Source organism: Schistocerca serialis, chromosome 5, assembly GCF_023864345.2.
Source record: "Schistocerca serialis cubense isolate TAMUIC-IGC-003099 chromosome 5, iqSchSeri2.2, whole genome shotgun sequence".
Classification (NCBI taxonomy): Eukaryota; Metazoa; Arthropoda; class Insecta; order Orthoptera; family Acrididae; genus Schistocerca; species Schistocerca serialis.
Window position 1 is genome coordinate 755,705,004 of NC_064642.1, and position 72,089 is coordinate 755,777,092.

Genomic DNA, 72,089 nt, shown 5'->3' on the forward strand with positions numbered 1-72,089 from the left:
TCTCTCTTCCTCCAACCTATTCCTCTCATCTATCAGAAAAACCACTCCTTATTTCAAAATATTTCTACACATTTATACCTGCAGCTGTGCAGTAAGTAGATTTTCTTTATCCATGTTATGAATATGTTCACAGTTTACAATTACTTTTATAAACTCAAAATGGAAAATACATAAAAAATGAAGTTCAATAAGAACAATACAGAGTGTACTTCTGTTCTTAACTTCAAGAAAATATCTTGTAAAGACAGTGAAACAGGAAGATTTGTGAAAGTATTAATGGCCACAGCTGTTCAAACATATTAAGATCAACTACACCAGGCAAAGCCACAAATTTCACTGATCATGTCTGCAACTGGTTCAGAACTGACACTGAAAGTCTTTACCTTTGCAGCACATTATGCCATCTCAGACGAACAAATATATCCTATTGGAACCAAAAATGGACATCAATGGTTGTACCCTTAACGAAACACTAAGCATAAAATTTATTGGAGTAGCTGTACAAGATGCTACAATGGATCCAACACACACATAAAATTTTCATGAAGCTAAGTTCAGTGTGTTTTGCTTTTGGAGGTAGTGGTCAGTGTGCTGACTTGATGACAAAGGTGCTGGCTTATTTAATCATTCTTCATTCCATATTGCCATCTGGAACAATCTGTGTAGTATCTATCTTGAGAGTTATTAAAAGCATAAGTACTTAATCAGCAAAATGAGAAAGCTGTAAGAATACCGCCTTAAGTAGATAGACCTGCAGCTTGAGGAGGTCTCTTCTATGAAGTAGAATGTCTTAAAGTAGAAAGTCTTACTCCCACTTAGTTCCCAGTGCATTTACTTCCTAAGTGTCTTTGCCAAGGCAGTCAGTGCTGATAGAAAAGTCTCCTAATGAATGTTTTGATATCAAGAGTTACAAAAGATGAGACCTTGACATTTGTGAAGGAAGAAAAATATCTTTTTGCAATTTTTACCTTTTCAGTAGATTTTTTTCCCCTTCTGTCTGTAGTTCAGGTTCATCTGCTTGTGGCATAACTTGCACCATATTTGCCTTCATTGTTGTTGGATCATCATCAAATAAGGAGACAGCCACAGATTCAGGAACTACATGTCAAAGACAACTGGAAAATCTTTTTGTAGTGGCCTTTCTGATTTCCAGATAAATATTCTGATAATTTGTCAGTTAATCATTACATGATGCTTTAATAGCTTTTGCTGACAGGAGCCCAGCTGGTACATACATTTGAGAAAGAAAAATTCACATTCTACTTATAGATTTCTTTTCTGCATGAGATAACCGAAACAGATTCTGTAAAAGGTACAATAATGAGCCGAAATATTATGATCGTTGCCCATCCCACGTCTGAATGCCACCTAGTGGTGGTGTGGGCACGTGATGTGGTAAGAAAGACTTATAAGGACAGCAGAGATAAATAGGGAATCATCTGGTGATGATACATGTTGAAAATGGTGGAAATTAACATAAGCGACTTTGAGAGTGGGCAGATTGTGGTGGCTCAACACCTGGGAATGAGCATCTTACAAAAAGAGTGATACTGTTGTGAGCATCTATGGCAAGTGGAAAAAGTATGATGAAACCATGAATAGGTGATGAGGCTTTGGACATCCATGTCTCATCACAGAATATGGAGGTTGGAGGTTTGCCTGCTCTAAAAAGTAGTACAGGCAGTGCTATGTGCCACATCCATTGCAGATTACAATGTTGGTGTGGGCACAGGTTTTTCGGAAGACATCATTCAGCATACATTGTGGCACACTGGAATCGACAGCAGATGACCCAATGGCATGGTTAGTTACAATATCAGTGAAAATGGGATAATTAAGATTGTACTGTGGATCAGTGGAAATATGTTGCCTGGTTAGAAGAATCAAGTTTCTTTTCACATCACATCAATAGTCATTTCTGGAAATGCTGTCATTCAGGTGAACAACTACTCAAATATGCAGTGCACCACAAATGCAGTCAGGCCAGCTGGGGCAGTATTACTCTGTGGTGGACATTTACCTGGGTTTTCATGGGATCTTTTGTTGTAATCAGAGGTACCATGACAACTGTGGACTACATGAATATTACTGTGAACCACCTGCATTCCTTCATGTTTGATGTTCTCCATGACAGTGTTCATATCTTCCAGCAGGATATCTGTCTGTGCCACAAGGTCAGAATTGTGCCGAAGTGGTTTACGTGCAGACAGTGAACTCACACTGTCTTGGCAGTCAAGTTTTCCTGATATGAATGTAATGGAATTCACCTGGCACACTATTGGGCACCTGCACCATGTACACAAACTCCCACCCTGTAATTTACAGCAACTGTAAGACACATGCATGGACATATGGTGCTACACCCGTCTGTAAACTTACCAAGCACTTGTCAAAACCATGACATGCAGAATCACTGGTGTTGTGGTTCAAAGGTGAACCAACACACTATTAAGCAGTGATCATAATGTTTTTATTTGTCAGTGTATATGACAGAGATGAAATACCCTCAGACTTCAGAAAGTAATAATTCTAAAGAAGGTACGTGCTGACAGGTGTAAATATTACCAAACCATAAGTTTAATAAATTATACAAATTGAGCTCGAGAAGATCGGCTTGGATTCTGGAGATCTGAAGAACAACGTAAGGCAATTCTGACTGTATGACTTATGTCGGAGGATAAGTTGAAAAAAGGCAAATGTATGAATTAGCTTATGTAGATTTAGAAAAAACTTTCACAGATCTTGACTGGAATGCACTCTTTGAAATTCTGAAGGTAGCAGTGATCAAATACAGGGAGTGAAAGGTTACCTACAACTTGTACAAAAACCAGACTGCAGTTATAACAGTCAAAGGACATGAAAAAGTAGCAGTAATTGAGAAGGGAGTGAGACAGGCTCATCCCCGATGTTATTCAATCTGCACACTGAGCAAGTAGTAGAGAACACAAATGAGTAATTTGGAAAGGGAAGAAATTTAAATTTTGAGGTTTCCTGATGACACTATAATTGTGTCAGAGACAGAAAAGGAATTGTCAGAGCACTTTAATGGACAGGATATTGTCTTGAACAAATGTTATAGGGAAAAAACAGCAAAAGTAAAACAAAGGTATTGAAATTCAGCCTAAGTCAGTCAGAGCTGAGGGAATTAGATTCAGAAATGAGACACTAAAAGTAGTATGAGTTTTACTGCTTGGATAGCGAAATAAGTGATAGTGACAGAAGTACAAAAGATAACAACTGCAGACTGGCAGTAGCAAGAAAACCATTTCTGGAAAAAAAAAGTAGTTTTTTCTGAAAGTATTTGAAATGTAACCTTACAAGGGAGTGAAATGTGTGAGCACTAAACAGACAAGAAGAAGTACGGTGCTACATAAGAATAAGTGATAGGCTACCCTAACAGGGTATTTGGCTGTTTTCTAGAAACTATCTTAAATGATTAATTATGTCATTTTACACTCCTGACATCTTTTTTTCCCTCTTGAATTGTAGTATTCCTTCATAAAAATGGAAATGAAATTCAAATAATTTGAAAGCCCACTAAAATGCCCCATTTGAGTCGTGTGATGCCTGTGATGTCACTGGCTAGCTCACTGCTCCTATTGTCATAATGCAAATTCACAGTGATGTCTTGTTTGGTAATTTATGTTTCGGAAAATGGGTTAAAAATGGTGCATAGTACCATACTGTACAAATACATCTATAAAACTCCTGTTCCAGAGAATGAGGTGATGTGTAAAACCTGGTTGCACTGTACCGGAATACTGCCAAAACATCGATTAACAAGTTCACTAACTTGAATAAAAATGTTTTGTAGTGTGAAGTTAACATTAACTTACCTCCAAGATATGCTCTCCCACTGTTACACCGAAGGCTAGCGTCATTCAATTAAATTACACACCTAATGGAAATTGTTGTTTTACCACACTACACTCAATTATTTGGTAGCTAAGTTTTAAGTGCGTTAGACTGTTGAATTTTATAAGATGATGTCCATAGATTGGTGGTTCAAATCTAACCTGAATGAACATTTTAAATTATTTGTTAAATGACTTGACAGTCCTCTCGTGTGAAAACCAAATCACAATTACAAAACTTCACGACACCGATCAAAAACAATATTTTGTCTTCCTTGCTGTTTACATGCTTACAGTTACAACTACTGTTCACACAGGTCATGTTCCAAGGAGGTCTTTTCTAGTTAATGTGACCACACATTTTTACCTTATTAGAAACAATGTTTTTATCTTTGTACTGTCCAGTTTGGATGCTTATTGTTTAAACTTCTGCACTTTCATCATCGTACATAAAGATGAAGTAAGTCTGCTTCAGACACTAACATTAGTTTACACTCACAAACATCACAGCCCTTACGTTAGTGTCACATGCATGTTGTAAGTGCTTTATATCTCTCCGTATCACCTCATCATCCAACACTCCGTTGGACTGTCTGCGGATGGTGATATCTTCACTAGCAATGCTTTCCAAAAAAAAGTGAATTGCTTGTTCACAAAGTAAATGCATTTATCCTCTGGTGTCTATTTCTCTGACTAAGACTAATGTGAAGCTACGTACAATACATCCAACAATTAAAGCAACTGCTAGAATCAGATCTTGCTAATGCTATTTTCGAATTTAGTGTAAAACTTTTAAAATTATATGTCCCTTCCAGGTTTCAAACATGTGGTCTCTCTATCTGCAGTTGGAAGTGCTATCCATTGTGCCACCAAATGCCTGTTTTGTGCACTAACTCTACTGAGTGTCTTCTACAGAGGAAATAAGCACTAAGTTTTGCCAAGAATAATTTTATCCTGCTTTGGGTCATAGCTCATACTGATAGTTGACAACATATGGACCCATTTGCAGAAGTTCTACACTTCCTTATTTTTGAGCAAGTTTAATGATGTTGCAGGGAGCAGGGAAAAGAATGTCCATCGTTATACATATCTCCACTCTAAATGGATGGAGCATAAACATGTCAACTTTTGCAAGACTTCCACTATCAGCATTGACAAAATTGCTTTCTATTGTTACTTAAAAGCTGCAATTGCATTTTCCATCACTAAATAGCTGACCTTCTTGCAGGAAAGTACGTAAAAACCTAGTAACTTCGGCTAATGCTCCTATAACACAAGTATAGCTTCATTGTACTCCTAGTCTGTGACATCACCAGAGCATCAGCCAATAACAGAGCATTTTCGATCATGTGACCAGATCTTAATAATTAATTAATTTTAAGCTTTAATTACATACAATAAAACATACTTTGTCAGAATATTGACCGTAAATGCTATTTAAATGTCATAATCAATCAGAACCACTTTTTATGATTGGAAAATAACCTATTGCTAATGTGCACTTTATTAAAGTCCACAATCGGTTTCAGGCTTTAGTAAAGTACACAGTAGCAAATGAAGTGGCCTATCATTAACCCTTAACTACTATGGTCATTCACAGGAACACAATTACTATGGAGGGGTCTCACAGACCACATTTTATATATGAAACCAGAATTTTGCTGAACATACATAGTGTCTTGACTTCCTGTCATTCATTACACTTCTTAGAGGTGGTCTTTGTAGAAATTTGATTTTTTTTAAACAATGCAATATTTTAAACACTTCGACAATTAAAACAAAGTGAAATTTGGAGTATATTTTTATTTTATGAGTTACGAAAATAATAGCAAATAGTTAGCTCTCTACTCACACACAGATTTTCATCAGAGGGATTATATAAATAATTGGCAATATAACTAGGTGGAAAATTACAACTTCACTTACGATACATTGTGTGCAAAGTCAACTTTCAGTTTATGACTCATCTTTGCAATGTTGAGCAAATATTTCGGTCCATAAGTCTATGAATGGAGAAACTTTGCTACATTTTACTTCTAAAATTACAAGTAAAAACTAAATATGTGTTCTCATGTGCCCTGAATCGTACTTTAGTCAATATCCACCTGCAAACACTTCACGCAAATCTTCCTGGAACACTCCAAACAAATTGGAACACCACACTGTTGACATGGATATCTTGTTTTCCTCTTCAGACAAGGATGGAAAAAGGAACACGTTTTTCAATTTTCGAATTCTTCTTTCGGTGTCTGAGGCTCATCTTGTAAGTGAAGTATTCTTCTGATGGTGTCACACAACTCTCGTGGCAAGCGTCTAATAGAAATTCTATGCTTCATATGAGGTCCAACTAGGTCTCTTGCTAGAGTCTTCATGAAGCTCAATCTCGACATTACCTCTGCCTTTGGCTAAGCTTGATGTACCACATAACAATTTACACCACATGCAACATCCACTAATGTGAAGAAAATGGCCAAAGGCCATCGTCTTGCCCAGCGACTTGACGAATAAGCTGCACACCTTTGGTTGAGACAGTCCACACCACCTTTTGTTGTGTTATAAAACAGGATGATCTTAGGTTTTCCTGATTCAGGATCATTGTTTACTGAATGGTGCATAGACGAGATCAGTATTGCAGCTTTGTACATCTTGGGCACAAAGGAAACCAGAGTCATGTCTTCTGTAAAACCGTAAACAGATGTCTGCACACCACGTTTCTTATTAGGTAAGAAGTTCTGTGGGATGTCCTTTTTGTTCTTTTTCAGCGTACCAATGTATGTGAGACCTTGTTTTGAAAGTTCATAGACTAGTTCTACTGATGAGTACCAGTTGTCACCTGTAACATTTCTCCTTGTGTTTTCAATGGGTTTCCCACAGCCTGTGTGGGAACACTGTGGGCTTTCTCATGGCTGGGAAGGGTGTGACCATTGCTGCCTTTTCCAGAATAAATATATGCATTGTACAAGTAATTTGTACGAGCGTCAGTCAAACACTGACCTTTCAGGGCATACTTTGCCGGTTTCTTTGGAATGTCATGTACATTCTAAACCCACATCTTCCACGAAAAGGAACAAGCATTTCATCGACAAACACTGTTGCACCTACAGAGTAGCAAAGTTGACTGTTTTTGATGAAACACAAAAAGATTTGTGAAACTGCTGCTGATTTGTCTATTTTCTTTCTTTCCACTCAATCATTTGGATTGTCAAATCATAATGCAGACAAGAAAAAACAGTAATCTTTCTTTGCTAACAGTGCATCTGAAAACATCTCTGCCTGTTCACCAATTGCAAACAAGCTGTAAACAGACTTGTTCCCTGACTTGAAAATAGCTGAATACACTAATAGACCAATTACAGCCTTCAATTCAATGACATAAACATCTTGTAGATAAGACAAGCAATTGTTAGCATACCGTGCTCTAAGCTTAGATATATTCAGATTTGTCCATCGAATGATTTCGTCTAGAATGTCTGATGTAAAGAACAGTTTCCATACCTCCAAAACAGTAGGGTTTTCTCCAAGACTTTCCGCCATCTGTCGCAGTCCAGGAAGCAGCAAGACAATGTTGTGTTGCCTTGTTCTTATGTTAGCTGGTGGCTGATTTTTTCTCCATCGAATACATCTATTCTTACTGAAGAAGTACGCTCAATCGTCATCAGCTGTCACATCTTCATCACTTTCAGCTTCCTGCTCTGAATTAGTGGTTGGCTCTGAGCACTAAGGGACTTAACTGCTGAGGTCATCAGTCCCCTAGAACTTAGAACTACTTAAACCTAACTAACCTAAGGACATCACACACATCCATGCCCGAGGCAGGATTCGAACCTGCGACCGTAGCGGTCGCGCGGTTCCAGACTGTAGCGCCTAGAACCGTTCGGCCACCCCGGCCGGCTCTGAATTAGTGTCGTGATCACTAAATACCTCAAAATCAGGGTCATTATCGCTGTCATCAAAGTCTTCATCCCAATGGGGAGATCTCGAACATCCACATCTGCCTCATATAACACTTGTTGTATAGAAGGCCCAGCTCTCCCTGCCATGGAAAAACAGTAGCATGCAACAAAAACGTGGCACGCAAACACTATGGTACGTCTGTGAGACCTCTCAAGGCTAATAATTACGAAACAAAGAGCAGCAACAATGCTGGCACGTGTAGCTTAACAGCCAATAGGAAATTTGGCTTTGCAGGGGTGTGAGAAATATCTAGACACAAAAATTAGTAGCAGTCTGAGAGACGGTCTATAGTAGTTAGGGGTTAATTGAATATACAGTTGCAGGATAACAGCAGTCTCAAAACGGATACAAACTAATGACTACAGGAGAATGCTGAAGATTAGGTGGGTAGATCAAATAACTAATGAGTGCTGAATCGAATAGGTGGATAAAGAAGTTATTGCACGTCTTGACTGAAATAAGGGATTGGTTGATATGACACATCCAGACGGATCAAGGAATCACCATTTTGGTAATGGAGGAAACTGTGAAGAGTAAAAGTTGTAAAGGTAGACCAAAAGTTGACTATAATAAGCAGTTTTAAGTGGCTGCAGGTTGCGATACTTATTAAGACAGTTGCACAGGATAGACTAGCATGATGCATTAAACCTATTTTTGTACTGATGACCTCAACAATATATTTCCTTCACTGGTCCACACTGTGCTTACTGATGGTAATTTCACTTACCACTATAAATTTCTGTTCCTTGTGTGAGCACTATCAGCTGTCTGGTGTGAAATTTCAAAGCCATTGCTCTCATGGCTCTATAAGGAAGCCAAAACCAGGAAATGTTGATTCTGTGCATGGATCCATAGGAATTAGCCTCTGGTAAGTGGGTCGATGATTCATTGTAGAACATGGTCTCATCAGTTGAGCTGTGAGGAAATTTCTGAACACCAACCTGCACTATCATCCACACAAAATGCAATTGTACAAACATTCACACCACAAGATGATATCAGCTGAATGCACAGTTGCCAAGAACTATTGAATGTCAATGAGATGAAAAGACTGTTCACAACTTATGGATAAGTGGCATGGCCTATTTTCAATCGAGAAGCTTCAAAATTTCCCTTAGTGGTGTGATTGTACCCCCTACAGTCTTAATTAAAAACTGTTTCTGAGAAAGTAGTGGTATGCACAGCATCACTATGCTTTCAGCAAGATATCACCACAAACCATACTGTCTACAAATGCAGTGGATTTGCTTCAATGGACATTTACAGCTCGCCTCAAACGCAGGAATGTCTTTACAGTGAGTGATTCCTCCACAATACTTAATGGCTCCCAACATCTTCCTCTAGGACAAACGTATCTCTCTGACAAAAATAAGGGACATCAATAAGAAAGAGGCCTGTATTAAGTTATCAATCATCATCTAACTGGGAACTAATTACATATGGTGTCCCACAAGGTTCCCATCTAAGGATCTTCAAATTTTGATGTGTGTATATTCATCAGTGGCATTACCAGATGACAAGTTTATTTCATTTGCAGATGATAACAAACACTGTAATACCTGTAAGTAGCAAATTATGTCCCTATAATTTTAGAGAGATCAGTAAATGAAAGTTTCAGACATTAATAACTTGCTCATACCCCATTTTTTGTCATTAAACTTTGAAACGACACAATATGCAACTATAAACTTGTCAAAGATGTAATTCCACTAAATGTCTAATATTTGATACCAACACATCCTTGGTTTTACAATTACATTCAGTTGTAAGCAACATACCTAAGAATTTCTGAAGCACCCAAATAAATCTTTATTTGGGATGTGGATGTTGTCAGAGCTGATTTAAAAATAAAAATGCTAGCATACTTCACTAACTTTAATTCCATAATCTCATATTTTCTGAGGTAACTCACCAGGCCATGTGTAATAAAAATTATTTGTGGTGTGAAATCAAGAATGTCCTGCAGAGGCCTGTTCAAGGAACTGGGGATAGTAACTACGGCGTAAATAATATATCTGTTTCTCAAACCAACAGTTAAGTTCATGAAATCAATATAAGAAGTATGAGTAATCTTTTTAAAGATTTAAAGTCACTAACTTTGGTCAAGAAGGGCATCCATAACAGATGGACACACATTATCAATAACTTGCCAGATTAACTAAATTCAGCTTAAGAGGTGCCTAAAGGATTTAATTGTGGACAGCTATTTCTACTCAGTTAACGAATTACGTGGTGGATATTATTAATAATATCAAACAATGTGTTACAGCAAATGCAAATAAATATAATAAAATTATTTTCCCTTTGATGAAGTGTTGCTTGAGTAGTGTAAGAATTATCATATTCACCTCAATGGCTTGTAGCTTCATACATTTTGTAATAAATTTGTTACTAGGCCTGTCTCTTAAATGAAACAATGTTTAGGATTTTTTTGATTTAATACACGTGCATGACAGCATTTCATTAAAGATCTGTGTACTGTATTTCTTACTATTTTTTAAAAATAAAGTTGTATTCTGTATCCTTATTTAATGGCATATTATACGTCTTTGCAGATCTCCTCACTTCAGATCTATGTAACTTAATTATGAAGTAGTAGAAAAAATGTATAACTGCTGCTACCTTGTGCAAGCAAATATAGCCTGTAGGCATGAATGATATGAAAGTACTAACACACCAAAAACTAAATGATACACGTACTTTATATTAATTGCAACTTTGTTTGTTATCCCTAGGAACCATTCAAGCTTCCTTTCACCCCCCAGACACTGCACGCACGTCTTCCACATAAAGTTTACATCACACTAACTGTATACGTAGCTTCTGTCACTATGGCATTCTCTAGCGACGTTAGCCGATAGCAGTTGATTCACACTAACTGTAACAGGAACTATGACAGCGTTTAAACACTATTCTTCTACAAGTAAATCAGCCACGGTTATTTGGTCACTTGAAAAGAGCAGTTGAATCTGGTGGCCAATGAATTTATCAGATAAATGTATTTTTTTTTTTCGACAGTTTAACGTACATTTAAACAAAAAGGACTCTGCACCGAGTAACGACTTCGCACGTAAATTCGAACCTTTGCCTGTCGACCTTCATACTTATCTGCTATAGCACAAGGCCTCTTGCGTAGACAGTGAGTTGCAATAGGGCATTTTTAGTAAACATATACTTAGTTCTTCGATAGAAAATATGGCTCGTCAAGGCGCAAGTTACATCGCTGCATTCGCTAAAATCTGTGCAGAAGACAGAGGATTTATCAGAAATTTACGAAAGGTAACGTCAGGGTAATTAATTGCAGTAACGTGTTGGTAATCCTCGGTTTGTAGGAAATTTGTGGGCAACTAATTGAATCCTGTCGTTGCAAACATGGTACAGCTGAATGTATCTTCTATCTTCTACAAGGTCATGTGACCAGTGCGGACTGCGGTATTGCTGACCTGCCATGGCATAGGCCCTTTGCCAAAAATTTCTGATGGATTGGGAGATGGTAGTGCACAGTTTGCAATGTACAGTTTCGCGTAAGCAAGTGAGATAGTGCACGTTCGGCCGGTATTACACTATCAAATTTCTTTGTCCAATATCTTTGTCAAAGATTTTTGATAGTGTAATAGGGATCTTTGACAAATGTCGTCCCATATTTGATCAAATCTAGGCCGAGGCCGTATATTTGATCAAAGAAATCGCTTGTCTTCTGTTCACTGCAATGCGATATGTTACCACGCGGAGCGCTAGCATCGCTGCAGCGTTCTGTCGTCTGTAGTGTTTTTATAACCATTGCCGGTAAATACAATTGGTGTGTGCCGACAACTACAGAATTAATAGAGATGTCTGAAGCTTATGAGGCGCTTTACAACGTGAGGCACCCTGAATAAAAAATAGTTTAAGAAGATTGGAGACCTAACCTAACCAACATAACATAACCCTCTCCTGTAGCAAGGAATCGGAGTGTTGTAGTGAGCCTGTCTTCTGAAGATGTAGCAGTTCTTAAGTGAATATTGTGCTTTGTGATATGAGGATACACTTCATTGAGCACATACAGAAATGTATGCTCATCCATTCTTAAGTAATTGATGTACGACTTGACGTCTTCCACTGTAAGCTCACGTAACAAGTTTTGTTGAATGCTTTTATCGTGTCGTCGTAAAACCCACGGCTTCACCCAGATTAGATTAGTTTTTCGTTCCATAGATCCGTGCTGAGGAGATCCTCGTGGATGTGGAACATGTCGATTTTTTTAAGCTGAAATAACAATACTAATAGTATGAATAAATACATCATTTGTTTTTACTAAAAATTTCGCCAATGGAGTAGGAGGAGTTGGCCAGGAGTAAGTCTTTCAGGCTCCTTTTAAACTGATCTTTATTTGTAACTAAATTTTTTATGTTTGCTGGCAAATTATTGAAGATGAGTGTTCCTGAGTAGTGGACCCCTTTTTGAACTAAAGTAGTCCTTGTGCAGATCATTTTTGTTCCTGGTATTGTATGTATGAACTGAGTTGTTTGTTGGAAAAAGAGATATATATTATTTACGACAAATTTCATTAAGAAGTAAATATACTGAGAGGCAGTAGTTAGTATACCCAGTTCTTTGAAGAGGTTTCTGCAGGAGGTCCGCGAATTTACTCCACAAATAATACGTATTACACGCTTTTGGACCTTGAAAAACTTTTGTTTGACTTCAAGATTTACCCCCAAAATATTATCCCATATGACATATGACATATGGAATGAAAATATGCAAGCTTTTTCATTTTTATGTTGCCTATGTCTGCTAACACTCGAATTGCAAATACAGATTTGTTAAGGCCTTTCTGCAGTTCTGTGGTGTGCTCCTTCCAACTGAATTTATTATCAAGTTGTAATCCCAGGACTTTTAAAACTGTCAACCTCGTATGTATGGTTCCATTTTTCGCTCCGTACAAAGTCGAAGGTTGTTTTGGCAGTGATGTTCGAAGTTTTATGCGATTCTTTGGGCACCAGAGGCTATACATCAATACGTGATCGCCATTTGTTTATTAGAAGTAGGACAATTCTGCTGTTGCAAACCAAAATTTGAACTCATTCGGAATCCTTATTTCATAATTGAAAATGCGCTTGGAATATAGACACTCCAAAATTGTTCTTAGACGCTTTAAAATTTATATGTTAGATTATAATAAGAAAACTAAAATTAGTCCCAGAAACTATATACGATGTCTCGGATTTCAGCGAGTGAGTTAGGAAACAACATTTTTAATGACATGTGAAGAAAATGTAAATTCCTGCATTAACAGGCAGTTCTAATTTAATTAACTCGAAACATTATCAACAGACTGTCATTGCCATATAACAGCAGTATTATCAAAGTCTGTATAACTTTTACGGTCTCAACAACAAAATTTTAGTCATAAAGTTTGATACAGGTCACGAAAGCTGAGAAGCGGCGGGAGAGCGATTTGATGCTCTCCATGTCCGCATTCAGTGACGCCTGTTGTCTGAGGATGACTAGGTGGTCGGTCGGTACCGTTGGACCTTCCGAGGCCTGTTCGGGCGGCGTTTTGAGTTTGAGTAATAATGGTTTGCTAATACTTGTAATAATAGCACTGACGAGTGATCGAATGTTTACATGAGGATTGTGTTACTCCATATTAACAAGTCTTGGGCATTCGTAAGAAATTAGCATTTATGTGGCATGATGTAGAGAAACTGCTGAAAACACAGATCGCACTAAACGGATCAAGAAATAATAAATGTCATGGTGTTGCGTACTAGGCAGCTCTCCATCTTTGTTTTTTTTTTTTTTTTTTTTTTTTTTTTTTTTTTTTTTTTTTTGTAACTGTCTAATCTCTCCCACCCAGCCATAAACACAGAAGCTCCCTGTGCGTGCGTTCGTGTGTGTGTGTGTGTGTGTGTGTGTGTGTGTGTGTGTCGAAACTGAGCCGTAAGAAATGGTGAATGAATAGACTCCACAAAATGATGAGTTAGCTCATTGCACTATGATAACAAGAACATAAACACGTTTACAGACTGCAGTAATAGTGACTTCCTTGCACGTCGTTAGTCCAATAACATTCTTTAGAAGTATGATGCTGCCTGTTCTAAACTTAATATCAGTAGATTTGTATTTTGCAAGTATAACAAATTAAGCATCTGGAATTCTTACTGATAAAAATAAAAGAAGGTGACAAATAATAACTTAGTGTTTTAGAAAGAGTAATTATGGAATATCAATTTAAGCAAATCCTTATACAAATAATAGGTCTGAATAAGATGTTGGTTTTCAATTACATATTTTTCTTCTAAACACTATACCTACTACTTTCTCTGAGATAGTAGCTTAACTTCTTAGGTATTGGATTAGGACATGACAGCATGACTGAGAAGCTTAAATATGAGGAAATGGGGGAGGGAGGGCAAGCTATCATTGGAGCACTAACTTCAGAAGTTTGAGTTTTTCATCATTAACATGTTCTGTAAATCCCATGAAAGAAAACCAGGGATGTGGAACAAGTCAATGTACATACAGCAACAAAGTGAGGCAGTGATTAGATACTCTGGACATTAATAATAGCATTTGTTAAACTGCTATAAACTGTACCAAACTCACTAACCAGTCCAGATAATGATCAATGCAGGAGATTCCAAGATAATAGTTTAACATTCATAGAAATGCCTGTCATAGATAAATAGACCAGACTATTAAAATTTATAGTGTTAACAGTGATCAGCTCCCAAAGCATACTTAGCCAAATAGCGAAGTATAAACTTCTAAAAAGCAGTGGAATTCATATAACACTATGTGCAAAAGCTGGCTATAACCCAAACAGAACACCTGTGAGAGTTGTGGGGCATATCTTGGTGAAAGAAAATAAATTCTCTTAAAATTGCTAGGAACAGATAGTTCATAAGCCCAGTCACAACAGAAATATATTAGCAAAAGTGGCAACAATTAGACCAGATATTTAGTGTTGTTTCTGAGTTATATGCTTTTTATTAAATCAAATAATATGCACTTGTGTTTATTTTCAGTGATTACGCCTCATGTTTCTATCACCACAGATTATTATCTTATAAGTCATTGCACTCTCTTTGTCAATGAACACTTCCTTTTTTCCTGAAGTGTGTTTCAAAATTTCCTTCAGGAGAAACTATTAAGTTTATGTATGAGTCTTTGACTGCTGTTATCTTGAAATCCTTGTCATCACAAAATGAGTTGATTTTTTAGTTATCCTGTTGACTTCTACACTGTCCAATCACATTAATTGACCACCTATCAAAAGCCTGAATAATCACCTTTTGCAGCGTGGACCACTGTGAGATGTGCGGGAAAAGTGTCACTGAGGTTCTGGAAGGTACCGACAAGGATATGCAGCCACGTCGGCTCCAGTGACATTGCCAACTGCTCCCTGCTCTGGCCTGGACCCTTCCAACGATAGTTGCAGGTTGTTTGCTTTCAGCCATTTCGTGCTGTAATTGCCAACTTCTGTCTGTCCAATGGTACCTAAACCATGATTCATCTGTATCACCAATCAACAGCAGCCTCCATGGGTGCATGAACCAAGTGCCTTCTGCAGAGGCCCATATGCAACACCGTCCCCTGATCTATTATTGACAGGACACTGTTAGCAGTCTTGGTTAATCTGGGCAGTCAGTTATTCAACAGTTGCATGTTGGTCCATCCATACACATTGCTGGAACTGTCATTTGGTTAACCACAACTACTTCAGTGCCAGTTGTGGATAGCACTATTTTGCCATGCACGGTATACTTTAACTGTTGCGACAGTAAGAAGAGGTAGGCTACAGAGTAGTGAAGCAACTGCTGTCGGAGGAAAACTGGACAGGTGCAGAGATGATTAAAAAACAAGTTAACAAAGTAAACAGAAGATTTACATGTATTTCTCTGAGTGAACAAAGACTCATAACAAATAATGCAGCTAGAATCATAGCACAGCTAATTCAATGTCAAGAAGGAAGAGGCTCTCTGAGTTACAGCATAAACAACGATGTCAGAATCGCGACTAGGCCAGGCCTGCATGGCATCTTCTAGCGAAGTGGTTCCTAGTGCGAGTGGGGCCTCGAGGCTTGCGCTGGCCATCCTATATCGTGGCGACAGGGAGTGCTCATTGGAAGCATGGCTCAGTGGGTGTGCACTGTAGATGCCAGTGGCACGGTATCGATATGTGATACCGCATTAAGCACGGCGACATGCAAACAGTTTACAAACTTAGCCATTTTGGAACTTCTTCCGTCGTTGGCCCAAAAGCCAATGACCATCTTTGGGATGTAAGACAAATTGTTTTGTTTCTGCTTTATGACAATGACTGCACTGTTTTCCACATCCTCTGACATGCTTTATATATCCTCCATTGATAGTGATGCTATCTGCCATCTGTGAGTGATTATCGCTCTCTGACATCGAATATTAATATGTCTGGACTGTGTAGAATTTTTCTATAGTATGTGGCTAACTCATATACAGGATCAGAACTTAGCGAGAGTAAATTTTTGCAGGGAGATTGATTTGATTGATCCTGGTGAGAGAAAGTGTGCTGAAAGGCATACTGTGAAAACATCTCACAAGAACATGTTGCTAACACATTTAACTTATTTATTTTGTTATGTGAGGGTTGAATATTATCATGGAAGATTTTTACTACGGTTTTCTCATTTTTTTCTTATTACAGGAAGTGTCTGCAGTGCCACTCATTTTCGTTTTAAACATTCTGAAGGTCTTCCCTCTTGGTCTACTGTTTGCAGAGTTCCATTTCTGTTTGAAAGGGACATTCCATGCTGCACCAGCTCTCATTGAATCTTCTGATTTGCAGCAATCTGATCGTTTGCTATCCCATCATCGTTGGCTACTGCATCCCACCCTTTGTACATAATTGCCTCATTTTTCTGCAACTGAAGATGTTGCACACAGGTGAGTAGTTTTTGTTGTGATCCTCAGTCAAAAGAATGGTTTGATGTAGCTCTCTCTGCTGGTCTGTCCTATGCCGGCCTCTTTATCTGCACATAACTGTTGTAACCTACAAACCTGCTTACTATATTCAGGCCTTGGTCTACTTTTACAGTTACCATTGATGCTTCAGGATGTGTCCTATCAACTGATCCTTTCCTTTAGTCATGTAATGCCATTATTTATTGCCCTCCCCCTCCTTCTCCTCCTCCTCCTCTCTTCCCAGCCAAATTCGATTCAGTACCACCTCATTAGTTTTTCAATCTACCTATATAATCTTCAACATTCTTGTGTAGCACCACATTTCAAAAGCTTCTAGTTTATTTGTGTCTGAACTGTTTATCATCATGTTTCACTTCTGTTGAAGGAATACATGCAGAAAAGCCTCCTAATACTTAAATATATGCTTGGTGTTAACAAATTTCTCTTTTTCAGAAATAATTTTCTCGCTTAGTCTGTCTGCATTTGTATCTTCTCCATTTCTGTCAGCATCATCAGTTATTCTGCTGTCCAAATAGTGAAACTCATCTACTGCTTTCAGTGTCTCATTTCCTGTTCTAATCTCCATTACAGTGTCTCATTTAATTTGACTTCACTTAATTACCATTGTTTTCCTCTTATTGATGCTGATTGCATAACCTCTCTTCAAGACATTTTCCATTCTGTTTCATTGTCCTTCCAGTCCTTTACTGCCTCTGACAGAATTTTGAATGTTGTTGGAAAACATCAAAATTTTCATTTCTTGCCTTTTAAAATTTCTCCTTTATTTTCATTACTGCTTGCTCAGTCCCCAAATTGAATAACATTAAGGATATGCTACAACCTTGATTCACTCCCTTGTCAATTGCTACCTCCCTCTCTTTGCCTTCGACTCTTATAACTGCTCTCTGGTTTCTGTACAAGTTTCACTCTAGTACCTTCAGAATTTCAAAGAGCGCATTCCAGTCAAGATTTCAAAAGCTTTCTCTAAATCTACAAATATATTTATATATCTTCAGTATATCTTCTAAGTTAAATCATAGGGTCAATATTGCCTTGCATGTTCTTACGTTTTTTTGGAACCCAAAGTGACCTCCCCTGATTTGGCTACTGTATGTTTTTCTGTTCTTCTGCAAATAGTTTTTGTCAACGTTTTGCAGCCATGACTTATTAAACTGTTAGTTTGGTAATGTTCATATCTGTCAGTGCCTGTCTTCTTTGGAAGTGGAATTATTACATTTTTCCTAAAGTCTTGAGGATATTTTATCCATCTCATGTATCTTGCACACCAGGTGAAGTAATTTTGTCATGACTGGCTCTCCCAAGGATCTCAATAATTCTGAGCGAATGTCATTGACTCTAGGGGCCTTGTTTCCAATTAGGTCTTTCAGTGTTCAGCCAAATTACTCTTGCAGTTTCATAACTCCCGTTTCATCTTCATCCTCATCCTCTTTCCTTTCTATTATGTCTTCAAGTTCATTTCCCTTGTATTAACCATCTATATGTTCCTTCCACATTTCAGCCTTCCCTTCTTTGCTTAGTAGGCCCACTACTGGCTTGCCAGCTGAGCTTTTAATATTGATACAGCTGATTCTCTGTTACCCAAAGAACACTTTTACAGAAAAATGGAGGTACTGTAATTTTCGTCAAGCAAGGTCGAAAATATAATGCAGAAAGGGACTTTGAGCTGGCACTCATTGAAGTCAATGGGGAAAATACAGTTGTAGCTTGAATATATATTAAACAGGCTCCATCTAGACAAGAAATCAGCATGGGGAAAATACAGTTGTAGCTTGAATATATATTAAACAGGCTCCATCTAGACAAGAAATCAGCAGTGCTGTATGGGGACTTCACACTGATCTTCTTGGAACCAGCAAAGGAAAAGAGCTACTGCTCAGCCTCACTGATACTTTCAACTTAAAACAGACTATAACAACCCCAGCATGAATCACAAAAAGTACTGCTCTGCCCTAGATCAGATATTTGTGAATACAAACTGTACTGCAGAATGTATAAGTACAAGCTTAGTGATCATGAAGTTCAAGTTGGCACCCTCCAAAGCTACTTGCTGCCCACACACAACTACAAAAAGAAACATTCAACTCTCTATTATCAGGAGAAAGGTGGGAAGAAGTTTTACGAACAGATGACACCAGCAAAAAGTTCAAGAAATCTTCTAGCGTCTTCAGTAAATACTTTGAAATTCCATTCCCTCTCAAAATGCAAGTAATAAGAAGCACAGCTCCAAAAGCAAAGAGATGGTTAACAACAGGTATCAAAAATCTCAAGTGTGACATAAGAGAATTACTCAGATACAGGAAAAAAACAACATACTCCCACTTCTGAACAACAACATTAAAAAATACTTTCAAATCTATGAAAGAGTGATGTGCCAGGCAACAAAGGGCCAATGGTAAGTCCATAACAGTGTCAGCAAATAAAAGCCAATCAGTTTGGAACATAATGAAGAAAGCAAATAAAGTGTCTCCTAAAATGAACATTATCGCTCTGCCTCATGAGAACAAGAGTGTAACTGATCCCCAACATACCACTCATCTTTTCAGGTGTTACTATGCAGATATCACAAATAATTTAACAGTCAGTCACAATACAAATGGTAGAAAGAAACAGAAAAACGAAGTGCGGCCACGTTCCTCTTCAATCTATATTTGTGGATCAACTCCAGATGAAACCATCCGTGTTGCATCAACTCTTAAGAAAGTGTCATCAGGAACTGATAGTCCCCCCTGCGGGTCCGGGGATTAGAATAGGCCCGCGGTATTCCTGCCTGTCGTAAGAGGCGACTAAAAGGAGTCCATCCCCCTCACGGGGGTAGTTCGCGCCTGCGTCCGGAGACGGACGGTTCCACGACCTATCATCGTGGTCCTTTTGGTTTTTTCACTTCTCGTTTCTTCCTTCCTTTTGTTGGTTCCTTTCTTTGCTCTTCTCCACCTCACTGTCTTCCTTACTCTTTCCCTTGCCTTCTCATTGCCTTCTTCTCCTTGCCTTCTCATTGCCTTCTTCTCCTTGCCTTCTCATTGCCTTCTTCTCCTTGCCTTCTCATTGCCTTCTTCTCCTTGCCTTCTCATTGCCTTCTTCCCCTTGCTTTCTCATTGCCTTCTTCTCCTTGCCTTCTCTGGTCTCCGCCTCGGCGTTTGAGACAGTCTGTCCTCTTTCTCCCTCTCTCTCTTCTTTTTCCTCTTCTTCCTTCCTCCCTGTGCGTGCCTGAAGGCCGACCCACGCGTTCGCACGCGTAGCTGGTGACGGGGTAACGCGTAAGTCCCCGCCCTGGGTAGACATGTAAGGCACGCGCGTACCCCCTGGTAAAGGCCAGGCCCGGGGAGGGGTGATTGCCTGAGCTGATACCTTCTGACCATGCCGATTGGTCCCTCCGTCTGTTTCTCGGGAGGTGTGACCTGAGGTGTAAACATTCACCTAAGGCGGGAGTGCCCTCTGAGAGGGTCCCCACAAGGAAGGAGCGCGCCATCGGAGACGCTGGCAATCATGGGGGATTCCTCCGCAATGGATTCTACTCCATCTCTTTCGACTTCGACCCAAAAACGGAAACGTGACCAGCCAACAGTGACAAAAGTACTACCGCCTGCCCCACAGTTCCTCGTAGTTTCTCGAACTGAGGACGGAAAGGATTTTTCCTCTGTCAACCCATTCGTTATTCAGAAGGGCGTAGATGCCATAGCCGGATCTGTCAAATCCTGTACCAGGTTGCGTAACGGCATCTTATTACTAGAAACTGAGAGTGCCTTTCAGGCACAAAAACTGCTTCGGGCCACCCTCCTGTACACGTTCCCTGTCCGGGTGGAGGCCCACCGAACTTTGAATTCGTCTCGTGGTGTGGTCTATACTGGCTCCCTCGACGGATTGACTGACGAGGAGCTTCAATCATTCCTCGCTGAGCAGGGCGTGACGGCTGTCCATAGGGTCATGAAAAAGGTCAACAATGACCTTGTACCGACCCGGACAATTTTCTTGACCTTCGATAGTGTTAAGCTGCCATCGCGCATCAAGGCGGGCTACGAGGTTATTTCTGTTCGCCCCTATATCCCGACACCTACGCGCTGCTACCAGTGTCAGCGTTTCAATCACACTCGACAGTCTTGTTCCAATGCGGCTAAATGTGTCACCTGTGGCAGGGATGCCCATGAGGGTGACTGTCCACCTCCGTCTCCTCATTGTGTGAACTGTCAGGGTGACCATGCCGCATCCTCCCGCGACTGTCCTGTCTATAAGGAAGAACGCTGTATCCAGGAAATTCGGGTCAAAGAGAAAGTGTCCACCTCGGCTGCTCGCAAGCTATTGGCTAGTAGGAAGCCCACGCTGCTCCCAGCGGGGAAATACAGTACTGTCCTCGCCTCTCCTCGGACTACCCGGGAGGTAGCAACCCAGACATGCGATCTGACCTTCAGCACCACGGTCGTCCGTTCGGCCAGTGCTAAGATCGCGCGGTCGACGTCTCCTCTTCCTCCCATCACCCCACAGACACGAGCACCTTCCTCAGCTTCTGCTAAGACGAAGATACCGAAGTCAGATGCACGGGCCTTCAAGAAGGAACCATCCCGTGCAGACTTCCTCCGTACCTCGACCTCCCAGCCTTCGACCGGTACTTCCACTACACGTCCTTCCAAAAAGGCGCATAGGAAGCACAGTTCTCCTTCCCCGCCACGGCGCATTTCTTCTCTTGCGCCACCCAGCGGCTGCCGCCCCAGGCCGTCATCCGTTTCGCCTGGCCGCACCGCTGGTCGCCGTACATCTGGCCGTTCACTGGCGGAGGAAGCTCCCCGTCCCGGCCATCCTCCCGAGATGGCCGATGACCCTATAGACCACATGGACGATGACTGTCCGCCTACTGATAGCGGCGGCAGTGCTCGCTCGAAGCCAGGCCCTAAGCGGCCTTCGAGGTGACCACTTCTCTCATCTTTCTTTTCTTACGATGGCACTTATTCACTGGAATATTCGCAGCATTCGCTCCAATCGAGAGGACTTGAAGTTGCTGCTCCGCTTGCACTGTCCGCTTGTCGTAGCCCTCCAGGAAACGAAGCTACGCCCATGCGATCAAATTGCCTTGGCACACTACACCTCTGTGCGTTTTGACCTACCCCCTGTGGTCGGTATCCCAGCTCATGGAGGGGTTATGTTGCTGGTCCGGGATGATATTTACTACGATCCCATCACGTTGCACACCGGCCTGCAGGCAGTTGCCATCCGTATTACTCTCCCCACTTTTACGTTTTCCTTTTGTACCGTTTACACTCCATCGTCATCTGCCGTTACCAGGGCAGACGTGATGCAACTTATTGCTCAGCTACCTGCACCATTTTTGTTAACTGGAGACTTCAATGCCCACCATGCCCTTTGGGGCTCTCCAGCATCCTGCCCGAGGGGCTCCTTGTTAGCAGACCTTTTCAACCAACTCGATCTTGTCTGCCTCAATACTGGCGCCCCTACTTTTCTTTCGGACACATCTCACACCTATTCCCATTTAGACCTCTCTATATGTACTCCCCAACTTGCACGCCGGTTTGAGTGGTATGCACTTTCTGATACATATTCGAGCGACCACTTCCCGTGTGTTATCCATCTCCTGCAGCATACCCCCTCTCCGTGCTTCTCTAATTGGACCATCTCCAAGGCAGACTGGGGGCTCTTCTCTTCCAGGGCGACCTTTCAGGATCAAACCTTTACAAGCTGCGATCGTCAGGTCGCACACCTCACGGAAGTCATTCTCGCTGCTGCTGAATATTCCATCCCTCACCCTCCTTCTTCTCCACGTCGCGTACCGGTCCCCTGGTGGACCGCAGCATGTAGAGACGCTTTACGTGCTCGTCGACGTGCTTTACACACTTTTAAACGCCACCCTACAGTGGCGAATTGTATCAATTATAAACGATTACGTGCTCAGTGTCGTCGTATTATCAAAGAAAGCAAGAAAGCCAGCTGGGCTGCTTTCACAAGCACCTTCAACAGTTTTACTCCTTCTTCTGTTGTCTGGGGTAGCCTGCGCCGGCTATCTGGCACTAAGGTCCACTCACCAGTTTCTGGCTTGAAGGTCGCGAATGACGTCCTTGTGGCCCCTGAGGCTGTCTCCAATGCCTTCGGGCGCTTTTTCGCAGAGGTTTCGAGCTCCGCTCATTACCACCCTGCCTTCCTCCCCCGCAAACAGGCAGAGGAGGCTAGGCCACCTAACTTCCGCTCCTCGAATTGTGAAAGTTATAATGCCCCATTCACCATGCGGGAACTCGAAAACGCACTTGGCCGATCACGGTCCTCTGCTCCAGGGCCAGATTCTATTCATATTCAGATGCTGAAGAACCTTTCTCCTGCGGGTAAAGGTTTTCTTCTTCGTACATACAATCGCATCTGGATTGAGGGACATGTTCCCGCATGCTGGCGCGAGTCTATTGTTGTCCCGATTCCTAAGCCGGGGAAGGACAAGCACTTGCCTTCCAGTTATCGACCTATCTCGCTTACCAGCTGTGTCTGTAAAGTGATGGAGCGAATGGTTAACTCTCGATTGGTTTGGCTGCTCGAGTCTCGACGCCTACTTACCAATGTACAATGTGGATTTCGTAGGCGCCGCTCTGCTGTTGACCATCTGGTTACCTTGTCGACCTTCATTATGAATAACTTCTTGCGGAAGCGCCCGACCGCGGCTGTGTTCTTTGATTTGGAGAAGGCTTACGACACCTGTTGGAAGGCGGGCATCCTCCGCACCATGCATACATGGGGCCTTCGCGGTCGCCTCCCTCTTTTTATTCGTTCCTTTTTAATGGATCGACAGTTCAGGGTACGTGTGGGTTCTGTCCTGTCCGACACCTTTCGCCAGGAGAATGGGGTGCCACAGGGCTCAGTTTTGAGCGTCGCTCTCTTCGCCATCGCGATCAATCCAATAATGGATTGCCTCCCAGCTGATGTATCAGGCTCCCTTTTCGTGGACGATTTTACCATCTATTGCAGCGCGCAGTGTACACGTGTCCTGGAGCGCTGTCTTCAGCGTTCTCTTGACCGTCTTTACTCCTGGAGTGTCTCCAATGGCTTCCGTTTTTCTGCCGAGAAGACGGTCTGTATTAACTTCTGGCGCTACAAAGAGTTTCTCCCACCGTCCTTAAGACTCGGTCCCGTTGCTCTCCCAATCGTGGAGACAACCAAATTTTTAGGCCTTACATTTGACAGGAAACTTAGCTGGTCTCCACATGTGTCATATTTGGCCGCCCGTTGTACCCGTTCTTTAAATGTCCTCCGTGTTCTCAGTGGTCTGTCGTGGGGAGCGGATCGAACCGTCCTACTTCGTCTATATCGGTCGATCGTCCGCTCCAAGCTGGATTATGGGAGCTTCGTATACTCCTCTGCACGGCCATCCATCTTACGCCGCCTCAACTCCATACAACATCGGGGTTTACGACTTGCGATCGGAGCATTTTATACCAGTCCCGTAGAGAGTCTTCATGCTGACGCTGGCGAATTGCCACTCACCTACCGGCGCGATATACTGCTTTGTCGGTATGCCTGTCAATGCCCGACCATCCGTCTTATCGTTCCTTTTTTGACGACTCTCTTGACCGTCAATACGGGTTGTATGTCTCTGCTCTGCTACCCCCTGGCGTTCGCTTTCGTCGCCTCCTTCAACACCTTACTTTTTCCCTCCCTGCAACCTTTCGAGTGGGCGAGAGCCGCACGCCACCTTGGCTCCAGGCTCAGGTCCGCATTCACCTTGACCTCAGCTCGCTCCCAAAAGAGGTCACCCCCGGTTCGGTCTACCACTCCCGTTTTTTGGAACTTCGTTCGAAGTTCATCGACATGACTTTCATTTATACAGATGGCTCTAAGACCAATGACGGGGTCGGGTGTTCCTTTATTGTCGAGGCACAAAGTTTCAAATACCGGCTCCATGGCCATTGTTCGGTCTTCACAGCTGAGCTCTTTGCCCTCTACCAGGCTGTTCTTTACATCTGCCGCCACCGACATTCTGCTTATGTCATCTGCTCAGATTCCCTGAGCGCCATCCAGAGCCTCAGTGATCCGTACCCGGTTCACCCTTTCGTACACCGGATCCAACGCTCTCTTCAGCAGCTGGTGGACGTCGGTTCTCCAGTTAGCTTTATGTGGGTTCCGGGCCATGTCGGTATCCCTGGGAACGAAGCTGCAGATGCCGCGGCCAAGGCTGCGGTCCTCCAGCCTCGAACAGCTTCTTGTTGCGTCCATTCGTCCGATTTTAGCAGGGTGATTTGTCGGCGCATCTTATCTCTGTGGCATGCCGATTGGGCTGCACTTACCGACAACAAGCTTCGGGCTTTAAAACCTCTTCCCGTGGCTTGGACGTCCTCCTCACGCCCTTCTCGGCGGGAGGAGGTCGTTTTAGCCCGGTTAAGAATTGGACACTGCCGGTTCAGCCATCGCCATCTGCTGACGGCTGCGCCGGCGCCGTTCTACCCATGTGGGCACTTGCTGACGGTTAGACACATTTTAATGTCCTGTCCAGATCTTAACACACTGCGCCTTGATCTTAACCTGCCAAATACTTTCGATGCCATTTTAGCGGATGACCCACGAGCAGCTGCTCGTGTTCTTCGTTTTATCAATTTGACGCACCTCGCTAAGGACATTTGATGATGCTGTTTTTTAATCCTATGCCTGTCAGTCTGTCTTTTATCGTGTTTTCCCTTTTAGTTGTTGTGGTCAACTTGTGCCTCGCGGTGCATTCTTAGAGTAGTCAGGGCGCTAATGACCATTGAAGTTGTGCGCCCTAAAACCACAAAAAAAAAAAAAAAAAAAAAAAAAAAAAAAAAAAAAAAAAAAAAAAAAAGGAACTGATAGACTGATAGTATTCCTGACTGCATCATAAAGCAATGTATTACAACATTCTGCTGCCCCTTGCAGATACAGTCAATTCATCATTTCTGACAGGCACATTGCAGACTGTTTAAAGAATGCTAAAGTGGTCCCTATTCATAAGAAATGAGACAAATCAAATATAGAAAACTGTACACCAATTGCCTTATTATCAGCCTTTAGGAAAATCATAGAAAAAGTAACATATAATACGTTAATGAAATTTTTTTAGAGAAACAAAATTCCCACTGATACTCAGCATGGATTTTAGAAAAATAAATCAACAACTAGTGCCATCTATGATTTATACACAATGCCCTGCAAACATTCGACAGAAACAAAGTGCTCTGGCAATTTTATTTTATTTTATTTTTCTCCAAATGACGCAAGCGTCCTTATTACAGGAAACACCACAAGTTAGCTACAAGTAGTTGTAAATAAAACTACAGCACATCAAAACAGGTGGTTTGAAGGGAATAAACTACTGATAAACACCAAAAAAACATTTCTAAATTTCTGTTTAAAAGGTGAACCATGCAACAACCAGTGTGACAATAAATTCCAACAAAATTACATCTTCTCTGGAATGAAAGTTTTTAGGCATGTGGCTGCAAAATAACTTCAGATGGCATACGTATATGAACAAAATAAATTGGTCACTAAATCAAATATGTTATAGTCTGTGGTTAGTCTCTACCAAAGAAGTTTTAGCACTGTTCAGATTGCCTACTTTGCTCAGTTCCATAGCATCCCACTGTGTGGATTTATATTCTGGGGTAACACACTACCTAGTTCACTCATTTTCTTAACCCAGAAAAGAATTATAAGAGCAATGCAATATGCTCGACAAACATTCTTGCAAGCCCCTCTTTCAAAAGTCGTCAATCCTTCCCCTTGCTTGTATTACGTACTAGAAATCTGTAAGTATGTTAGAAATAATTTAAAAGATATAAAGGAAAATTTTAATAGTGCTGAACATGATACAAGACAAAAGGAAAATCTTCATGACCAGTCAGTGAGTACCTCAGCCTAGAAAACTTGCACAATAAACAGTGGTATACAAATTTACAAGAGTATTCCACATAAGGTAAAAATCATATCATCATTCCACTCTTTCGTAAAACTCTAATGGCATTTTTATTAGATCAATGCTTCTACTCAGTAGCAGCATTTTGAGAGCATTTGAGATACAAAAGACTTGAAACAAGACAGTGCGGCTACTGCAAGTAGTGCAAGCTCTTTTGTGGATAATTCTAAAATTTGTGTATCTACTGAAATAATACTGTATTTTAACAGTGCTGTGTTATGTTACATTTTGTTTTGTGTTTGTTCTATGTGGCACAATCTGGAAAGATTTTTTGGATGAATGAATAAATACAAATAAATTTTCCTATAGGCAGCACCTATCTTTCCCCTGATCATACATGCTTCTACATTCTTGAGTTTGCCCTCTAAGAGTTACTGCTTAAGCATTTTCGACTTTTTGTCAATCTCAGTTTTTTTCAAATTTGCATTTGCTCTCGCCTGCTTAATTTGCTGCATTTTTATTTTCTCCTTTCATCAGCTAAATTTAGTATCTCCTGTGTTGTCCAAGGGCTTGTTTTTTGTCTATTTGATCCTCTACTGCTTTCTATATTTCATCTCTCAAAGCTACGCATTTGTCTTCTGTTGTATTCCTTTCCCCTGTGTCAGTCAATCATTGCTTAATGCACCCTATGAAACTCTCAACAAGTTCTGTTGTTTCAGTTTATCTAAGCCCCATCCTGAATTTCCCACTTTTCTCCAAATTCTTGAGTTTTGTTCTGCTGTTAACAACCAGTAAATTATGGTCAAAGTCAACATCTACCTCCTGGAAATATTTTGCAATTAAAAATCTGTCTTACTGTCATGTAATGTAGCTGAAACCTTCTCATATCTCCAGGTCTCTTCCATGTATACAAGCTCCTTTCGTAATTCTTAAACCAATTCTCCTACTATTTTTCATTCTCTTCCTTTTCATACTTTTGAATTCTAGTCCTCGCCATAAGCAAATTTTCGTCTCCCTTCACTATCAGAATAATTTCTTGTATTTTACTTCACAGTCTTTCAATCTCTTCATCATGTAGCTGGTAGGCATATAAACTTCTACTTGGTGGGCATTGACATCATGTCTGTCTTGGTTACTATAATGCATTCTACATTCTGTTCATAGCAGCTTACCCACTTTCCTATTTTCTTATCCACTATTAGACCTACTTCTCCATTACCCATTTTGATGTATTTATAACCTTGTACTCACTTGACCAGCAGTCTTGTTCTTCCTACCATCATACTTCACTAATTTCCATTATAGGCCTACTAATGTCAACCTATACATTTCCTACGTGATTAAGGGATCTAGCATTCCACATTCCAACCCATAGAATGCTGGTTTTGTTTTTCCTGAAGATGTCTTCCTGAGTAGTTCGTGCCTGGAACACTCAATAGAGGTTATTTTACCTCTAGAATATTTTACCCAAGAGGATACTATCATAACTAAGCCGTACAGTAGAGCCATATGCTCTCGGGAGAAATAACAGTCTACCAGTTTCTCCTTGCTTTCAGCTGACTGTAGCACCAACTTAGCAAGTCCATATTGGCTAACTTTTCAAGACCATATCTGTCAATCATCCAGATTGTTGCCCCTGCAACTACCAGAAATGCTACTCATCCATTTTTGGAACCACATGTAGCTCTTGCCTCTCCACAGATACCCTTCATTGTAGTTTCATCTACAATACAGCTGTCTGTCTCTGAAGCATACAGGCCACACCACCTCAACAAGGTCACAGGGGTAAGCTATTAAATATCAAAGAAGAAGTTAAAGTAATTGTTCAGGAATTCTGTTACTCAAAAATAATACACTTCTATGATAAGGTTACAGAACCTTATAACACATGATAACAAATGGTTGGACAATGAACAGATGGAGGATAAGGCATTGGACTCATGTGTGGTATTCTTGTTCCTATCCAGCCACTCTGGTGCAGGTTTCTCATAGTTTCCCTAAATCACTTCAGGTGAATGTTGAGGAGGTTCCTTCAACAGGGCCATGACTTATTATCGACACTATTCTCAGCTGATTAAGATTTTGCAGTCTCTCCTAAGACACTGATGTCTATGGGAATTAAGTTACAGTCTTCCTTCTTTCAGCTACAAATACAGTTTGAGGAAATAGTGGCAGATCTATATTTGTACAGAATCTGAGAAAAGTACTGATTCCAAAAACAGTCAGTTATCCCAGGATTTCTAAGGGCCTTGTCTTTTTTCCTAGTTGCTCCCCTCCTGCCTTCACTATTTCATTTCTCAAAGGTACCCATTCATTCTCTGCTGTTTTTCTTTGACCCATTTCAGTCAATAATTGCCTAATGCTCCACCTGAAACTCTCAACTTCTGGTTGTTTCAAGCTATCCAAGTCCGGTCTCCTTAATTTCCTAGCTTTCTGCATTTTTCAGCATTAATCTGCATGTCCCACATCATAAATTGTGGTCAGAGTCCACATCTACTCCTAAAAAACTTTTCATTTTAAAATCTACTTTTCAAGTCTCTGTCCTACCATCGTATAATCCCTCTGAAGCACTACTTGTCACTAGGTCTCTTCCATGTGTACTGTTTCTGATTTTCAACCGGTAGCAATCATTAAATTGTTCTTTGTACAAAATTCTATCAGTTCCCTTCCCCCTTCATTTCTTTTCCCAATCCATATTTCCATGCTGTTACCCCTTCTCTTCCTTTTCCTACTATTAAATTATAGTCCTCCATCTCAATTGAATTAATATCTCCCTTATCATATTGAATAATTTCATGTTTCAGTCTATTCATCATATGTGTGGCTAATAGGCATACATGTGTGTTCTGTTGTGATGAATCATAGATTGTGTTTATTTTGGCTATGATAATCCATTTGCTATGCCGTTCACTGTAATTCTTCCACATTCCTTTTCTTCTTATTCATTATTACACCTACTCCTGCATTACCGTATTTCATTTTGTGTTGATAACCCTGTATTCAACTGATCACAACTCTTGGTCTTCTTACCACCACAATCTACTAATTCCCACTATATCTAATGTTACCATATTTAACCAAAATATTGGTGGATTAAAGAAAAAAGTAGATTCTCACAAAAGTAAAGTAAAAATAACGTTACCATTTTTCACCAAAATATTCCGGGATTGAAGAATAAAGTAGATGAGCTACTGGTTTGTTTAGATGACATTGAATCTGATAATGTAATAGATATACTATGCCTGTCTGAGCATCACATTGTGTCTGATATGGAAAAGGTTATAAACTAGCTGCACATATGAGTAGAGAGATAAAGGTGAGGAGGAGTTGCCATATATGTCAAAAGTTATCACTGTGTAAAAAGCTTAGATACAAAAAGTTTTGTTTAGAGCAACATATAGAAGCATGTGCCGGTCAACTTAAACTGAAGGAGGGCTCTTTTATAATTGTAACAGTATATAGGTCCCCTTCAGGAAACTTTCATTTATTCCTGGAAAATTTGGACGCCTTGTTGTGCTATCTGTCAGATAGGGGAAAGCAAATTATTATTTGATTCACTGAAAGAGTGTAATAGGAATAATGACCTGGAAGTCTTGCTTGGTTCTTTCAATTTGACATCCGTCATTAATTTTTCCACTTGGGTAGTAAAGGAAGCAGCACATTGATATATAACACTTTTATAGACCAAGATAAGTTTAAAAACATAAATTCTCTTCCTGTTGAGAATGACCTTCCTGATCATGGTGCTCACCTAGATTAGATTAGTTTTTCATTCCATAGATCAGTGCTGAGGAGATCCTCATGGATGTGGAACATGCCAATTTTTTTTTAAGCTGAAATAACGATACTAATAGTATGAGTATATACAACACATCATTTTTTTAAGCTGAAATAACAATACTAATAGTGTGAGTATAGACAATACATCATTTGTTTCTTTTAAAAAATTCATCAATGGAGTAGAAGGAGTCTTTCAGGCTCCTTTTAAACTGATCTTTATTTGTTACTAAATTTTTTATGTTTGCTGGCAAATTATTGAAGATGAGTGTTCCTGAGTAGTGGACCCCTTTTTGAACTAAAGTAAGTGCTTTTAAGTCCTTGTGCAGATCATTTTTGTTCCTGGTATTGTATGTATGAACTGAGCTGTTTGTTGGAAAAAGAGATATATTATTTAGGACAAATTTCATTAAGGAGTAAATATACTGAGAGGCAGTAGTTAGTATACCCAGTTCTTTGAAGAGGTTTCTACAGGACGTCCGTGAATTTACTCCACAAATAACATGTATTACATGCTTTTGGACTCTGAAAACTTTTGTTTGACTTGAAGAGTTACCTCAAAATATTATACCATATGACATTATGGAATGAAAGTAGGCAAAGTATGCAAGCTTTTTCATTTTTTGTTGCCTATGTCTGCTAACACTCGAATTGCAAATACAGATTTGTTAAGGCGTTCCTGCAGTTCTGTGGTGTGCTCCTCCCAACTGTATTTATTATCAAGTTGTAATCCCAGGAATTTAAGCCTGTCAACCTCTTCTATCTACTCTTCTTGATACTTTATGCATATGCTGGGTAGAAACCTCTTACAGATTCTGAATTGCATATAGTGAGTCTTTTCGAAGTATAATGTCAATGAGTTGGCTTTAAACCATTTATTAATATCCATAAAAATATCATTAGCAGATCTTTCTAGAACTACATTTGACATACTTTTTATTGCAATACTTGTGTCATCTGTAAACAAAATGAACTCTGCTTCTGGCAGTGTAACTGATGAGAGATCATTAATGTACACAAGAAAAAGCAATGGCCCTAAGATCCTTGTGGGACACCACATGTAATTTCTTCCCATTCTGATGATGACTGATGACTTAATTCACTAGTCCCTTGCACTGACACCCTTTGTTTCCTGTTAGCGAGGTATGACTTGAACCATTTTGCAGCACTGCCCATGACACCATAGAATTCTAATTTAGTTAAAAGTATGTTGTGTCTCACACAATCAAATCCTTTTGACAAATCACAGCTAGTTACAGTATATAACATAGCTCCATTCAGTAATTCAAAACTACCCTCCAAAGTTGTGCGTTCAATTAATGTCTCAACAATTAAAAATTTCAGGGAAAAATCTTCAGCAGTTAGACTGGGATGAGGTGTACAAGGAACCTGATGCTAATTTAAAATGTAACTTATTTCATGGTACACTTGTAAGAGAATTTGAAAAGTGTTTCCCCAAGAAAGTAGTTAAATCTAATTTAAGAAACCATGCAAAAAACCTTGGCTTACTAAAGGAATAAAAATATCTTGTAACCACAAAAGGGAACTGTATCTAACAACAAGAAAGAGTAATGACCCAGAAACAGCCAAATATTATAAAAACTACTGTGCTACATTAAGAAAGGTTATTAAAAAGTCCAGAAGCATGTGCATCATGTCTGAGATTAATACCTCTGATACCAAAATCCAAACAGTTTGGAATATTATTACATGGGAAACAGGGCAACCAAGAGTACAGGATGACAGCATTACCATCAAAACGAGTGGAAACTTGACAAACAACAAGCCGGAAGTCGAAAACATTTTGAATAATCATTTTTTAAATGTTGTAGAGAAAATAGGATCTAAATGTTCATTAGAAGAAGCAAGGCAGTTAATGGAAGAGGCCTTACCCACACAATTTGATACAATTGAAATTCCATCCACCTCTCCTGAAATTAGGAAGATTATAAACTCTTTCAAGAATAAAAGCTCACTTGGAATTGATGGCATTTCCAGCAGGATAATAAAAGCTTGTTCCCAAGAGATAAGTGGGATTCTTAGCCACATATGTAATAGCTCTCTGAAGCAGGGTATTTTCCCAGATAGACTGAAGTATGCCATTGTTAAACCACTGCATAAAAAAAGGGATACGTCTTATGTCAACAACTACCGCCCAATCTCTCTTCTGACTGCCTTATCCAAAATTCGTGAAAAAGAAATGTATTGTAGAGTAGCTTCACACCTTTGTAAAAATAAAGTTTTAACAAAATGTCAGTTTGGTTTCCAAAAAGGTTTTTCAACAGAAAATGCTATACATACTTTCACTAATGAAATATTAACTGCTCTGAGTAATCGGAAGTCACCTGTTGTGATTTTTAGTGATCTCTCAAGGACTTTTGATTGTGTAAATCATGGAATACTTGTAGATAAGCTCAAGTACTGTGGTATGAATGGGACAGCGCTCAAATGGTTTACATCATACCTAACTGGAAGAGTGCAGGAAGTTGAAATAGGTAGTTCACATAATATGCAAAAAGCTGTTGATTTCTCAAACTGGGGAACAATCAAGAATGGGCTGCCACAAGGTTCAGTCTTGGGTCCTCTGTTGTTCTTAATATATATTAATGACTTGCCATTCTATATTCACGTAGATGCAAAGCTGGTACTTTTTGCCGATGATACAAGTGTAGCTATCACACCCAACAGACAAGAATTGAAATTGTAAACGATGTTTTTCAGAAAATCATTTTCTCTGCAAATGGGCTCTCATTAAACTTTGACAGAAAACAGTTTATACAGTTTCACACAGTAGATTGAGTGACACCAATAATAAATATAGACTTTGATCATAAATCCGTAGCTAAAGTAGAATATTCAAAATTTCTAGGTGTATGCATTGGTGAGGGGTTGAACTGGAAAAAACACACTGAAAATCTGCTGAAATGTTTGAGTTCAGCTACTTATGCTACTAGGGCCATTGCAATTTTGGCGCTATACCTCAGTAAATTAGCTTACCATGCCTATTTTCATTCTCTGCTTTCGTATGGCATCATATTCTGGGGTAACTCATCATTGAGTAAAAGTGTGTTCATTGGACAAAAGAGTGTAATCAGAATAATTGCTGGAGCTCATCCAAGATCATCCTGCAGACACTTATTTAAAGAGCTAGAGATCTTCACTGTAGCCTCACAATATACCGGGTGATCAAAAGGTCAGTATAAATTTGAAAACTGAATAAATCATGGAATAATGTAGATAGAGAGGTACAAATTGACACACATGCTTGGAATGACATGGGGTTTTATTGGAACCAAAAATATACAAAAGTTCAAAAAATGTCTGACAGAGGGCACTTCATCTGATCATAATAGCAATAATTAGCATAATAAAGTAAGACAAAGCAAAGATGATGTTCTTTACAGGAAATGCTCAATATGCCCACCATCATTCCTCAACAATTGCTGTAGTCGAGAAATAATGTTATGAACAGCACTGTAAAGCCTGTCCGGAGTAATGGTGAGGCATTGGTATTGGATGTTGTCTTTCAGCATCCCTAGAGATGTCAGTCGATCACGATACACTTGCGACTTCAGGTAACCCCAAAGCCTATAATCACACGGACTGAGGTCTGGAAACCTGGGAAGCCAAGCATGACGAAAGTGGTGGCTAAGCACACATTCATCGTCAAACGACGGGCGCAAGAGATGTTTCACACGCCATCTGCCGGACATTTTGTGAACTTTGTTTTTTTTTGCTCTATTAAAGCCCCATGTCATTCCAAGCATGTATGTCAATTTTCAAATGTCTATCTACATTATTCCGTGGTTTATTAAGTTTTCAAATTTATACTGACTTTTTGATCACCCTGTATATATTCACTTATGAAATTTGTTATTAACAATCCAAACGAATTCGAAAGTAATAGCAGTGTACATGGCTACAACACTAGGAGAAATAATGATCTTCACTACTCAAGGTTAAATCTAACTTTGGCTCAGAAGGGGGTAAATTATGCTCCCACAAATGTCTTTGGTCACTTACCTAATAGCATCAAAAGTGTGACATATAGACATATAGCATTTAAAAGGAAATTAAAAGAATTTCTTAATGGCAACTCCTACTCATTAGATGAATTTTTGGATATAGTAAGTGGGTAATTTCCCCAACCCCATATATATATATATATATATATATATATATATATATATATATATATATATATATAATGGAAGGAAACATTCCACGTGGGAAAAATTATATATAAAAACAAAGATGAGGTGACTTACCGAACAAAAGCGCCGGCAGGTCGATAGACACACAAACATACACACAAAATTCAAGCTTTCGCAACAAACTGTTGCCTCATCAGGAAAGAGGGAAGGAGAGGGGAAGACGAAAGGAAGTGGGTTTTAAGGGAGAGGGTAAGGAGTCATTCCAATCCCGGGAGCGGAAAGACTTACCTTAGGGGGAAAAAAGGACAGGTATACACTCGCACACACGCACATATCCATCCACACATACAGACACAAGCAGGCATATTTGTTTTTTTATATATATATATATATATATATATATATATATATATATATATATATATATATATATATATATATATATATATATATATATATGAAGTGTCGTATTCATGATCTATGGAACAAGTACTAATCTAATCTAATCTTCAACCTGACAGTTTCTCTATTCAAGTTATCTAACAGATTTACACAATTGAGCAGGCTAACATTCCATGCATCAGTATGTAGAATACTAGATTTGTTTTTTGTTGCATAGTTCCCACCTGTAAATCTGGATAGCTATTTTGCTGCTGGAATACTTTACATAGAAGGGCACCATCATCATTAAACTCTACAGCAGAGCTGCATGTCCTCAGGAAATGTAACTGTAGTTTCCTCCTGCCTCCAGTTGTGTCTCAGTACCAACATTGAATGACCATGTTGGCTAATAAATATTTGTCTCTGTCAGGAAATCCATGTAAACTTTTAAGTAGAAGCGTCAGAGGAGAAGCACATAACATATAGCTGCATGACTAATAGAACTACAAACACACACCTTCATTACAACAGTACTTCAGTAGTTGGGTTGTATTTTGCAACAATATCTACTGCAATGTAGCATGTTTAATACAACCAGTAACATGCTACAGACACTCCTCATTGTGTTGTTATCAAAACTACAAAACCATGATTGCACCATAAGTTTACATGTATTTGTCAGCTCTTCCATTTTGTAAAGAATTTCATATTATTATTAGTATCATTATTATTATTATTTTTATTATTATTACAGTCACAACTTCTTCAGTCTTGAACTTCGTGATGCAGTTGATTTGTCTTTACCCGCCGTTAGTCATGCAGACTACAAGTGTAGCTCGCACAAACGCAAGTGACTGTCTTCCCATTCCAGATAGACACAGTAGCTTCCAGTAGGTGGGTTGGGAAAAAAAAAACACCTAAGGCAAAAATTTAAAGTTCTCTTTTTAAATTGGACTGCTCCTGTAGTCCTTGTGCCCAAACTTGTCCCATGGATGGAGGGTTAAAGTTGATTAGTTCAGGAAATTTGATTTAAAAGTATCATAAATTCATTACTATGCAGTTGAGAATGAATGACATAGCCAGTTTCGAAGATCAATTATTCCTGATTCGGAGCTGGTAATTAGCTTATCTTGAAATTTTTTAATTCAAAAGTTATTAATTAATTAAGATCCAATTTCAAGATACAGCCCATTTTTTGTACCATGTCACGTTTCTAAAAATTGTTCTGATGATACTGTGGCTCAAATTTTGTGAATATATTGATGTTCTTGGATTTTGTATATTTTGGATTTGAAGATAAATATTCTAAATTTAAACATTTGTTAAACAGATTACAAATGGCAGCTCTACCAAAGCCATGGAAAATATATTGCTTATGAAATCACAGTATCAAAAAGTAGTTTCTTGTGATTTTGCAAAACACAAGGGTGCAAATCATTTGGCACATGAAATAACTAGTCATAAAAATACAGTCTGGTTAACTCTATAATATTCACTCTTTAGAATTACTATTCAGTTCATCATCATCTTCTTCTTCTTCTTCTTCTCTCTCTCTCTCTCTCTCTCTCTCTCTCTCTCTCTCTCTCTCTCTCTCTCTCTCTCTCTCTCTCCCCCCCCCCCCCCCTCCATTTTTATTTTATTTATTTTATTTTTTTTAGCTCACAGTGATAACAGATGGAGAAACTTGACACAGTGGGGAATGAGGTGCAGTAAAAATATGTAAAAATGTTTCAACTACTAACAGCCATGCTTAGCAGAAAAAAATCCTATTAGTTGCTATCTAAATGATGTTTCTGAGTATTTTTGGTTAAATAAACTATATTTTCTCTCTTTCTGTGTGTATGAAATGTTCAATGTTAAATATAGGTTAGAATTGTATCTGCTGGAGAGGGGAAATGTCGAGGAGAACTTACCATTGCAGAGGAACATCAGAATCCACTAGGAACTATGCATGGTGGATTCATAGCAACATTGGTTGACCAGATGTCGATGTTTGCTCTTCAGACACATGAAAATGGACCTAAAGCTGTTTCTGTGAATATAAATGTGAGGTAAGTTTGAAATATTCACTGCAAAAATTAAAAGAGGAAACAAAAGACAGTGCATATGATGGGATTAACTGAACAGTGCTAACACACATTCACATATTAAAATAAATTTCGGAATGCACCCAAAGAAACAGAGAGAAAGAGAGAGGCAGAAGGCAGAGGGTAGAAGAGGAAGAAAAGGACTATGGAAGAAATTAGAAAGTTTAAGGTGGAAACTCATAAATTAAGACATGGGTGATAAAAAGTTGATAACAGCACAATAGAAGCTTCTGAAATGTGGTATTACAAAGATTGGTGAAGAACACATGGGTAGATTGGATAACTAATGAAGAGATGCTAAATTAAATGGGAGAGAAATGAGCTTTAATACTCAAAAAAGAAGGGGGTAAAAATGAAAGAGGAAGACCAACACTTTGATAAAGTAAGCATGTTCAAATGACTTTAGATTTTAATAGTTAATTAGAGATGATGAGACAGAAGGCCTAAACAATATCAGGCAGGCCTGTAGTCGTAAGTTAGACAGCCAATTCTCATCTGTGAATTTGTTTGAGGGCTCAAACGGTAGTTCAAGTGCTGCAGCCAGTATTCAGATATAGCACATTTGACACAAGCATACAGTGTCTGTGACGACTTAGTCAACCAAACTGTAACTTGTAAAAGATCCTTTTTTATGAGAATCAAGAGAATCACCAAATGTTTAAAACTGATATTAAAGTTGTTTATTTGTAACTTTGAGATTAACATTTGTAATCAGTACCAAAAATGTACACAATATTTGCTAAGACAAATCTGAATAGGAATATATTCATCTTTCTGCATGTATATCCAATCAGAGATATAATGAACCTTCATTGCAGGGAAAGGTGTGTGCCCTACTGAGCCTCAGCACCAGGTATCTGCCTTTCGTTTGATGGTGCTCTGTTAATTGACAATATGAACTCAATGTCCTGTGGGTTGTTTCAGATTGCTATCACCTCCACAGCCCTTTTCCAAATCAGCTAAAATGTCTTCTTTTAACAGTAAAGGAATAAAACTACATAGAAGAATAATATATCAGATTTAATACTGTGATAGTAAGCTAAGGCCTGTTTCCAGATTCAGAATTATCTTTTGGGAGAGGATTAATGATGAACTTCTGTTTTTTTGTTAAAGTAGTGAACTGGAAAGGAACTCCGTGCACAGACCAGTGCCTTTTTCTGGGCACAATTCTTGGTTGTCAGGACAGCCAGCAAGGAAACAGATGGATGCTCATTGTCTTTGTATCAAGCATTTCTTGATGTGTAATTTTGAAGAGCCCTACCACAAAAAGTGATGACTCAAGTGTGCAATTGTTACTGCATCTATATTGGTTCCGTTACTAAAGTCTGTTTTGATGTACAAGATATAGGGTAACTAGAATAATTTTGCTTAGAACAAGATACAAATATAAAAGTAAATTGTATGTGTAGTAGACTTCTGTCTGCATAGTATATATCCAGAACATTGTTTTATTAAGATTTTATTTTTTGGCAGAGAGGATCAGGTCATGAAGCCAATGGAAGTTTGCCTTCAGGTACTCATAAATAGAATAAAAAGTGTGTTTTATTTGTATTTCTTTACAGTGTTCTTAAAAATGTTGATTTTATTCCTGATGGACAGAGGTAGTTTGTTGAATAGTGGGCAGCCCAAATTTTGCATCCTATCGTGACTGCTCTACAATCTGTGGGTTAAGAATAAAATAAGGAAAGGAATTATAAATGACAGTATGGTAGGTCCATATGTTAGCTCAGCACATCTTACAACTGCTGTCTACAGGGATGTTATTCAGAACATTTTCCCAGACATACTACAGGACAAGCCCCTACAAATAAGGGAAAACATATGATTTATGCATGATGGGGCTCAAGCACATTTCAGTCCTGTTCCTAATGCAGAGAAGTTTCATGAATATAGCATGTAAGCTTCTGGAACCATGTTTGTGAGTGTTTGGAAAGGTGCAACAGTCCATTATCCAACAACTGCGTACAAATGTAAAAGTAAATGGAGGAAGCTTTGAACATTTGTTACGATTTTTTGACTCGAGAAATTTATAAAACTTCTTTTATTAGTAACACAGAAATAAAGGACATTTTCTTATTTTCATGTCGGGAATCCACTATGAGAGTTTGACAAATATTTCTGATACACCCATATAAAAGAGCAGTCATTTGTACTCAGGTGATTTGTGTGAAAAGATTTCCGATGTGATTATGTCTGCACAATGGGAATTAATAGACTTTGAAAGCAGAATGGTAGTTGAAGCTAGATGCATGGGACATTCCATTTCAGAAATCATTAGGGAAGTCAATATTCTGAGATATACAGTGTCAAGAGAGTACCGAAAATACTAGATTTCGGGCATTACCTCTAACCACAGACATCGCAGAGGCTGATGCCCTTCACTTAATGATTGAGAGCAGGGTTGCTTGCATAGAGTTGTCTGAAATAACCCCAGAAATGAATTTTGGATATAAGACAAACTCATCCATTAGGACACTACAGCAAGATTTGAGATTAATGGGCTATGACAGCAGACAACATGTGGTGCCTTTGCTAGCAGCACGACATTGCCTGTGGCACCTCTCCTGGGTTCACCACCACATCATTTGGGTACTACATGACTGGAAAACTGTGGCCTGTTCAGATGAGTCCTGATTTCAGTTGGTAAGAGCCAATGGAAAGGTTCAAGTGTGGTGCAGACACCATGAAGACCTGGACCGAAGTTGTGAACATCTTGTGATCTCAATGTGCAGGTTGGCGGTCCAACTGAACTGATGGTATTGCACTATCGTGTTATGCACATTCATTGTTAGGTGCAACAGGCAGAAGACAGAAGATGTGCTTTATTGGTGCTGCACATTTTAGGGATTTTGACCAAGATAAACTCGCGCTGCCGTCTTCTTCAGCACACCAGTGTAGAATTGTGCACAGAAACAGCTAAGTGAAAAATTCACGCAGTATGCATTTTTATTTATATATACAAGCCAAATTTGGAATTTTTCTCTGTGAGATGCATGTAGAAGGTTTGTGTGCCAATTTGAAGTTCTAGATTCGCATGTTTTACTGTACATGTTGCTTCCGCATAAGCTTTCACTGATGGTATCAATACCCATTTGCATCACAATATCTTGTGAAATATTGAACATTCGTGAGTGCCGCAGTAAAGTTGCACTGTAATCATCAATTGCAGGCATTAATTTATTTGTACTCTTCTAAAATTTTTGAGAACAGTAGGCCCATCCTCATTTAAAACAATGGACCTCTAATGTCATTGTATAATTATGTGAGAAATAGGTTATATTTGAGAATGTTCTGACACTTACAAAACATTTGTGGTTCACAGTTCTGCCAAAGAATACAGTCCCTTGTATTTGACTGTATATCAACACAAATAAACGTGTGTTATGGAAGCTGCCAATATCCTTTGCACAGTCTATGAGCAATTTGTAGTAAATCGGTGTCTGTGATTTACTTGATTTCATTTGATTTTGAAAGGGAAACTAAAACAGCTTAGGTCTAACCCGCCACTGCCCACACCGAAACCAAGTTTATTGTGCGGTATTGCTCCCTGTATATCTAGTAAAGCCAACCAATGCCCTTAAATAGTTCAAGGAGTCCCTTTGCCAGTTTTTTGTTAGACACAATTTCTTCAGGTCTGGTTGTCCCGAAGATTCTGTATCTTTTGCTGTCCAGTGCCATGCATTTGAAGATTAAATGTGATCCAGTTTCTTCATCCTCATTACAGCTCCTACATTTAGGGTCTTTTTCCATTATGCCCATTGTGTGTAGGTGTTTTTTGAAATTCCCATGGCCAGTCATCAGTCCAGTCTTGAGTTTGATTTCTTTCCTGTTCAATCCCACGACTACAGAGCTTCTTTTAAAAAATGGTTTGGGCATCATTACCTTACCATGTTTTTCTTTATGGACCTTGGTCCAATATTCTACATGCTGTTTCCTAAGCCAGTTCCATAGTTCTAGTTTGATCATAGCCTTGGTGATTGTCAGGACAGGTTCCAGTCCAATAAATGGAGTCATTGCTCCCATCCTGGCCAATCTGTTGGCTTGTTCATTGCCACAGATTCCTGAGTGGCCAGAGACCCACAGTAGGTTTACCCTATTGCTTCCCCTAGCTCCACCAGAGCCCTGTGGCCTTCTGCAACAACCTTAGATCTCATTGGAGGTGCTGCTAGTGATTTCAGGGTTGCCTAGCTGTCTGAATATATGTAGATGCTACAGTCCTTGTAGCACCTACGCATATTCTCCTCCACACATTCCCTGATTGCAGTAATTTCAGCTTGGAATACCAAGGCCAGTTTTCGTAGAGAGATGATATCCTCCAGTCTTGGCTAAACCCCATACACCCCTGCCCCAATGCCTTGGTTTGATTTCGACCCATCAGTGAACCAAACAATGTCCCCCATATGGTGTCGAACTGTTTTTTCCCCAGTGCTCCCTGCTTCCAATTATTATATTGTAAGGCTTGTTGAAGCAGTTGGGAGTTTTTATGTAGTCAGCCGGCATTTCCCCAGCCATTCCTATATTTACCTCACTCACTATCTTAGTGTTTGATTCAGGATATCCTAATGAGATCCAGTTTTTACCAGTTTTAAATCTGTATGCCCCAGCTGCTGCCTAAGGTGTAGTGGAGGCATGTCCAGCATGACTTCCATCTCAGCTGTTGGTGTGCTGCTAATTCTGCCTGTTATGGCTAAGCAGGCCAGTCTCTGCATCTTAGCAAGCTCCTTGGCTGCAACCTGCTGTTCTACCTTCTTGCACCACACTACGGCCCCGCAGGAAATCCTAGGTCTAACTACCGTGGTGTATATCCAGTGCATACCTCTGGGGCTTAGGCCCCAGTTTTTATCACAAGCCCTTTTGTACTCACTAGAGTACTTTTTACCTTGGAGCAGATGCTCTTAATGTGAGGGGTCCATGTTAGTTTCTCATCTAAGGTTACCCTAGATGTTTCACTATCCTCTTCACAGTTAGAGTTTCATTGAAGAGCTTTAGATTCCAACTTGAGAGTCAGATATACCTCTTCATGAATGTCAACACAACAATCTTCTTGGGATTAACCCTTAGATCCTGTTTAGTGCTGCAGTCTTGCCCAATGTCCAATCCTCCTTGTGCCATATTTCCAACTGTGTCAGTAAATTTACCAAGTATTACTATGAAAAGGTCATCTGAATATCCTTGGCAGAAGCATTGTCTGGAATTTAGTTCCTCAATGAATTCATTCATCACTAGATTCCACAATAAAAGGGGCAGAACTCCTCCTTGTGGGCAACCTCTAGTGGTGTTAATTATCATCTTTTCATTCATCATGTTAGCCTCTACCTTCCTTCGATTAAGCATGGCCCCGGTCCACCTACATATAGTGGTCCCTAGGTCATGCACCTCCGCTGCCCGTACCATGGAATCGTAGGTGATGTTACTGAAGGCCCCCTTGATATCCAGGAAGATGCAGAGGCCTATTTCTTGGAAAAGTGCTTTCTCCACCCTCCCAACGAGTTGATGGAGAGCTGTCTCACATGATTTGCCTGGTTGATATGCATATTGGTTTGAATGTAGAGGGGCTCTAATTAGTCTCGTCTCCCCAACATATACATTAACCAGTTTTTCCAATGTTGTGAGAATGAAGGAGGACAGACTGATTGGTCTCATATTCTTGGCCTTGGTATGATCAATTCTCCCTGGCTTGGAATGAAGACAACCTTCACTGTCCTCCAAGCATTGAGAATGATTCCTACTGTTAGGCTAACCCTGAATAACCTGCATAGGACTCTTATGAGATTCTCTCCTGCCTGTTGCAGGAGAGCTGGAAACATTCCATCTGGGCCAGATGACTTGAACGGTTGGAATGTTCCCACTGCCCATTGGATTTTATTGAAGTTCACACACTCCTTGACTGATTTCCAGTCCTCTCTCTGAGTGCCTGAGAACCATTGTCTCTCCGGGATCACATTCTGGTCTGTGTTGTCTGACAGAGCATATTGAGGAAAGTGAGTTTTGAGGAGCATGTGCCGTGTTTGTATATTCCCCATCCTTCTTTCTCAGTGTACCTTCTGTATTGGTTGGTATTCTGGTGAGGATTCTGTGGAGTCTGGCATGAGAAGCCATACTCTCCACTTCTTCACAGAGTGCCTTCCAGAATGCCTCCATTGCTTGTCTAATTGCAAGGTTGTAGTTGACAAGGGCCTCACGATGTTTTGCCTATTGTCCTTTATGTCTTGCAAGGTTAAACAGTCTTCGTATCTATTTCCTTTGCATTTCCAAGTTATTATTCCACCAAGGCACACTCCTATTTGTGCACTTCTTGATGATTTTTACAGTCGTCCTGACATGAGGTCACTATGGCAGAGGTAACAGCCTCTGCTACTTCCTCAAACTCTACTGGATTCATTATTGAGGTTTTAATTTCCAATAAGCCTAAGCAAGGTCCCTCCTATATGTTTCCCGTCTGTTCTCCTGGGATTCATGAATGTCATGGTCTGCCTGATTCCCATTTCAAGCTTTAATTTAACATACACGTGATCCGATGAGGATGGCTGTAACATCACATGCCATTGTTTGACATAGCTGCCCATCATCATCATCATGGAACCAAAGGTTATGTCAATTACTTCTTCCCTTCTGCTATTCCTGAATGTAGGCTCATGGCCCCTATTCAGGACCTCCAAGTTCTTAGCTAAAAGAGAGTCAAGAAGGTGCTCACCTCTACTGTTGGTGTCCTTGCTGCCACACTCTAGGTTGTGGGCATTGGCATCACATCCCACCAACAGTTGGTCGCCTTGCTGATGGCTAGCTTCTACCATTCTCCTCACCTCCAAAGGAGCTAGTTTCCTCCTCTGCACCCCAGACAAGGCTTTCATATTTATCTGGTTCAACTTCTTGGTTACAGTACCCACTTCTGGCTCAGGTCTAGACCCTGATTCAGTAGTGGGAATGCCTTCCATCGATCCTGACCCAAATGTTTGTGTGTCTGAGGTCTCAGTTTGCCCCTCAGTTTGTTTCAATTTATTTTCTTTAGTTGTGTCCGTATTGGTCCCACGAGATTTGGGGATCCACACGGTCCATGCCACAAATACCCCACACGGTGTAAGGCTAATTACTCAGGGATGTTGCCCGGTATCCCTGAAGTTCCGTTTGTGACACATCTTGCCATGTACCACACACCCCTCGGCACGGATCGCATCATGCCCTGGGTTGGGAAAGGGAATTGGTTAAGGACTAGGAGTGGATAGGGAAGATGGGATGTTGTGGGACACTCTTAGTCTGATCCATCAGCTGAGGTCTTCCTGGCAGTAGGTCCTCTACCTTCGGCATAGCCCTCAGCTTCACGCAGATATGCAAGCCTCTCCACCCACAGGGACAAGTGGTGTTCCCCTGGAGAGGTGTGCTTTACTTACTGTAGCAAATATTCTAACACACATGCTGTGTTACATCTAATTTTCCCTGAAAGAGGAGTAGCTCTATATATTATCCACATTTATCACAAATTAAATCCATTTCCGAGTTTGCTAACAACTGTCATTAATCTCAAAACATTTTAGGAAACTAGTAATTTTTACCATAAGCTTTTATGTCACCTCAATAGGAATCTCATTTGGTGTATTTGTCTCAATTCTTATAGGGAATTAGCAAATTTTTATCTCAACAGATTGAAAGACAATCAGCAGCCTTAACGTGTAGTCATTTGTTCACTGCCCTGTAATACAATGAACCATCCAAAATGCAGCTCCACGGGGAATAGTGTTATCAGACATGGGATGAGTTGGTTGACATTTGTAAGTAGCTGCAAATCACCCTGACTGCTGTCAAACAGTCCGCAGCTCGTGGTCTTGTGTTCTCGCTTCCCGTATACGGGGTCCCGGGTTCAATTCCCGGCGGGGTCAGGAATTTTCCCTGCCTTGAGATGACTGGGTGTTGTTGTGTCGTCTTCATCATCATCATTCATCCCTATTATGGTCAGAGGAAGGCAATGGCAAACCACCTCCGGTAGGACCTTGCCTAGTCTGCAGTGCAGGTCTCTCGCATTGTTCACTACGCTCCTCGGAGTATGGGACCTCATCATCTTCACTCTCAAACAACTGGCAGCTGCTGCAAATCAGTGTGTTAGAAGAGCTCCTGAGAGTCGTGTACCAGTGATACCTGTACCAAAGGTGCTTCAATCACTACCCTCTCCTGTGGATCCTGTCTCCCCTGCAGAGAGTACAGGATCTGTCATTACTCATCCATTTGACTATGAGTGACATGTCAATGGTAGATCTAGGCATCCTGTACAGGGTAGATGGGGACCAAGGAGGACTCAAGGTGTTGTATCAATCCCCCTAACCAACAAGTTTGAGCTGCTGTCTTTTAGTGAAACTGAAACTGAGGCAGTGGGCCTCACTTCACCTATGATAGGGAAACCTGCTTTATCCAGTGTCAAGAGGGCGAAGTGCAAAAGGGTAAGAGTCTATTAATCATTCGCAGTTCAAATGTATGGTGAATGATGGTCCCCCTTATGGAAATGGAAGCAAGGGACAGGAAAGTATACCAGGTGCACTCAGTGTGTATGCCTGGGGGCCTCATTCTCAACATGTTGAAGATGCTATTTTGGCAGCCATGGAGGTAACAGGGTGCAACCAAATTTCAGATTGTGGTGGACATTGGAAGAAATGATGTCTGTCGTCAGGACTCCGAGTCATATTTGGTTCATTCCAGTGATTGGCAGAGAATGTTGAGAAGACCAGCCTTGTGCAAAGAGTTTTAATGAAGCTCACAATTTGCAGCATTCTCCGCAAGACTGATCATGGCTCTTTGGTTCTGAGTTGAGTTGAGTGGAAGGACTGAACCAGAGAGAGACCTCAAAGGTTCTGTGACAAGCTTGACTGTGACTTCATGGAGTTGCATCATAGGGTTGAGAACTGTTGGGTCCCCCCTCCCAAGAAAACACTGAAGTATCAAAAGAAATGCCTCCCAGAGGTGAGAGTATTAAAATCCTGATGGTTAACTGCTGAAGCATTTGTAGCAAAGTGCCAGAGTTTGAAGCACTCATGAAAAGTAGTGAAGCTCACATAATATTAGGTACAGAAAGCTGATTGAAACCTGAAATTGATAGCAGTGAGACTTTTGGGGAAATTTTGCATGTATATTGAAAAGATAGGCAAATGGAAGATGGAGGTGGTGTATTTGTTGCACTAGACAAGGAACTCAAATCCACCGAGATAGGAATTGAAGCTGCATGTGAGATTATTTGGCAAGGACTCAGTATCAAGGGTGGGCATAAAATGATAATAGCATCTTTCTATTGCCTGCCAAACTCATCTCCTGATATAACTGAAAACTTAGAGCAAGCCTCAGTTCACTTGTATGTAAGTTCCTCAATCATACTGTAATTGTCAGTGAAGACTTTAATCATCCAACAATTAATTGGCAAAATTTGCAGTTTTCTTAGCGGTGGGCGTGATAAGACATGCTGTGAAATAGTACTAAATACCTTCTCTGAAAACTATCTACAATAGATAGTTAGGAACCAAACTTATGACAGAAATAGATTGGATCTAATGGCAACAAATAGACCTCACATCTCTGAGGATGTCCACATCAAAACTGGTATCAGTGACCATAAAATGGTTGTGGCAACAAGATTACCATGTAAAAAGGACAGCTAAACCAAACACAAAAATATACATGTTCAGTAAACTAGATAAAAAATCAGTAGTGTCATATCTCAATAAGGAACTTGAAACTTTTATCATAGGGCAAGAGCATGTAGAGGAACTTCGGCTCAAGTTTGAAAGAATAGTTGACCATACACTGGATAGAGATGTACTCAGTGGAACAGTTTATAATGGAGGGACCCTCCATAGTATACAGACACTGTAAAGAAACTTCTAAAGAAACAGAGATTACTGCATAACAGGTGTAAAAGAAAACATAGGGCTATAGATAAAGAGATGCTGAGTGAAACACATTTGGCTGTCAAGAAAGCAATACGTGTTGCCTTCAATGATTACCATAGCAGAATATTGTCAAATAACATTTCACAAAATCCCAAAGAAATTCTGGTTGTATGTAAAGGCTGTTAGTGGCACCAGAGTTAGTATCCCATCCCTGATGAATTAGACAGGAACTGAAATTGAGGGTAGCAAAGTAAAAGCAGAAATGCTTAACTCCATTTTCAAATATTCCTTTACAAAGGAAAATCCATGAGAATTGCCACAATTTAATTCTCATAGCACTTGAAATATGAATGAAATAGTATTAATGTCAGTGACATGGAGAAACAGCTGAAATCATTAAAATTGAACAAAGGGCCTGATGGAATCCATGTCAGATTCTATACTGAATTTGTGGCTCAGTTAGCCTCTCTTCTAACTATAATCTATTGTAGATCCCTCAAACAAAAAACTGTGCCCAGTTCTTGGAAAAAAGCACAGGTTGCACCTGTCTACAAGAAGGGTAGTAGAAGTGGTCCACAAAACTGTTGCCCAATGTCCTTGACATCCATTTTTGTAGAATCTTAGAACATATTCTGAGTCCAAACATAATGAGGCATCTTGAACAGAATTACCTCCTCAATGCCAATCAGCATTGATTCCAAAAACATCGACCATGTGAAACCCAACTCGCACTTTTCTCACATGACATACTGAAAGCTTTGGATCAAGGCAATCAGGGAGATATAGTATTTCTTGATTTCCAAAAAGCATTTGACTCAGTACCACACCTACACTTGTCAAAAATATGATCATATGGGTGTCAAGAGAAATTTGTGACTGGATTGAGGACGTTTTGGTAGAAGGATGCAGCATGTTATCTTCGATGGAGATTCATCATAAGATGCAGAAGTAACTTCGGGTGTGCCTCAGGGAAGTGTGTTGTGTTCTTTGCGTTCATGTTGTACAGGCAATATTAATAGCAAACTCAGACTTTTTGCAGGTGATGCAGTTATCTATAACAAAGTACTACCTGAAAGAAGATGCATAAATATTCAGTCAGATCTTGAGAAGATTGGAAACTTGCGTTAAATTTTCATAAATGTGAAATTGTGCATTCACAAAATGAAAAAATGTATCGTATGACTATAATATCAATGAATCACTATTGTAATCGTCCAACTCATACAAATACTTGGGCGGAACACTCAGTGAGATATGAAGTGGAATTACCACATATGCTCAGTCGTGGGTAAAGCAGCTGGCAGACTTTGGTTACTGGTGGAATACTGGAGAAGTGCAATAAGTCTACAAATGAGACTGTTTACAAATCATTCACACAATCAGTTCTAGAATATTGCTCAAGTGTGCGGGACTCATAGCAAATAGGACTAAGAGGGGATATTGAATGTATGCAGAGAATGGCAACACAAATAGTCCCAGGTTTGTTGGACACATGGGAGAATGTCACAGAGATATTGGAGGAACTGAACTGGAAGACTCTTGAAGATAGACCTGAACTATTCCGAGAAAGTCTGTTAACAGAGTTTCAAGAATAAGCTTTAAATAATGACTCTAGGAATGTACTACAATCTCCTGCATATTGCTCACAGAGGGATCATGAGGATAAGATTAGAATAATTACAGCACACACAGAGGCATTCAAACAATCCTTCATCAGTGCTCCATATGTGAAAGGGATGGGAAGAAACCCTAATAATTGGTACAATGGGATGTAACTTCATCCATGTACCTCATGGTGGTTTGCAGAGTATACATGTAGATGTAGCTGGAGCAGTTCAGATTTCTTCAGTTAAGTCTGTGAATTTCTTTGATTGACACTTGGTACCTGCCGGAACACTTGGACATAGTTGTGACATTGTACAGTGTGAACAAAGCTGATGTCATATAAGCTGAATGGTCTTTGGTGACAGTAATATTGCAAAGAATACTAGGTTTCGTACTTGTGTGCTAACTTTTTCAAAACTGAAACACTCAGTAAGAATGGTCCAAATGAATTCAAACTCAGAGAATGTGTATTTTATTAAGTAACTGAGAAGTTCAATGACTAAAGAGAGGTCTGTCAGACAAAGTGAAAACATGTAAGGAAGTTCCAGATTTACTTGTTGACATCCGAGAGCACAATATCAGCAGATGAGTCAGTTTCCAATAATGCCGAATGACCTGTCTCTGGGGAGTGATTTTTGTCTGGGCCAGGTTGGTGATGTGCATACTATTCTGTTGACTTCCATAGTCAAAATTCAGACAAAGTTGAGTATGTGACTGCCATTACAAATATTCTGAATGGCAAAACGTTACTTGGATCGCTCTCATCTCTGCCTGTTCTGCAGCATATTATTCCATGCTTGATCCATTTGAAGAAAAATCATCCTGAAAATTAAACCAGCAATAGCTTTCATGTGTTCCACGTAGCCTGAAGTATTTATAGCTTCTGTGCAATGGAAACCATTGTAATGGCAGGAATGTCATGAGTCCGGCCTGTTGCAGTTGGCTTTGAACCTTGTATGCAAACTAGTCTTCATCCATTCCTGAGCACTGTCAATAAAGGCATCTGGTCTATTTCTCAGTGCAAATGAGGCAGTCGCCCCACACCTTGGTCTCATTGTGTTCTTCAGTACACATTCTTTGCTGTGTATTATGCTATCCACTGGTTCCTTCATTTCATTGTTGCCTGTATTCCTGGTCATGCTGCCTTGTTTGAACTCTTTCACACGCTGCTTATAAATCTCCTGAATACTGATGAGTCAAACTGGCACATTCTATCAGATTGACACTTTATGCCACACCTCCTCATGTGCCAAACTTGGCATCACACAGACTGTGACGGGACATGAGACAATGTCTTATGGGTGTTACAAATATCTGTCTCTCTGAAATCACTTATAGATAGCATACTGTTCCATGAAACATTCAACAACGGATTTGTATGAGTAATTTTGTGTATAAAGTTGTGTAATCTTTTCACTAATGTCGCTGTGATGGTGCTGCATGATCACATCTTCATTTGGAATAGTGTATGCATGCTTGTTTTAAGCTGTTTTTGGATGAAAGCTGATTGTATTTTCAACAATGTGTATGAAATATATCTTAATTCACTTCTTCTGTCTTCAGTCAGTCTTTCATTTCTCTCTTACATGTACTATGATGAAAATTGTAATTTGCGTACTTTTTTTTTTTTTTTTGTAAATTTGCCCATGTAAACTGCCTGAAGAAATTTGGTAAACTTATTGATTAAAAATTTGGTGAAATTGTTCTAAGATATTAAATGTTACTGATCTAAAGAACAACACTTTCAATATTTTCGTATTTTCAGTTACTTCAAGCCAGCAACAACAGGTGATGAAGTCATAATAGATGCAAGAACAATTCGTGCAGGAAAGAAAATGGCATTCTTAGAGGTTGATCTTATAAAGAAAAAAACAGGAGAATTACTTGTAAGAGGTTCACATGCAGTATTTATTGTTTCACAGAAAACCATTTCATAGATTTTTTTCAGTATTTCAAATTGCATTAAAATACTGAAATTATTTTTGATGTTCCTAGATGTATGATGTAAATTCTAACAGAATTGTGTAAGACAGCTGTACTTTTTAGTTTTATTTTAGTATGCACCACAGAGCATCACAGATGGAGATCTACTGCTGTGATATATTTATGAATGTTGAAGTATACTGTATTGTTGTTACACTTTTCTGTGCCATTGTATGTGTGTTTTAAAAAGTATGATGGAGAAAAATATTGTTTGCTATATTAGTTGGTTCTAAACAGTATACCTTGGTTGGTTAGTAAAGAAATACTGTATCATAAAATGTATGTGTTATTAACATATATCTATATACATTACTATCCCTCCACCCTTCCCACCTTCTCCAGATTTCTGCTGCCATCCCACATGATAGTTGCATTATGATCCAGAATTGGCAGTCGTGTGTGTGTGTGTGTGTGTGTGTGTGTGTGTGTGTGTGTGTGTGTGAGAGAGAGAGAGAGAGAGAGAGAGAGAGAGAGAGAGAGAGAGAGAGAGAGAGAGAGGGGGGGGGGGGTAGGGTGGGGGGGGGGATGCTTACTTGTGTGTATGAATGGTGTGTGTTTCTCTTTTGCTGATAAATGTTGTGGCCAAAAGCTTTGTGTAAGTGTCTTTTAATTGTGCCTGTCTGCAATTTAATGTGCCATCTTAATGATAAGTAGCAATTTATCTTTTCCTGTAAAACTAAATGAAAAGAATTATCTCACAGTTGGGGGAGAGGTGATATATTACAATTAGAGACCTTAGATCCTTCACCAGATATCAGTGGACATTACTCAGGGTTTTAACCTATCAAGTGTCAGCACCCTGAACAGACCGCGAGATCCTTGCCAGCTTCCCTCCCTTCAAACTGCAACAATTTTGTAGCAGCAGAAAATTTGTGGTGAAGTGTTTTGAAGCAGATGGTACAGTCAAAAAGAAATCTTTTTTAAATATATTTTTTACTAGTTTCATAATAATTTTCCTCTCAAACTAAAACATATTAAATCAAAAGATTCTAAAATGATGTCGTGCAACAACTGGCATAAAGAATTCTTGCAAACAAAATATTCAGCAGAGTGTGCACTGATATGAAACTTCATGGTGGGTTAAGACTGGGTGCTGGAGCAAGACTTGGACTCGGGAGCGTTGCCTTTCATGGGCAAGTGCTCTACCAACTGAGCTACACAGGCGCAACTCATGACCCATCCTCACAGCTTCACTGAGGCACTGACAGAAGTAAAGCTGTTAGGGTTGGTTGTGAGTCATGCTTTGGTGGCTCTACTGGTAGAGCACTTGCCCACAAAAGGCAAAGTCTCAGTATGGTACACAGATTTGATCCACCAGGAAGTTTCTGTAAAGATCAATTTATAAAAGATTAATATATTTTCAGGGAAGGATCCAAATTCTCTCCGGTGCTTAGCATGACTTAAGGAAGAATAAATCCATGAAGAGTGCTTTGTATGAGCACATATTCTCCATCTTAGGTGCCTAGGTGTAAAACCCAAAAACAGGTTGGGGTCTTCCTTCATTTGCCAAAAGTATTTTAATTCAAAAATTACATAATTTTGTTAACTGCAGTCCTGTGGTATCAGAGGCATTCCTTTGAGCTGGTTCAGCTAATATCTTACAAACAGGAAGCAGAAAGTAGCAATAAAAAACGATTATGGGCATACTGGAACTTTCTACTCTGATTATGAAGATATCACATGATATGTGCCCTGTAGTGCAGTACTTGGACCAGTCCTGTTCCTTCTGTAAAATAAACAACTTATTGTTTAGCATCAGTGCCACTACCAGTACACTATTTGCACATGATACCAGTGTCCTCCTTAGTAAGTGAAATGATGATGAACTTCTAGCCCATCCTGTGCCTCCTTTTCTATTTGGATATAATTTACTTGTGCTGCTGTTAGTGTTTTGGATACATGTGCAATTGGTTGTTGTGTAGTACCACCAGGGGACTTGAGTGACAGAACAGTATCCATCCTGAATTATAAAGCATCCATTGGCCAGACTAAAGGTTTTTTACTGTAAATGTGGCCAGGCAGCTTCAAGAATGCTGTCTGACAAATGGAGGACTGCTGTAACTTGATTTCTTTTTTCTTTTTAAGCTAATTGACAGGGTATGGTACCGGTGCAGCATTTGGTGTAAATTTGCCATAGTAATTTATCTTGCTTGAAAATGAAAGCAGCTCCTTCAAATAGTTGGGTGCATGGATATCATTAATCACTTTAATGTGGGTCTGATACCATCATTTCTTAGTACATGGACAAGGTACTGAATCCTCAGTTAGGAAAAAACTTCTCTTACTTAATTTACATTTGAGTCCATGAACTCTGATGTTGTTAATCAACTGCACCTCGTTAGACCCAGCAAATATAATGTCATCTAGATAGTTCATAGCTTTAGGTACCACTGTTTAACCTGCTCTAAGTATTTTTGAAATATTGGAAGAGCACTTGCAACAACACTCTATTGTGTTGATATTGTTAGAAAGTTGTACTGACTGCCATGATGGAATCAGATAATCATCTATGTTACAGTGAGATGTTTCAGATGGTATCAAATCATCATGATGACACATGGAGCCATTATGATTTTTTAATTACAACTATAGTCATTGCCCATAGTCTAGATTCAATGGTTGTCACAAAACCTGATGCCCCTAAATGATCAAGTTCCTTGATGATGATGATGATGATGATGATGATGAGCAGAGTAGAAAGTTCCAGTATGCCCATAATCGTTTTTCATTGCTACTTCATCATCATCATCATCATCATCATCATCATCAAGGAACTTGATCATTTAGGGGCATCAGGTTTTGTGACAACCATTGAATCTAGACTATGGGTAATGACTATAGTTGTAATTAAAAATCATAATGGCTCCATGTGTCATCATGATGATTTGATACCATCTGAAACATCTCACTGTAACATAGATGATTATCTGATTCCATCATGGCAGTCATCATATATTGGAAGAGCACTTGCAACAACACTCTATTGTGTTGATATTGTTAGAAAGTTGTACTGACTGCCATGATGGAATCAGATAATCATCTATGTTACAGTGAGATGTTTCAGATGGTATCAAATCAGCATGATGACACATGGAGCCATTATGATTTTTTAATTACAACAACAACAACGTAATCATCATGAACAGTTTCCAGCCCCAGTCTGGGTCTGTTTGGAACTTAAGCCTCACTATCTGGTGCTGTTTTCCACCATATTTCTCTGTCTTTAATGTCATCCAATCATCATCATCATCATCATCATCATCATCAACAACAACAACAACAACAACAACAACAACAACGTAATCATCATGAACAGTTTCCAGCCCCAGTCTGGGTCTGTTTGGAGCTTAAGCCTCACTATCTGGTGCTGTTTTCCACCATATTTCTCTGTCTTTAATGTCATCCAAATTTAGGAAATGCTCAAAGTGCTCCGTCCACACTATCTTCAGTGTTTCTTTGTTATTAATCTCATTCCAATTTCTATCCATCATTTTTGCATCCTCTCTCAAACCTCTCCTCTTACCTTTGACCATTCCACACAGTTCTTTCTTTGTTCTTCTGCTGTCTTCCTCCATGCCGGCCGAAGTGGCCGTGCGGTTAAAGGCGCTGCAGTCTGGAACCACAAGACCGCTACGGTCGCAGGTTCGCATCCTGCCTCGGGCATGGATGTTTGTGATGTCGTTAGGTTAGTTAGGTTTAACTAGTTCTAAGTTCTAGGGGACTAATGACCTCAGCAGTTGAGTCCCATAGTGCTCAGAGACATTTGAACCATTTCTTCCTCCATCATGTTTGTTCATTATTCCACTCACTTTCTTGTCTCCTCAGCTACTGTCTTATTTGCTTCTTTCTCCTTTTCCTTGTACTCCTCTCTTGCAAATTCAGTCCTTTCTCAGAACCACAGCCTGAAGGCCTTGTTCTTTCTTCCCACTACCTCCTTCAATCTTTCATCCCACCATGATGTTTCCATCATGATGTCTCCTTCCACCATTTTCTTCCACTTCTTCTTCCACATACAACTATTGCAGCTTCTACCATAGCTCTTTTAAATTGTCTTCATTCCTCCTCTTCCACTTTTAGTTCATCTTTTGGTAACTTTTCCCTTGTAATCTCCTGGTATTCTTTCACTTTTTGTACTTCAGTTTCCATACTCTAATTCTCCTTTCCTGGTTCTCTATCTTCTTCATTCATTCATGATTCTCATGCTCATCACCAACTGTGTCATTAAAGAAAAGACATGGGTCATGTTGAGGGGTGGCATTAGCTTTAATTAAACATGTGTTTCAGTGTTTTGTTCACAACAGACATTAGATTCATATAAATCAGAGTATTCCTTACATAAAGTGTGCAAATTACAGAACAGAATGCTATTAGGTATAATGTTTACTGAACCTTGTCTTTGTAAACTGAGGTTGATAACAGCATGTAGACCAAAAATGTTAGCTGTGGCTAGTAAAGACAAAAACACACTGTAAGTCTGCACACATGTTTATAGATAACATTGACAGTTACTTGGCCTTTTAAAGTAATGGATTGGTAACTGTATGTTATCAAACCATGTTTACTCACCTCCAAAGGTGGTAAGCTGATGCGTCATTCTGTTTCACCTTTTATTAGGGACGAGGAAGTTCCTATTGATTTGGAAACCTATGTTCACCTTTCTGATGGCATCTTAGATCATTAGTTTCAGTGGAGTTTTGGATATGAAAGTGTTTAGTAAAGGTTGTTCGATAATGGCTGTAATGAAAAGTATCATATTTTGAAATTTGCCTTTTTATTTTTTATCAGAAAATTGCTCTCCCACAGTGAAAATGTTAATCTTTATACAGAAGCCACTGTCCAGGCCCAAATTTAATACATGTAACCATGGATGACCATATAGGCACATCTGTACTTTATAGCAGCTAAAAAAGGAGAGAGACATTACATGAATTCACTGTGCACCGCCAAGAAAAATTATATCAGTGCTGAAAATAGTTGAAATTGGGCAGCAATAAAAACTGAATCTGTATCTCCCTACTTTTGGCCTACTGATTATTGTCTGTGACTGATACTAGATAGCTGGCCGCAGTGGCCATGCGGTTCTAGGCAATTTAGTCCGGAACCGTGTGACTGCTACGGTTGCAGGTTCGAATCCTGCCTCGGGCATGGATGTGTGTGATGTCCTTAGGTTAGTTAGGTTTAAGTAGTTCTAAGTTCTAGGGGACTGATGACCTCAGATGTTGAGTCCCATAGTGCTCAGAGCCATTTGAACCATTTGTTACTAGTTGCAGTTAATTCATGTATCTGTTTATGGAGGAGTGGACACTATAGTGTCCCATTTTTTTTTCTTATTTTCTTGTAGAAACATTACTCAAATGCTGGCTGCACAAACTTCACTGCTCGCCAGCTATTCTGTATAGCTATGTGTTTCTCAGTCAATTAGTTCATGACAACACAATGCTACCACTGAGTTAAGAAGTTCTCTCAATTATAAGTTTACTGCTAGTGCATTGTAAAAAGTAGAAATAGCCCATGAGCAACTACTCTATTGAATCTTGAAGATAACTGCATTTTTTAAAGGGAAATATTCAAACACAATATAAATAATTAATAATCTAGAAGCATAGACAGTAAAGATCTTTGACAATAGTTTACAAAATTCTTTATTGGCCCTGGCAGTAGGTTAAACATTTACAATAAATATATTCTTTACAGAATTGTTTCAAGACTTTTTGTAAAGTACTACAAAAGTAATTTTGCTCTGTGAGATGCTTTGAGCTTTACACAGTAGATGGTGACAGTTTGCTCAACCAATATTTATGTTCATTAGAGTTCATGCAGCTTCATTTTCTTCCAGAATATGCACTATAGAATGATTTGCCTTTCAGATTAGGAGTGGGGTAGGTACATCTCAGCATTCTCCCATGGTCTCAAAGAAAACCCACTTAAATTCTGAGTGAGATGTTTTTCATTCCCACATCACTGGTTACGTTCCATAAGATGATATGGTAGACCACAGGATGGATTGGAAAGCCAGTCAAATATTCAGTTTTGAAGATGCAGTCCACACACAGCGGGACAAGGGTGAGAGGAGTGTCCAAAACTACGTGGACTCGAGAAGATGAACGTCAAAGGTTTCAAAAACTGATTGTACGACAGGTATGAGTAAAGAAAACACATTTCTCTTTGTGGAATTAGCACAAAATTCTAATTGAGGACCTGCTTTGGGCAGAGTTATTGAGAGGAACAAAGTGTGCGAGAAGAATTAATAGAACTCAAGCCAGCACAATTGTGTCCTTGCGATATTCAATCATATTTGTTAAAGTTCTTCATTTCAAGTTCATAATTTAATCACTAGAATTCACACAGCCAGAAGCTGAATCCAGTATCTTGCAGTCACTGTGGGCACAATGTTTTGAAATCATATCATTATTAAGTTCATGTGCTCACAAGTTCATAACACTGTAAATTCCTCTGTGGTACACATGCTCCACTATTCGGAATGTGTTTGAGATGCAGTATTCCCCGTGAAATGATAAAAATGTTCATTTGTCTCCTTCAGAAGGCTGATGAGAGTGAGGAAACAATGGAGACAAAGTGTCGCAGCAATGTGAAGTCTGTACGGCTCACACGAGATGTCACAACATGGCCACTGTCCCCACATGATGGCAACAGAAAGACATGTCCACCAGGTACTTTAGGTAACACCTACTCAGGCACTCACATCGTGTTTACATGTTCCAGAGCCCTCTTGTGGCATCAACAAACTCTCAGTCAACAGTATGCTCACAGAACTTGGTTCCCAATTAGTAGTGTCTATTTGCACTTAAATGTAAGAATTTCACATGTTCAGTGTGGGATATGTCCACATTTTGTTCATTCAGTATAGACTGTTTCTTCATGCATCTGTATAATGGTTTACTGGTAACATCATTTACTTTTCATAACTCACTCTACATAAGAGCCTCTCAAGTGTTCATTGTTGATAATAGTTCCAGCACACTAGTTTTCACACAAACATACACAATCTGCATAGCATTTGGTTCATTATTCACAAAAATATTACCTTACTAAAAATATCAAAAAGGATACTAATCAGATATCTCAAGGACGGCATTTTGCAATAGCTTACAGTCTATCAAGTCAAGAAATTAAGTGATATTATACTAACAGACAACTGAATGTGCTCCCTGCCTCTGTCCAACATATCTACACTTGAGACTATGTGACATAATACTAGTAACTACACTCCTGGAAATGGAAAAAAGAACAAATTGACACCGGTGTGTCAGACCCACCATACTTGCTCCGGACACTGCGAGAGGGCTGTACAAGCAATGATCACACGCACGGCACAGCGGACACACCAGGAACCGCGGTGTTGGCCGTCGAATGGCGCTAGCTGCGCAGCATTTGTGCACCGCCGCCGTCAGTGTCAGCCAGTTTGCCGTGGCATACGGAGCTCCATCGCAGTCTTTAACACTGATAGCATGCCGCGACAGCGTGGACGTGAACCGTATGTGCAGTTGACGGACTTTGAGCGAGGGCGTATAGTGGGCATGCGGGAGGCCGAGTGGACGTACCGCCGAATTGCTCAACACGTGGGGCGTTAGGTCTCCACAGTACATCGATGTTGTCGCCAGTGGTCGGCGGAAGGTGCACGTGCCCGTCGACCTGGGACTGGACCGCAGCGACGCACGGATGCACGCCAAGACCGTAGGATCCTACGCAGTGCCGTAGGGGACCGCACCGCCACTTCCCAGCAAATTAGGGACACTGTTGCTCCTGGGGTATCGGCGAGGACCATTCGCAACCGTCTCCATGAAGCTGGGCTACGGTCCCGCACACCGTTAGGCCGTCTTCCGCTCACGCCCCAACATCGTGCAGCCCGCCTCCAGTGGTGTCGCGACAGGTGTGAGTGGAGGGACGAATGGAGACGTGTCGTCTTCAGCGATGAGAGTCGCTTCTGCCTTGGTGCCAATGATGGTCATATGCGTGTTTGGCGCCATGCAGGTGAGCACCACAATCAGGACTGCATACGACCGAGGCACACAGGGCCAACACCCGGCATCATGGTGTGGGGAGCGATCTCCTACACTGGCCATACACCACTGGTGATCATCGAGGGGACACTGAATAGTGCACGGTACATCCAAACCGTCATCGAACCCATCGTTCTACCATTCCTAGACCGGCAAGGGAACTTGCTGTTCCAACAAGACAATGCACGTCTGCATGTATCCCGTGGCACCCAACGTGCTCTAGAAGGTGTAAGTCAACTACCCTGGCCAGCAAGATCTCCAGATCTGTCCCCCATTGAGCATGTTTGGGACTGGATGAAGCGTCATCTCACGCGGTCTGCACGTCCAGCACGAACGCTGGTCCAACTGAGGCGCCAGGTGGAAATGGCATGGCAAGCCGTTCCACAGGACTACATCCAGCATCTCTACGATCGTCTCCATGGGAGAATAGCAGCCTGCATTGCTGCGAAAGGTGGATATACACTGTACTAGTGCCGACATTGTGCATGCTCTGTTGCCTGTGTCTATGTGCCTGTGGTTCTGTCAGTGTGATCATGTAATGTATCTGACCCCAGGAATGTGTCAATAAAGTTTCCCCTTCCTGGGACAATGAATTCACGGTGTTCTTATTTCAATTTCCAGGAGTGTATTTGACACCTGAATTAAATAGGCACAGAATTCCCTCCTCAAACCAGTCATGCTACGGAGTCTGCAAGAGTCACAACATTTTTCACAGATCTACAGGTGCAACTACAAAGAGGAAATAAGGTTATTCAATTGCCACATCAAGACAGGGTGGGTAATGCTTAGATACATGATTTCAACAGTAATCTGGCTTAGATGTTGTAGACTGAGATGCATGAGTGCAAGAATTAATCAGCCATCCAGAAAAACTCAAGAAAATGAAATGAATAATCTGTAGTGTAACTTATCAATAAATCATATCTTAAGGAATAGAGGAGAAGTTCTAAGACCAGCAAATGCTTTAAGATCAGTAGTGGTCAAAACACTTGGAAAGCCATACAGACATAATACTCAGCATGTGTGGGCCAACACAAATGTTCATCAAACCAGAACTTGTTGTAATCCCTGAAGAGGTCCAAAGGAGAACAAGTAATTCAAAACTGAGATGTAAGCCATCAGATCACTGACTTCAAAAGGATGGCCCAACAGTTATGCCAGACAAGAGTGAGTCATGTGATAATAATAAGGAAATGAGCGAGGATTCCAGAACAAGTTTCACAATCTAAATACAGCAGTGTTATTACAATGCTAAATAGACTACATTTTTAAGATTTAAAATTAGATAAGCAGGAAATCTGGGTTACAGTCTTGGTCCAGCACAAATTTTCAGTTCTCTCAAACAGTTGATGTCAGTCCAGATTTGCAAATTGCTGATTCATTTTGTAATATTTACCACAGTTTTAACCATCAGAACAGTGTCTACATGGATGTCTGAAGGACATCGTAATATGAACATATAGACACTGTATAAACACAGACATTGTAACCACCAATGAAGTATCCATACCTCGAGGGACTTAAATGACGATAAAATATTTATCTCTCCCTGTGCAGGGATCATGGAATGTGTGAGCAGAAGGGTTGTGGACTCAATGACATATAGAAGTTAGGGTCCATCATGGAGGCATGCTTTGATAATTGATGTGGTTAAAGCGACCAATTGTGATAAGCAGGAAATCTGGGTACAAGTCCTAATCTGGCACAAATTTTCATTTGTCACAAACAGCTGATGTCAATCGTCAATCCAGATTCACAAATGTGAGAATCCATTAAAAATGTAAGAGTTACATCATTTTTATTTTATTTTATTTATTTATTTTATTTTTTTGCTAATGCAGCAGGTAGCATTTTTTTTTGTTTTTAAATAGAGATGTAATACATAATGTATGCCATGACTGTGCTTATAGCCTCACCAATCATGACTGTGCTTATATCCTCACCAATGAGATATACAAACGCTGCTACAGGATTCTGAATTCCATAAATCAATAAACTACTCATGTCAGTCTTACTCCGAGGGTGCTATATACTTGCCTCACATCCCTCCTACCTTCTGTATCTGCTTTTAATTGCTGATTTTCTGAGTGTAATTATACGAGTCTTCAAATCTACACCTTACTGTGTGTCTATCATGACTGATTACCCAGTTACTCCAGTTATTAAAAATTTGCTTTCACTGCATTCACATGCATGCTAAGCAAAGCCAGTATCTATAGCAATCCTACCTTTAGTGTTGGGTCTCGCTCCTCTGTATCACTGAAGTTCCGATGGAAGAATGGTGTATTCATTAGCCTTGTGCTAGTTCCATGTATGGACACCGCACATGATCACTTCTACCCCTCATGGAAGACTGTAATTTTTTTTCTCTCCACAGGAATTGTGAAGGATAAAGGAACACTGAGGTTACCATTCCTGACATCATTTTGTACAGGATCTAGTCCAGGATGAGTGGTGGTGGGGTGTGGGGTCATCAGGGCAAGCAGGTGATCAGTACTCATAGCCATGATAAGTTACTTTTACATTACTTTATTCATAACATGATGCATACAGTCTTGTAGTTAATGTTCTGGCATCATACTGACTTGAACTGGGTGAGGATGATTGAGATGATGTCTACACAACTGCTCGCTGACTGAAAAGACCCACTTTTATTCTGCATGGCCACCTGAATTTGCACCGCATGTGGTATCAGCAGATGCAGGAATGCTCACACAGTGCTCGGGGGGAGGGAATTTGAGTATTCACTTACTCTGCTACCTCTGCATTCCTGTGGAATCCATGTTTTGTCAGAGTAAACTAAGGGCAGCTTTAAGTCTGATGTATAATTTTTCCATAAAAATTTTATGTAGCAAGCCCTTTTTGAAACTACACGCATCAAAAAAAGTTTTGCATCACCTCAGTTCCGAAAGTTCCGGAACCTGTACAGAAAATTGGAATAGAGATCAACATAAACATCATTTCTGCCCCTTTTTTGCTCCTGAAAACCAAAAACTGGATGTTGTACTACCATACAGCAAAACCTTCAGAGGTGGTGGTCCAGATTGCTGTACACACCTGTACCTCTAATGCCCAGCACCATGTCCTCTTGCATTGATGCATGCCTGTATTCGTTGTGGCATACTATCCACAAGTTCATTGAGCACTGTTGGTCCAGTTTGTCCCACTCCTCAATGGAGATTTGGTGTAGATCCCTCAGAGTGGTTGGTGGGTCACGTTGTCCATAAACAGCCCTTTCCAGGCACATTCGATAGGGTTCATGTCTAGAGAACATGTTGGCCACTCTAGTCAAGCGATGTCGTTATCCTGAAGGAAGTCATTCACAAGATGTGCACAATGGGGCACGAATTGTTGTCCATGAAGACAAATGCCTCGTCAATGTGCTGCAGATATGGTTGCACTATCGGTCAGAGGATGGCATTCACATATCATACAGCCATTAAGGTGCCTTCCATGACCACCAGCGGTGTACATCGGCCTCACATAATGCCACCCCAAAACAGCAGGGAACCTCCACCTTGCTGCACTCACTGGACAGTGTGTCTAAGGCGTTCAGCCTGACAGGGTTGCCTCCAAACACGTCTCTGACGATTGTCTGGTTGAAGGCCTTTGCGACACTCTTTGGTGAAGAGAACATGATGCCAATCCTGAGCGGTCCATTCGCCATATCTGTGACACGACCCCACCTAGCAACAAAAAACCAACGGCATATTATGGCCCCCGTTGTCCCGTGTAACATTTGCCCCACAAACTATTCGGCTACTGTCATACTTTCAGAGTTATTCTAGGTGGAAATAGTGACTCAGGAGCACAGACTGACCGGGTTGCCTCCAAACATGTCTCCGACGATTGTCTGGTTAAAGGCATATGCGACACTCATTGGTGAAGAGAACATGGTGCCAATCCTGAGTGGTCCATTCGCCATGTTGTTGGGCCCGTTTGTTGTTTATAGTAATGATGAGTATGTAATATATGTATTGTTATCTATTCTATATTTAACTGGCATTTGTAGTGGTATCTCGTGGCAATGTTAGGAGTTACAAGCTGGTCAGCTAGAGAGGAGGCGGCATATAGAGGGAAAGGTGATAATGTAAGCAGCCATCGCTACTGCAGAGACCAGCGAAGCTTGAGTGGAATCTGCAGGGTGAGGCGGAACTCCACCGAAAAACTTTCAGAGATGATACCATGGACCAAAGCAAGAAAAAAAAGTCTAGTAAACGTGGGCTGTAAAATATATACCTTAAGAGCTATGAGAACTTGTTCATCTTCGTTGTGAAACACGTCTCTTCTACTGACAAGTGCTCATAGTTATAAGTATGCATGGAGCCTATGTTTACTAGATTTTTTTTCTTGTTTTTGTCCAAACTACGACCTCTGAAAGTTTGTCTGTTGAGTTGTGCTGCCATTACATATTATAAATTAAAGTCCTCCACCACGTTTTTCTATCTGTTCGCGAAGACTAATCTCAGGAACTGCTGTAGGCATTTTAATACGGTTTCCACTAAAACATAGACTGATTCACTACGAAGGTTTATGTGTATTACTTCATATTATAAACAAGCCGTCAGGCCATAAATAGTTTTCCCCACGCAAAGATAGGGTGAGTCTTTAGTATACTACAAAAAGTAGGAGTGAACTTGTGCAGTAACAGTTTAGCTTCATGGCCGATTACTGACACGACTACTTCTAGTTCATACACGAACGTAGTTTTCGGCAACAGAACACAGATTCGAAAGTGTTGCTGCACGTAAATTGTCTGCTTGTGATCCCCGGCATGTTCCAGTCATCTTTCTGATAATATCATTTATTGTTCTAATTTTTTGACCCTTTTATTTCAAGGTGTTTTCTAAATTTCAGAGAGCAAACGAGCATTAGGCCTAGATATCTGTGCTTTAATTGTGTCTCAGCAGAAGTCTGTAAATGTTTCATGTCGGCAAGCCTGTTATTTAAACGGAACGTCTCGACACAGCGACAGCACTGGTGGCCTGCTATGCAGGGGCACGATGCAGCCCAGCGTTACGGAGGTCCAAGGCGCGCACTATACGAGGTGCTGCTAGAAAAAAAACCGGACTGATGCTGGAAAAAACATTTATTTACAATTATTTACAATTTCATGTTATCTCCTTCAATGTACTCTCCTCCTCGGTCTCTACACCGCTCCATACGAATTTTCCACTGTTCATAGCAATGCTGCAGATCATTTTCGGTAAGTCCATACATTACTTCCGTCGCTTTTTCTTTTACTGCTTCAACAGTCTCAAATCTAGTTCCTTTCAAAGCTGACTTGACTTTATGGAAAAGAAAAAAGTCACAGGGGGCCAAATCAGGTGAGGAGGGTGGATGATCTAAGATGGGAATGTTGTGTTTTGCCAAAAACGTCTTCACTGACAACGCACTGTGAGCTGGGGCATTGTCTTGGTGAAGGATCCATGACTTTTTTCTCCACAAATCGTTCCGTTTTCTCCGTACTCGCTCACGTAGGGTAGCCAGGACGCTAATGTAGTAATGCTGATTCACTGTTTGTCCCTCTGGTACCCAATCAATGTGCACAATCCCTTTGATTTAAAAAAAAAAAAAAAAAAACAATCATCATTGCCTTGAATTTCGATTTTGACATTCGTGCTTTTTTTTGTCGTGGAGAACCATGAGTTTTCCAATGCATCGATTGGCGTTTAGTTTCGGGATCGTAAGTAAAAAACCACGATTCATCGCAATTAATAACATTTTGTAAGAAGGTGGGATCGCTTTCAATGTTTTCCAGGATGTCGGAACAAATCATTCTTCGGCGTTCCTTCTGTTCAATTGTGAGACACTTTGGAACCATTTTTGAACACATTTTGTTCATGTTGAAACTTTCATGAAGAATCTGCCTAACACTTTCCTTGTCAACTCCTGTTAACTCAGACACTGCTCTGATTGTTAAACGGCGATCTTGTCGAACAAGTTTCCCGAGTTTTTCAATTTTTGCATCAGTTTTTGCTGACAATGGTCTGCCAGTGCGAGTGTCATCACTGGTGTCTTCGCGGCCATCTTTAAATCGTTTAAACCACTCAAACACTTGTGTTCGCGATAAACAATCATCGCCGTACACTTGTTGTAACATTACAAACGTTTCACTTGCAGATTTTCCTAGTTTGAAACAGAATTTGATGTTAACACGCTGTTCTTTCTGTACACTCAACATTTTCCGACGCACAGACAAAACGTCAACTACTTAAAACAGACGCCACGGGCAGACTGAGTGCAGGAGGCAGATGAAACTCGAGCAGTAGGCGGAGCGAGAGTCACGTGACAGGCCACGCGACTTTCAGCCTTATTGCATTCGTTTTATTGTTTCAGCAGTACTAGTCCGGTTTTTTTCTAGCCACACCTCGTACCAGTATTCCGGCCTCAACAGTCATGTTTGCGGGACTCCGACTACGCTTAAGTTAAACTTAGCCATCGGAATTCATTACGAATTATGATATGCAATTACTGTGTATTTCAGGCTCATACGATTTCTCATTAACTACTAATTTCGTACGAGGACGCTGGCTGCAACGAGAGCTACATGACAACCTTTTTCTTTCTTTTTTTAGAATTAACCATTGCTGAAAAGGGAGAATGACGCTGTCCTTTTGCTTCTCTACAGTTCTTACACAAGAAGGGATAGTTGTAGTTCGACGGGCTTGAGTTATGTAGTAGTGATAGAGGACTATGCTTGCAGTATATTACGTTATCGTTATCTATGCTGTTCAAGTCTAGGTTATGACTGGATTCATCTAATATTTTTCCTGTGTTATTAGGAAAAAAATATTGCTCATAGACGTAAAAGAGAATCCGCGTCTGATTAGTGTGTTTGCTGAATAAATGCTAATTAGCCAGTCATTGAGGATAGTGTGCTTCAGGCTAATTCAATAGGCCATTAATGAGAGAGAACATTTTTACGGTCACTGTACCAATTGTTACCCGAAAAGATATTGATCCATGAGCAGTGCCGACCTAGTGAGAGTGGTAGCTGTTGTATTGTGATGGTATTTAGTTATGTACGAATTAGAACAGAAATTTGATTGTAGTTAAACGGGTGATAATGTAAATGTTTTCGCTAGTTCCAGACATTAGTAGTATGTGAGATATAGAGAGCCTAACATACAGAACAATTCTAACTACCAGTGTTGTGGTACAGTAGATTTTGGAAGTCGGTGACGGGAACAGCATTGCTATCTACATTACATTTATCTACATTTACATACACGTAACTACTCCGGAATTCGGACCTAAGTGCCTGGCTGAGAATTCATCCAACCAATTTCACATTGTTTCTATACCGTTCCACTCTCGAACAGCCCACGGGAAGAACGAACACCTAATCTTTCCGTGCGAGCTCTGATTTCTCTAATTTTATAGATGATCATTTCTCCCTATGTAGGCTGGCGTCAACAATATATTTTTGTATTCAGAGGAGAAAGTCGGTGATTTAAATTTCGTAAAAAGACCTCGCCGCAACGAGAAACACTTTTGTATTAATGAGTGCCACCCCAACTCGCGTATCATATCCGTTACACTCTCTCACTGACTTCGCGATAACATAAAACGAGCTGCCCATCTTTGAACTTCTTGGACGTTCGCCGTCAATCCTATATGGTAAGGATCCCATAAACGCCGTCTTGGATTCGCCTTCCTCACAACACTGTCTGTGTGATCGTTCCAGTTTGTTTGTAATTGTAAACCCCAGGCCTTTAGTTCATTTGACAGCCTTGAGAATTTCGTGATTTGTCGTTTAACAGAAATGTAACGGATTTATTTTAGTACTCCTGTGGATGAACTCACACTATCCATCATTTAGGGTCAACTGCCACTTTTTGCATAATACAGATATCTTTTTTAAATCAGTGTGGAATCGGTTTTGATTTTCTGAATACTTCAGTAGACGGTAAATGACAGCAACATCTGCAAACAATCTGAGAGAGCTGCTCAGCTTGCATCCTAAATAGTTTATATAGGTTAGGAACAGCAGAGGATCTACAATGCATCCTTGTGGAACGCCAGATATCACATCCGTTTTACTCGACGACTTTCCGTCGGTTACTACCGACGACTTTCTGTCAATTACTACGAACAGTGATTCTTCTGACAGGAACTCACGAATCCAGCAGCACAATTCAGACGATACTCGATAGGCACGCAATTTGATTAGAAGCTGCTTGCGAAGAACGCTAATGGCCTTCTGGAAATCTAGAAATACGGAATCAATTTAAGACTCCCTGTCGGCGGTGCTCATTACTCCATGAGAATGCAGAACTAGTTGTATTCCACGAGATGGGTATTTTCTAAATCTGTGATGGCTATGAGTCAATAGATCGTTTTCTTCGAGATACTTCATAATGTTTGAACACAGCATATGTTCCAATATCCTACAGCAAATCGACGTCAGTGATATGGGTCTGTAATTCAGTGGGTTATTCCTATTTCACTTCTTCAGTACTTGTATGGCCTGTGCAACTTTCCAGTATGCTTACTAATTATGGAGGTTTTATGTCAACATACTGTGAAAGGAACCTAATATGTAGGCCTATTCAGTCCGGATTGGAAAACTTGCTTTTATTAATCTGAGTGTCATAGCTACGCTGATTATATCTATTTCTAATTTACTCATGTTGACAGCTATTGTTAATTCGAATCTTGGAATATTTACTTCGACTTCTTTGACGAAGGAATTTCGGAAAGCCGTGGTTAGTAGCTCTGGTTATCAATAACATCACCATTGTTATTGCGCAGTGATGGTATACTTGTGTCTTGCCACTGGTGTATTTTATGTGCAAAAGAAACTCTTTGGATTTTCAGCCAGATTTCGAGACAGAGTTTCGTTGTGGAAACTATCAAAAGCATCTCGTATTGAAGTCTGTGCTAAATTTCGAGCTTCAGTAAAACCGCGCCGTGCTTGGAGATTTTGCGTCCTTTTAAATTTGACATTCTTTTCTCGTTGCTGCTGCAACAGTCTTCTGATCTTGTTTGAATCTAAGAGGTGAAGTATGTTTACGCAATCATTTACGCTTAGAGTGGTCTCCTGAATAAATTGCTCAAAATAATTTTTGGAGAAAGCATTTAGTACAATTCCAGACGAAGTTCAATGGCTACCACCTACTTTGAGCACGTATTTTCGCCAACATATCGAGGGTAGATCGAAATCACCCACAACTATACTTGTATATGTAGGGTACCTATTTGAGATGATACTCCTGTTTTCTTCGAATCTTTCAGTAACAGTATAATCTGAGTCAGGGGGCGTTAAAAGGAACCACTTATTAACATATTCTGATTGTCAAGTACAACTTCTACTTAAACTGTCTCGCAGGAACTATTTACTTCAATTTCAGTAGAAGATGAACTACTTCTAACAGCAACAAATACGTCACCGCCAACTGCATTTAATCTATTCTTTCTGAAGACCGTTAGGTCTTTTGTAAAACTTTCGGCTGAACGTATCTCCTACTTTAGCCAGCTTTCAATACCTATAACGACTTGAGCTTAAGTGCTTTATATTATCGCCTGGAGCTCTGGTTCTTATCCTACATAGCTACGACAGTTTACAACTGTAATACCTGTGGTTCTTAGGTCTACCCTCGCTCTGTGTTTGACCTCCACCCTTTGAGACTGAAGCATTTTTGTTCTTTTCCAAGACAGTCCAACCTAAAAAATCGCCTGGTCCACTCCACACAGTTCCCGCACATGTAGTCGCCTCTTGTGTGTAATGGACCCCCCCCCCCCCCCCCGATCTATTAAGCAGAACCCGACGCCCCACCACCCTATGGTGCAAATCAGGGAACCTGTAGCCTACACAGACTCAGAACTGGGTGAGCCTCAGGTTCAGGTCACTTACTCGACTCTGTACCAAAGGTCTGCACTTGCTCCTGTCGAAGATGCTACAGATGATATGCCTTCATCCTGCAACCAAGAATGGCAGCCTATATCAATTCAGATGTTCACCAGAGAGCATCTCTTCCAATCCAAAGCGACACACATCGTTAGTAATGACCATCTGCAATAGGCTGCACCATGTGCTCTTCATGGCGTCCAGAAAGACCTTTTCCTCATCCCTGATTAATCTCCCTGTCTGTACACAGAGTGCCGGCCGCTGGTGGCCGAGCGGTTCTAGGCGCTTCAGTCCGGAACCGCGCGACTGCTACGGTCGCAGGTTCGAATCCTGTCTTGGGCATGGATGTGTGTGATGTCCTTAGTTAGGTTTAAGTAGTTCTAAGTTCTAGGGGACTGATGACCTCAGATGTCAAGTCCCATAGTGCTCAGAGCCATTTGAACCATTTTTGTACACAGATTATGTACTGGAGGTCTTCCCCTTCTTGGCAGCCATCTCTCAAAAGGCCCCATTATGTATCTAACATTGGATCCACCCTCTGTGAACGCTTGGATCTTGGAGGCTGAGAGCCTTCCTCTGAAGCCGAGAAAGAGACTTCATCTGGCTCAGGACATTTATTAGCCGCTGAGAAGGCTCGAAACCTTTTTGTCAGACGAACCTGAGGTGCCTTTCGATCATCGGACCCCTGGGAAGTCTCTCACTGCCTGCCACATCTTTAAACAACCTCCCTCTGGACCACAGATCAAGAGTGGACCACAGTGCAGGCAGTCACTGCGGCGACCACAGTACTGCACCGATCGGGCAGTACGTGGGACATTCTGGATGCACATCCCTTGGCTCACCCCCCACCAAGTATTGCTCATTAGCCTCAAGTTGCATGACCTAATCAACACTGCCTGGAACTGTGAGTGAAGAGTCACCAACTCAGTTTGCATCTGAACACAGCACAGTGCCTATCCATACTAAAGACAGCAGAATTATACACTATGCAGTTATCAATACGCGATACTGTGCCTGGCAAATAAACTAACATGCAAGAAGTCTAAGAATTAAACTACTAAACACACAGGTAAATCACATTAAGTCGCATATAGTTACAAGCTATTAAAATAATTCACAAAAGAACGCCATGCTCTCCTGCAGTGATGCAGGGATGGAAGCTGCCAGGTCAGTTTGTGATTTCCAATCCTCAGCTTTCAGCCATAAGGTCATGTGTGACACCATAAGTTTACATGTGTGCAGTTTGTTATTAAATATTATCTGTGGTCTATTAGTAACTGGCGTAAACTACGCTGTTTATTTTGAATACGTCGTGATTTCCGAGCGTGTGATTAGAAACCGAAGATTAGAGCTTAACTTGCTGTGAGTGAAAAGAGTAGCAGTCATTATTCTATCATTTTTCTGGAGTTCATCTGGGATATTATTAACTCTTGTACCGGTATTTCGGCTGACAACTCTTTGGCCATTCTCAAGGTGAATCGCTTGCAAGACTTTTAAAGCACTTTATATTGTGGAGTAAACGCGTGTGCGTTAAAGATAACACTTTTGGTAACAGGAGCGTCAGTCATAGATAAAACCCTACACCTCTACGAGTAAAATAAAGCAAGTGCAATCAGCGAATCCACAGTGCTTACGAAGTATTGTATTTTGCTGATTACTATGTATGGCATATGTTGGAATGCCAAGCAGTGAAGATATAGAACAATATTTGATTTAGAGCGCAGACGTGAAATGAGGAATTACGAAGATTTTTCGAGCTGGAAACCCTCCTCTCGGTTGAGCAGGTTGTCTGCTAATTATATTTCCACAGCTTCTTTGACCACTGAATCCCTATAGGATGAGGCTGTGGCTGGTAACTTAATTTTCTCATAATCCTTGGAATGGCCAGTGGAAATACAGTGTTCAGCTATTGCAGATTTTTTGGGCTGTGGCAGTAAATTACGTCGCTGGTGTTCAACCCAACGTCCTATGTAGCTTTTACCACACTCACAAGGAATTTATTATTCACCTACCTTTCGTGAAATCGGATCAATCTTCAGTTTCCAGAGTCTCGCCCATGGGAAGGAAGATCACATACACTGTATTCTTCTTCATTACTCTTGCAGTTTTTGAAGAAATACATTGATAAGCCAAAACATTATGATCATGCCCACCGCGAGGTTGTATGCCGCCTGGTGACATTGCGGGCAAGTGACATGCTATAAAAACTATGTAAGCGGAGCAGAGGCGGATTGGGATTACCATAGTGAGGATATGGGCTGCAAATGGGGATATCCACATAGACGTTGACTTCGTCAAAGGACCGATTATTATTACGCAAAGCCTGTGAACGAATATCTCGAAAATGGCGAAGCTGATCGAATGTTCATGTAGAAGGTAGAAGGACAGTGAAACCACCACTAGACGCTAAACAGTTGAATGCCCTCGACTCTTCACAGAACGTGGGGTTCGGAGGCTTGTCTGCCCTGTAAAGCAGGATAGATGGTGGACTGCGACATCTCTGCCGAAAGAACACAATGCTGGTGCACACACAAGTGTTTCGGAGCAAACCGTTCACTGTACATTGTTGAACATGGAGCTCTACATGTTCTCTTGTTGACACAACGACATTGTGAGTTACGATTGCAGTGGGACGGGATTAAACGGTGTTCGAGCATCGATCAGTGGAAATGTGTTGGCTCTTCAGGTGAATCACCTTTTTGTTACACTAAGTCGATGGTCGTCTACACAAACGCCTTCGTCAAGGTGAACATCAGTCGAAACGAGCAGCGCGCCACGGGCGCAGGCTGTTAGGAGCCGTACAAGGCGTATTTTTCAAGTAAGTACCGTTTTGCCACAACGCGGCCGCAGCGCTGCAGTCGGCGTTCTGCGCATGTGCACTGGGTACCTACATCTGTTGTCTACACACTGACGCCATTACAGTCTGATTCTTCCTTGTTTACGTTGTGTACTGAGTGTTTAAGATGCCTCCGATAGTCGTGAGCCCCGCCGACTGTGAGGTATGCGCTGTTATAAGATTTCTTAGTGCTAAAGGCCTAAAAGCGATCCATATTCATCATGAGATCTGTGCAGTTTACGGAGAAAACATTATGAGTGATGGAATGGTAAGAAAGTGGGTGAGAGCATTTAAAGATGGCCGCACAAATGTGCATGATTAACAATGGCGTGGGCGTCCTTTGGACATTAATGAAAGTTTGGTGGAGAAAGTGGACAATAATGTGAGAGAAAACAGACGCTTTACGATTTCTTGCACTTGAAGAAGCATCTGAGTGGTCAGTGTCTTCAAGACGACGACGAAGTCAAAACAGTGGTGATGCAGTGGTTAACAAGTCAGGTGGCAGTCTTTTATGAGGAGGGTATTCAAAAACTGGTACAACGTAATGACAAGTGCCTCAATATTGACGGAAATTATGTAGAAAAGTAGATTAAGGCACAGGCTTTCATGTAAAAAAATTATTGAGATATCTTAGCACATCTTTTTCTAATTTCAAAACGGTACTCTTACTTAAAAAACACGCCTCTTATTATGCTATGAGAGACATTCTCCTCTGCTTGCATGGGACCCATGATAGTAATTGAAGACATGCTGACAGGTGCGAACCACCTGCATCCCTTTATGCTTGATGTCTTTCCTGACAGCGATGTCATCTTTCAGCAGTACTATTGTCTATGTCTCAGAGCCAGAACCGTGCTACAGGGGTTTGAGGAGCATTATACTGAACTCATGTTGATGTCTCAGGGACCAAATTCGCCTGA

General features: G+C 40.4%; 1 protein-coding gene across 6 annotated transcripts; it reads left to right on the top strand.

Annotated features, from left to right (window-relative positions):
* The first annotated feature begins 10,900 nt into the window (after positions 1-10,900).
* Positions 10,901-50,737, top strand: LOC126480941 (acyl-coenzyme A thioesterase 13-like). 6 transcript variants are annotated; one of them, XM_050104359.1, is made up of 3 exons: positions 10,901-11,087; positions 36,785-36,969; positions 50,242-50,737. In XM_050104359.1, the coding sequence occupies exons 1-3, from the start codon at positions 11,004-11,006 to the stop codon at positions 50,411-50,413; spliced, it is 441 nt and encodes a 146-aa protein (XP_049960316.1). In that variant the 5' UTR covers positions 10,901-11,003; the 3' UTR covers positions 50,414-50,737. The 6 variants fall into 6 exon arrangements, 4 of the variants coding, with proteins under 4 accessions (XP_049960316.1, XP_049960315.1, XP_049960317.1 ...); XM_050104358.1 differs by lacking the exon at positions 10,901-11,087 and adding an exon at positions 11,299-11,668; XR_007587483.1 differs by lacking the exon at positions 10,901-11,087 and adding an exon at positions 11,303-11,594.
* Positions 50,738-72,089: the final 21,352 nt, after the last annotated feature.

Coding starts and splice junctions, on each gene's coding strand:
- LOC126480941 (XM_050104358.1), top strand. CDS start 11,525: ATGTTACCACGCGGAGCGCTAGCATCGCTGCAGCGTTCTGTCGTCTGT. Junction 11,669..36,784: donor CTTATGAGGCGCTTTACAAC/GTGAGGCACCCT, acceptor TGTTAAATATAG/GTTAGAATTGTATCTGCTGG. Junction 36,970..50,241: donor TCTGTGAATATAAATGTGAG/GTAAGTTTGAAA, acceptor TCGTATTTTCAG/TTACTTCAAGCCAGCAACAA.